General features: G+C 43.3%; 4 protein-coding genes across 6 annotated transcripts; 1 reads left to right on the top strand and 3 right to left on the bottom strand.

The window, feature by feature from the left end:
* Positions 1-4,763: 4,763 nt before the first annotated feature.
* Positions 4,764-5,731, top strand: bncr (bouncer; the record flags this gene model as incomplete). The annotated part of the gene is made up of 2 exons (XM_080761241.1): positions 4,764-5,043; positions 5,595-5,731. 2 exons carry the CDS (start codon positions 4,764-4,766, stop codon positions 5,729-5,731), a joined length of 417 nt encoding a protein of 138 aa, XP_080617367.1.
* Positions 5,732-12,497: 6,766 nt separating this feature from the next.
* On the bottom strand, positions 12,498-29,562 carry LOC308314011 (bromodomain-containing protein 1-like). Its single transcript, XM_080761383.1, has 12 exons — positions 29,272-29,562; positions 26,380-27,828; positions 25,526-25,694; positions 25,221-25,376; positions 24,541-24,669; positions 23,698-24,010; positions 22,630-22,974; positions 21,033-21,569; positions 18,385-18,508; positions 17,460-17,590; positions 14,249-14,418; positions 12,498-12,645 (listed from the first exon to the last, which is right to left on the bottom strand). Exons 2-12 carry the CDS (start codon positions 27,804-27,806, stop codon positions 12,631-12,633), a joined length of 3,516 nt encoding a protein of 1,171 aa, XP_080617509.1. The 5' UTR covers positions 27,807-27,828; positions 29,272-29,562; the 3' UTR covers positions 12,498-12,630.
* A 625-nt stretch (positions 29,563-30,187) lies between these two features.
* On the bottom strand, positions 30,188-37,962 carry ftsj1 (FtsJ RNA 2'-O-methyltransferase 1). 3 transcript variants are annotated; one of them, XM_080762633.1, is made up of 11 exons: positions 37,863-37,962; positions 36,496-36,651; positions 35,409-35,478; positions 35,090-35,219; positions 34,731-34,809; positions 34,216-34,268; positions 34,081-34,134; positions 33,513-33,615; positions 32,334-32,417; positions 32,101-32,204; positions 30,188-31,597 (listed from the first exon to the last, which is right to left on the bottom strand). In XM_080762633.1, exons 2-11 carry the CDS (start codon positions 36,614-36,616, stop codon positions 31,391-31,393), a joined length of 1,005 nt encoding a protein of 334 aa, XP_080618759.1. In that variant the 5' UTR covers positions 36,617-36,651; positions 37,863-37,962; the 3' UTR covers positions 30,188-31,390. The 3 variants fall into 3 exon arrangements, with proteins under 3 accessions (XP_080618759.1, XP_080618758.1, XP_080618760.1); XM_080762632.1 differs by having other exon boundaries at positions 37,872-37,926; XM_080762634.1 differs by lacking the exon at positions 37,863-37,962 and adding an exon at positions 37,403-37,543.
* Positions 37,963-63,404: 25,442 nt separating this feature from the next.
* On the bottom strand, positions 63,405-69,749 carry LOC308314739 (serine/threonine-protein kinase pim-3-like). Its single transcript, XM_080762405.1, has 6 exons — positions 69,241-69,749; positions 68,743-68,852; positions 68,469-68,519; positions 67,682-68,168; positions 65,891-66,082; positions 63,405-65,487 (listed from the first exon to the last, which is right to left on the bottom strand). The coding sequence occupies exons 1-6, from the start codon at positions 69,323-69,325 to the stop codon at positions 65,276-65,278; spliced, it is 1,137 nt and encodes a 378-aa protein (XP_080618531.1). The 5' UTR covers positions 69,326-69,749; the 3' UTR covers positions 63,405-65,275.
* Between the last annotated feature and the right edge of the window lie 2,340 nt (positions 69,750-72,089).

The raw sequence follows: 72,089 nt of genomic DNA, 5'->3' as shown, positions 1-72,089 counted from the left end.
GTTTTGAAATGTTGACATTTTCAAATAGGTAAGAAAAAAAGTCCTTATGCACACCAGGTCACAGGTGCGTCAGACAAATGAACTGGAATTGTGGTGGCGAAAATGCATATAACACTATGGTATTGATTAATTGAATGAAGCCTACTAGTAGCTGATACTTAACACTCCAATTACCACCTGGTCTTACTCTTCACTGACAAACTCAGAGACTGCCGACTCATGTAAACCTATTTCAAACGGTGTGAGTCAACTATAGAATAGAGTCCATGTAAGGAATGACCATCTCTTGTTACTCTCTGTACTCCTGACCAGGGCCGGCTGTAGCCTGGCCCACTAGGGTGGGCAGGACGAATATATGGGGGTGCATCCCGCACGCACCGCATAGCATAATAATCCCCCGAAATGCATAGAAAACTATGCTATCATCTCAGATTATCCATCTATCCATTTTCTCCTTCTTTGACCAATAGTAACCCAATTTCCATCCGCACCCCGTTGGCAGTGGCGTGCACATGCAGACATTTGGAGGGGCAGGTGCTCAAGTGAAGAAAAAGAAAGGGCACCTTGTGGAGCGCGTGGAACCACCGGTTGCCTATACATTTTGGAGCATACATAATATATTGGAAGCTTTTAATCCAGAATCAATGTCACCATGGGCCACATACTGTACACTGTACAAAACAGAAATAAAATGAACAAAAAACGAACATTCAAAAGGGCACATTGCTGTCCAGAGGGCAAAAGGGCAGGTGCTCTAGCACCACCCAGTGTCTTATGTGCACGCCACTTCCTGTTGGTTAACACTAACAGCACTTATGGCAAACAGTGTTCAGATGGGTTAAAGTTCTCTGAAAATGCTGCCCACCAAATCAGAACTGATAAATGGTACTGATATTTTGTGGTATGTTTTATCGGCTATAAAATAAATATTCTCCATAACTTTTGATTGGGTGGGCACCACACATTTCGGTGGGGTCTGCACACCCCTGTCCCCTCCAGAACCAGCCCTGGTGGAGATGGAGAGACTGGGAGGCCCCTGCTACTGAAATAAACACACCCCTGTTACCTCCAGAACCAGCCCTGGTGGAGGCGGGGAGACTGGGAGGCCCCTGCTACTGAAATAAACACACCCCTGTTCCCTCCAGAACCAGCCCTGGTGGAGGTGGGGAGACTGGGAGGCCCCTGCTACTGAAATAAACACACCCCTGTCCCCTCCAGAACCAGCCCTGGTGGAGGTGGAGAGACTGGGAGGCCCCTGCTACTGAAATAAACACACCCCTGTCCCCTCCAGAACCAGCCCTGGTGGAGGTGGGGAGACTGGGAGGCCCCTGCTACTGAAATAAACACACCCCTGTTACCTCCAGAACCAGCCCTGGTGGAGGCGGGGAGACTGGGAGGCCCCTGCTACTGAAATAAACACACCCCTGTTCCCTCCAGAACCAGCCCTGGTGGAGGTGGGGAGACTGGGAGGCCCCTGCTACTGAAATAAACACACCCCTGTCCCCTCCAGAAGCAGCCCTGGTGGAGGTGGGGAGACTGGGAGGCCCCTGCTACTGAAATAAACACACCCCTGTCCCCTCCAGAACCAGCCCTGGTGGAGGTGGGGAGACTGGGAGGCCCCTGCTACTGAAATAAACACACTATGGCAATGATTACCGGAATATTGGAATACAGAGATATTTAGCATTGATTAAAAGTAAGAAATCATAAATGAATGGAGAATAAGAAAAAGGAAAGAATATACTGTGTATAAATTGAATTGATAGTCTGTCCAGCGCCTCAGTGAGGTGCATAAAGTTAATGCGAGGCCAAAACAAATAGTATTGGAATACTGTAATCAATAATTGTTCATTTTTAGTGACTGTCCACGTCAAACGGTGAATATCAGCGGTCAAAGGGCTTTTATTGCAGATGATTAAAGTACAGTGTCCTTTGTCCTTTTGGAAATCATGCTTTTAAATTGTTTATGCAGTAGCCTATAAATGAATCTGTCCAACAGCAACACAGTTCCCTAAAAGATAGCCGTCCGTGCCAACTTCATTCCATTCACTGCAATAAAAGTCTTGCTTCACTGCCGTAGTTTACAGTAGTTTGCACACACACACACACACACACACACACACACACACACACACACACACACACACACACACACACACACACACACACACACACACACACACACACACACACACACACACACACACACACACACACACACACACACACACACACACACACACACACACACACACACACAATAATCTTTGATTGGGTGGGCAGGATGCCCCCCCTTAGAAGTTAGAACCGGCCTTGCTCCTGACAGTATACAAGATGTGTGGGACATGTGTGTAGGGAGTGCTGGGGGAAGCTCTCTCCGGTGTGATGACATACAATAAAATAATAGAGTTTGAATCCTGATGGTCGTGGTCGAGTCCTGTATTCTCTTAATTTTTAAATAAAACATTGAAAACTGCCATTACAAATAGCAGGAGAAAGACTGGAATCCTGCACACTGTCTTCACTTAATAGCCTACAGATTTTTTTCTTTTTGAAATAACATTTTCTATTGAAATAATTGTATTGAAGCATATCAGGCCTGATGAAGGTCTGTTGGACTAGGCCGCTATTAACTGCAGGCTGAGATCAACCCAGTAGATGGTGCTGTTGCTCTGTCACTGATTCAATTTCAGTCATGCATTGAAAGAGAGGATGCAAAAGAACATATCCATACAGTAGGCCTACGTATTGAAATAATACATACACTAATTTCCAAAGAAGACAAGACTTAAATTGACAAAATCATAATCTATTGCTATCAGCATAGATTATGTTTGATTAAAAACCATTAAATAAACCAGAACAAGGCTCACCTGTCTCCAGTTAGGTTAATCGGTAGGCTACAACAGGACATTCAGCTAGCGTCTCAGTGTAGGAACTTGGAAGGATTCTGAACATAGCCCAATAAAGTAGAGTAGGCCTATGGGTCAATTGCATGTTGTTCTCCCCATATCACTACCAGCTCTGTAATAAATTAAAAAACGGAAGAAGGCAGAAGAATGACTAATCAATAATTATTCCTGTGTCTCCTGCTTCCTCGTCAGTTCCAGGTGTGTCAGGAAGGAGGGCGTGGTCAGTAGAGAAGTTAAAAGGTTGAGTTGAACCAAATACAACTGAGACTGCTAAGTGAATAACAAGAAGGAGGCTTTTTAGTGCTGCTCTGTGTGATATGTTGGAAATTAACAGAATGGGGAGGTGAGGCGAGGCAAGCTTTTTTCTTAATATAATGGATGTATGCATGGCCAAATTGCATGTCGAATTGCAGGTCCTTGATATGAAAATGTTTGAACAACGTTGGGTGATGTACAGTGGTTGACTAAGCAGGCTACACTTACAATAGCCTATAGGCCTTTTATTTGAAAACGTATAGGCCTAAGTTACTTTGTAGATCCACGTTCAACCCAGATTCGGCTCAAACAAGGGGTTAAATATATTTTTTGCTCCTATGCCACTAAAATGTGGAACACCCTACCAACAGCCGTTAAGAAATGTGAATCCCTAGACTCCTTTAAAACCGCTCTCAAAGCGCACTTACAGGCGGCTGCTATTAAAAACTGGCCCTTGTAAAAAAGTTAAAGGCCCTTTCCATACACTCTGCCCCCATTAAAAAAAACTTTCTAACTGATGTTTTTTTTTTTTTTTTTACATGGGTGCATATTTGTCTTTAAATCCATCAACCGCTTATCCGTAGTCGGGTCGCGGGGGGGCAACAGCTCCACCAGAGTGCTCCAGACTTCCCTCTCCAGAGCAACATTGGTGACTTCCTCCTGGGGAGACGTTCCAACGCCAGTGAGTCGATGTGTTTCCTCCAACTGCGCCTTGGTCTACCCCGGGGTCTCCTTTCCAGTGGGACGTGCATCGAGGACCTCCCTAGGGAGACGCCCGAGAGGCATCCTAACCAGATGCCCGAACCACCGAAGCTGGCTCCTTTCCAGGCGAAGGAGCAGCGGTTCTACTCCGAGTCTCTCTCGTATGACTGAACTTCTCACCCTATCTCTAAGGGAGATGCCAGCCACCCGTCGAAGAAAACCCATTTCGGCCGCTTGAATTCACGACCTAAATTATTTCGGTCATGACCCACACTTCATGACCATATAGGTGAGAGTAGGAAGTGAATGAAGATTGCTCTGTAGACTGAGAGCTTTGCTTTCTGGCTCAACTCTCTTTTCGTCACAACAGTGTGGTACAGCGACTGCAATATCGCCCCTGCCACTCCGATTCTCCGGCTGATCTCCTTTTAAATGATGACTTGAAAATAGAGGTTTTTATGATTTTGTCCTGGTAGCAGAATAGTTTCTGTATTGACCTGTACTTTCATTGAACTGCACCCATTCTACAAGTACAAACTGTGAATAGCGTCTTGGGCCGTTAATCTTTAAAGGGCCCCCATAGCGTGCGTGTGTGCGTGCACGTGACATATTCATCATCCTTTTGGCCTACATTAACAAAATCAATGGCCAATGAAGGGCCCCCCAGGAGCCCTTTTCAGGGCATCAAACCTAGTACCGTGCGGTCCAATGTCTCCGAAGGGCCCCTGGTCCAATGGCTAATTTGTCCCTGGCCACAGGAGACTATTGTTACCCTAACTGTAGGCCCACTGGTGTGTGTGTGTGTGTGTGTGTGTGTGTGTGTGTGTGTGTGTGTGTGTGTGTGTCCATAGCAGGGTAGCAGCAGTGTCCCAGCTCCTGTGTCTGAGCGTCCTGATGACGGCGCTGCAGGTTCATGCAGGTCCTACGGGGGTTGAAGACGACATGCGTTGCTTCTACCTCCCCGTGATGGAGAAGGAGCAGGCTAGCCTGTACTTTGCACCCAGCTTATTCGACATGTTCAAGGACAAGCAGTATCAGTTCATCAAGATCACGTGCCCCTCCTCCCAGGTGTGTTACCACGCCGACGGTCGCTACGGCAACTACAGCGCCCTGTCTTCCAAGGGTTGCGTGGTGAAGGACAAATGCAACCAGGTCGGGAGTGTGCGCTTTAAAGGTACTATTCATTTCAAACATTATTATTTTTTGTTAAGAAATAAGGGGGGTAAACTGGGAACCCCACCCTGACAGCCACTTGGAATTGTAGGCATTACATTTAGTTTTACTCGGTTCCACAGATAAACATTGTGAAAACCCTTAATCCAGATTGTTGATCGGCTATAGTTTCACAATGTTTGTCTCTTGTGTAATTGTCAGTTTGGTTTTAAGGTCTTGACTTAAAGCCATTACATTTTAACTTCAGAAGTGTGCAGATACCATGTTGGTTTGTTTAGGCCAGAGAGAGATGGGGCAAAAATAATGTTTGGGAACCTCTAGATATAGTGCTCATTGCTCACTAACAGGGGTCTCCCCTTAATTATCTCCAGCTCTTTAATAAACAGAAAATACAGTTTGGTTTCAGTTGGGTTACCAGTTTCAACCAATCGAGAGCAAATTAAGTCGCTACATTTTGTTCTCTCCTGATTGAATTGGATTTGAAGGGAATGACCATATCAGATAGAGCCATTTATTAACACTTATTCTAATACAATTTCCCTTCTACACCAGGAGTTGGCTACAGTCAACACTTCAGCTGCTGTGACGACTATAACTTCTGCAACGCTGGCCCATGTGTGATGGCCAAATCCTTCCCTCTCATCCTGACACTGGTGGTGGCTCTTGGCCAGATGCTGTCCAGCTGGTGACAGAGGGGCTGATGTTAGGAACGCCACACAGTGTAACTGTAGTTCTGGGGGTTTCCTGAAAAGCGGCATAACCCTTTTGCGTTTCACTTTTACATAGCTCTGACGCGGCAGCAGATTTAAATCTGCTTTTTTTTAAACAAAGGAGGGTTTCTCCAAAACATTGGGCAGTTCCTCCAAGAGGGTCCCTTTTTTTAAAATTTAGCAAGAAGGTGCGAGTTTAGAATCCCTGTAACGGATATGTTGGATCTTCCCGTTGAACCGAGAAGAGTTCAGATCTAAACTGAAAACAAGGGGTGCGGGAACACCTTTGATGTCCAGGTCTTGGTGCTAACACACCCATAGGCCTGGCTTGCAGTGCGGCTGTTTGGTCAGGTGTCTGCACTGCAAGTATTTTTATGCTGACCGGAACAAGAGAACACCAGATATTCATGTTGTACCAGATGTCAAATTGTATGAATGCATGTTGTACCAGATATCTAATTGTGTATGCATGTTGTACCAGATATGCATGTACCAGAGAAAGGATGATCAAATAAACTATATATATTTTTAATTAAATCACCAGCTCTTCTCTCTCAAATACACAAACACGCCTCATGGGGATTCCATCAGTAAACTATGAAATGTAGTATTGAAAATGGTTACTTCTTATCTAGTAGCTGGAACTATAGCTGTGTGAGATTGTCCTAAGGCCTAAGCCAATATTTTGATGGCCGGAAACTATTGACCTGCATTGAGTCACCCTATATGCATGTTGTACCAGATATGCATCATGCATGTTATACCAGAGAAACTATGATCGTATATGAATTAGAATATTTTGTAAAAGTTAATTTTATTTAATATAATTCAAAAAGTGAAACTTTCATATATTCTCAATTAATTGTGCATAAAGTGAAGTATTTAAAACTTTTTTGTTTTAATCTTGATGATTATGGCGTACACTGCGTACAGTTCATTAAAATCCTATCTCAATGAATTAGAATATTTTATGAGACCACTACATTTATTTTGAACGAGAGATTAAAACTAAGTTTTAAGTACTTCTTACTTACTAATCATAACATAATACTTTATGCACAATGCATTGAAAATGTATGAAAGTTTCACTTTTTGAATTATATTATGGAAGAAAATGAACTTTTACAAAATATTCTAACTCATTGAGATGGACCTGTATATGTTTAATGGAATCACCAGCTTTCTCTCTCAAATACACAAACACGGCCCATGGGGATTCCATCAGTAAACTTACTGTACATTTAACCATAGAGGGCTGCCACACTAACTAAGAATATTGAAAATGGTTCTTATCTAGTAGATGGAACTATATAGTTCTATATATAACTATATAACAGCCCTTAGGATTAAAGGAACCATTTATTGTGTTGACTTCATGGAGACATTTTCTTTGGTTCGTCACATCCTATAAGCCAAAATGTGGATGACCGGAGACTATTGACCTGCATTGAGTCGCCAGTCATCAATTTGCTTGGGAATGCGACAAAACTAATCTTCATGAATTAGGTCGAGGCTTCATGGGGTGTCTAATTAAAGGGGAATACCACTTGGCTTTTCTGAGTGGCCAAAGAGCATTGACCACGCCTCAGGTCTTTAGTTTACTCAAGTTAGGGAATAAGACCTGGTACTTAACAAGACACGCAAAGTACAGCCCTAGGTGTGTATGTGTGGGTGACATGTGTTGGTGCGTCTGAGCACGAAAACAGCATGGTTGTTTTTCACCACCTTGCGCAACCTAACACACACACACACACACACACACACACACACACACGTCACACACACATATTAACTGTATATATGGTGATTTCGGGTGTGCCAGTACAGTACAGTGACAGTACAGTACAGTAGAGGGACCACACGGTATAACTGTCATTTCTCAACCGTTTCGGAATCGGGCCGGCACCCTGGGTGCATTCCTGTGGGTCTGGAACCCCCCCCCCCCACCCCACACAGAGTTGCACCACTTACTTCACATGGGTGTGATTTTTTTAAATCAGCAACTCAATAACATTTGTATTTTTCAGTGTTTTTAATATAAATAAAAATAAAAAAAAGAAAAAGAAATACTGGACTTTCCAGCATATCCACTCCCATTGGCTATATTGTGGTTTTCCCAGAGTCTAGTACCAATTCTATATTTACATAGCATCCAGAAAAGGAAAGAAAGAAAAATGGAGGGGAAAACAAAACAAAAATCAATCTATCATTGCTACCCCAGATTCTCCTAAACAGAATAAAATGTCACAGATTCTATCACCTCACCTGTAAAGATATATGCCAATGATGGAGAAAAGAAAAAAAAAAAGTCTCTATATCTGCCTTCTACTTTACCAGTAGTTTATCTTCTTACAATACTCTATATAAAGTAAATGCATAAACATTTCTCCTTTTACAATAAATTATTACAGGCACATACCTCCTATAGTCGCACCAATAGTGTCCCTGCAACACAATCAAAATGTTATGTATCGTCGCTATCGTGGCAAGAAACCTCGTATTTCAAATGTCTTTTCCAATGTTCCGTCGTAAATTAATGCCCAACTTCCAGCATACAAGTGTTGCACAAAAGTCGTGAGAAATAGCATATCTACAAGCTCACAAAGCCTCACGGTGCGATGCTTTCTGGGCTTATAGATCGACTATTTTCATTATTTTACTACGTTTAAATTGAAAGGAACCGTTTTGGACTTTTCACCCGACAGCGACGATATGCAAGAACACATTTTACAGGTTAACTGAACACATCATACACACACACACACACACACACGCACGCACGCACGCACGCACGCACACACACACACGCACACAAAAAAGCCAAAAGTTTTGTTTTTTTTTTGAAAAAAAAAAAAGAAAAAAAAATACATGAGAACTTTGAACTGAAAAAATATCTGGGCAGCATTTTTTTTCCTTTTTTTCCTTCTTTTTGGTTTTTGGGCGTGAATGATGCACCGTAGGCATTTTAAACATTAAGAGCATCTGACGTATACAATTATATAGATTTTTTTATATAAATATGTACAAACGAGAAACAAAAAAAAGTCCAGTAAAAACATGTATATAAAAAAAAGTAAAACACACGCACGCACACGCACTCACACACAACACATTAATGCCAAAGAGAAGCTTTGAGAACTCAAATAACTTATGAAAACAAAAAGTTAAAAAAAATAAGAGCTGAAATAAAAACAGAACCACGATCAGTACAGTATGTAATTTCTTTTTTCCTCCCCTTTACCCCGTTCCATGTCTCGCTTGTGTAAAGGCAGATCACGGCGCGTGGGGTAAAATAAAGAAAAGAAAAAAGAATAGCACCAGCAAAAAATCTTGCACCATAGAGAACCAGCATGACTCACTCCTCTTTAAACAGTAGAACGATGCAGAGAAGTGAACACTGCTGTACCAATAATAAACAGACTGAATAAATTAGTGTGAGGGCCTTGCACAGGTATTTACAGGGTTAAAACAAATGAATGATAACCCAGTTGCTGCGGCTTAACATTGTCTCTGTCAGACAGAAACCTCTTATCTCCATGTTCTTACTTAGTTTTTTCCTTTGCAAATTAACGCCCTACTTGAGTCACCAAAAAGCATCACAAGTAGCAGATCCACAAGCTTGAAATGCGGCACCGAGCGACACGTTTTGAGCTTCCCGAAAACTAATAGTATTTGGATATACGAGGTTTCCACTCCACAGGACAGGGACATTATGACACTGGGGCACTCGAAAGATCCTTCGGTGTGATTTTGATATAATATAATTGTGATAATTTGATAGAGGGTTACAAACGCAAACCTGAAATAAACACCTCTAATGAGGGTATTTTTGTTAAGGTTTTCACCCACAGTGCACACCAATGTATAACCAAATGGACCCGTAACACTGGCGAGTGTGTATGCAGGAGTATAAATGACCAGTACCGTGGCATTATCCTCCATGACAACTTAGTGTATACTGATTTGTTAACACTCAAGTTTAAAATGAGTTAAAAATGATGACCCTTACCAGGTCATTTAAATCAATTGGGACACTTTGTCAGGGGTTTGGGTTGTGTACTTACCTTGTCATGGACATGTGGCAACATATATATGCTCCATTGTACGATGACATAGCTCTCAAAGTCACTCTTGGCACATAAAGGAACAATAACAAAGAAGAATACCGTATAACATTGCAAAACCCAGTATGGAGAGTTTTTCAATGAAAGCAATATGAACTTCAAGTTGAGTTAGTCATTTCTGTGGAAGGAAGAAGACCTAGACGGGATCCGCATATGGGGGAAATCAAAAGGAAGTTCAAATGCCATTTAAAAACACTCCCCACACTATGATTTGTGAGGTTATACAATGTCAGAATCAGCTATTTTATGTGCTAAAAGAGAAGTCAAAGAGACAGTATTTTGGGACCAACTGTACAAAGGAGCGATACGTGTCACCAATTGGACTAGTGTCATCATGACAAAGTACACAAAACAATCTCTAGCAAAGTGTCCCAAACGTTAAGGGGCCACAGAGAACACCTTTTTGAGCGGGCAGCACCATGTATTTCTATGGTAAAGTATTGATCTATGTGGACAGGGGGCGCGTGCGGAAATACCACACCGGAGCACACTCGCCTATTAGTTTGCATTGCACAGTGGGCTCAGTGCGCTATTTCCGAACGCTCCCAGGATATCAGGCACTCCTCAGCTCAAAAGGTGTGTTCTCTGAGGAGTTACAACGGGATAAATTAACACTGAGGATCTGACGGTGTGTGTGGGGGGGGGCGGGGCTGCATATGAGTGTCATGGTGGTGGCAGTGAAGTCGCAGCAGTCTTGCAGCACATTTCTAAGGAGAGGTTCAGAGGTCAAACTCCGGCACATTCATTAGACTCTATACTTGGTTGTTAAGTTCAAACACAACCAAGTATAGATTTACCTTTTCTTTTGTGTTTGTTTTGCACCCGTTATCATAGTTTTTTTTTTTGTTCATTTGCATAGCTCATAGACCAAACTTGATGACATGTTGGAAGCTACATTATTTCCATAAAACTAAAACTAAAAAAAAAGTGTTGAATGAATAAGAGTTCATGAGCGTTGGAGTTTGTCCATAGAAGAAGTGGAAGGACCCAGTTCACAGGGCTGGGGGTGATAATCAATCCAAAATCACTATCATGATTATTTTAAACGTTTTGCCTCGATTGCGGTTAGCGAACGAAAGAGTGAAAACACACTAACGTCGTACAAAAAAGTACAATACAGTGTTGCGTGGTCAATCGGACCAATCAATTTAGTTGATTACGAAAAATCGACTGAAATCGTTTCGCGTGGATTCGTTGAGAATACGAGAAATTTAAATATGAATTAAAACAAACCCCTGCGTCTTTGATTAAACCTAAAATGAGCAGCTTCATATATAGTCTGTTATTATTGGTTCTAAACATCGTTTTCTCCGATACATGTTGTAATTACCCAGCCCTATTGGTTCGGCTCACAGGTAAAACGGTAGGTAAACACCACGATAACAGCGAGTTTGAGTGTGTAAAATGTGCAAGTTGTATGTTTTGAGTGTGAAACCCCCATACTGTGTGTGCAAGGCTGAAATACTCTTAAATGGTTTACTGTAGTATTATCAAGTAAACAAGCTGTGTTCATGCCTGATTTATGCTCCGTCGAGCACAGAGTTCGGGCCGGGAATAGCAGACCTCCAAGCTCACAACAAACCAAACCGGTTCCATTTGTACACTCTCACGAGTTACAGACCTGTGAGGGTTCTATTTGGAACCCCCCCCGTCAAGTAACCCCCTCTGGGTCCCCGGCTGGACCTCACTTTGAGAACCGCTAAAATAATATCTTGTGTCGGGTGGAAACCTCATGTGTCCAAAACGGTTTACTTTTCAGGATTCAAATGCAAAAATAGCAGATCTACAAACTCAATCTGCTGCTTTTGTGCAACGCCTTGTGTAACGATCATACTACAGTATGGTCAAACGGGGCGTTTAGGAAAAGAAACACAAAGTTAACATTTGGAGATAAGAATTTGATTGAAATTATATCAACTTTATTTTTAACATAGGAATTGTTCAAGGGAACCATTAATGAATTGGTTCAGAAATAGACCAATCATTAACTAATTTAATGCCAGCATTGTTTCAGAAATAGACCAATCATTAATTAATTGAATGCCAGCATTGTTTCAGTCTGTGTCCCTCCCCTGCCACCGGATTCAGCCGGGACCCCAAAATTCACCCCAAAATGACCGGAAGCCAAATCGGCTAAAAGCTAATGTGGCTACCGTCTTTTTATAAGTCATCAGTTAATGTTGTAACCACGAGGTAGCGGCAATTTACTAATGAGCCGCTAACATCCCGGTTTTGAGCCAACACCTCAATCTGAGAAAGGATTCAGAGAAAAAGGCGTTTGAAGATTGCGGTCATAATGGCAGTGGATGAGGGGGAATCATTTCATTGACGGACGGACCACTTCCAGTTTATCTCCTAGCAACGGAGACGCTGACAGACGGTAGCATAGCGCGATCTCTTTCTGAATTAATAGAAATCAATAAATGACGAGATTCTCGTCATGGGCACAACCCTAGTTGTGAGCTTTGTAAAGGTCGGCTATTCACCGGCACACGACAAGTACGAGTCAGACTTTTAATAGGAAAGGCCTTTTCCTCAGAGGTTTAAGATGGAGATGATGATGATGATGAAGATTCAGTCCAGCATCTTGGGGTTCCGCTGCCAGGCTATAGTCCCTGGGCCTGGTTCTGGGTCCGGTGGCTCATGGCTCGGTTGAAAGCCATCCGCACGGCTTTGCGAACAGAAGCGGAGCGGCCCTCCGTCAACTTGATTCTGTCTATAGTCTTGTGGAGGCCAAAAGGAACCACCTTGGATCTAGGAAGCCATTGCCTGAGGGGGGAAAAAAACAGAGATGGTTATAATTCACCCGTTGTCAAGTCCCGCCCATGGTTGTGCCCCTCTTCGCACCCATTGGTTGTCGTTTCGTGGTTGGACAAAAATCCTCTCTCTCCATCCACTACAATTGAAATAAGGTGTTTTTCGGTTGCTTCGTATTGATATTCTGTGCACATTCAATTCTTATTTTAAACGTGGCGTCAGTAAAAAGGAACATCACAGGTGCAGCATGGTGACTGGGTTTGTTTTTAGTAGTTTCCAAAAATGATGTTTTAGCAAATTCAACATAAACCAGGCGGAATCAGGGCGGAACAAGGCAGAAAGATCCTGCTGGTTAGTCAGTCAGGGACCAATTAGAAGGCTGACAAATGGCCAATTAGCATGAAATTAACTCACTCAAGTTACGTTGAGTGATTGTTTCCAATAGAGGGAGCTCTTGGATCAACCGTATGCAACTCACTCTGAAGAACCACATGCGGAGGCCATGTGCCAGTAAGACTCCTTTTAGAGGTGTCAAAGTGAAATGTGAATTTCACCATGAGAGACCATCCAATCTTAACACTTTTTTTGGCCGGGGAATTCTTAACAAATAATGGCGCTAGAGTGCCAGCAGATGAGGCAGATTTGACTCTGAAAAGCCCCAACTTTTCCTTTACCCCACAAAACCGGGAGGCATAATCTTCCGTTCCTCACGCTGTCACCTAAAGTCTCTCTAGAGAGTCTAGAAGCATTTATATTCCAAACGAGATGCTTCCTGAAGTCAGAAATGAAGACAGAACATTGCCCTTTTGGTCAAAACCAGGGAGAGCGCCGTAGATTTAGAGTCATGGGCCATTCTAATCGGGCTGTAAACAAGGAATTGAACGGCCGTGCACACACGCAAACCACAAGGAGGTCGCTGAAGAAGGAAAGGGAAAAAAATAAAAATAATAAAAGACCTAAAGACACTTTTATACACGTCCAAGGCACTCCGTGGTTTTGATTTGTGTATACACGTCTTTAGTTTTTTCACGAACTCACAGTGAACGGCTCTCTCATTACCATCAAATATACCTTCAAATAGGGGCCGTGTGGCCTGAAAACAGTGGCGCTGGATTGAGTTAACCCATTCAGGACGGGAACTATATTTTAGCTATTGAAAAATAGCAGATCTACAAGCTCATAGTGCGGCACCCTTTGGAAAATCGTAAAAATATGTCATTAGATCTTTGAATATAAATTATTTCACAGCGAATGTTTTTAATTAAAATCTTTGCTTCCGAGTGGTCCCTGGAACATCGTATTTTCAGATGGGGGTCCACGGCCAAATACAGATACCAACTGAAATACAAAGACAAACTGATCTCAAAATGTTTAATGAAGAAGTTAAACTCTGGTTGAAATCGGGCCAGCCGCCAGAGGTGCGAACATTAATATGTTAGGCACATTTTAAAACATTTAAGTGTAATCTTGGAATGGTATTGCTTTTGTACTTGTAGGTAGATCACATTTGTATAGAAAAAGGCCTAACCAGGGACTGGGGTTGCAAATTGGCCTTGGCTACAAACAATGCAATGTTTCATGTTGTTACAACTTGATACGTTGTTAAGATATTTACCAGCTGCGCTTGTTGTCGAAGAAGTGGACGAGGAAGAGCTTCTCGTCGGACCTGTACTGCATCTGCTCTCCTGCCCTGAGAACGTCCGGAGGAGGCAGAGGGGGCAGGACTCCGTTGTGTTGACGGCGACGTGCCACCGTCCTCCTCTGTGATGTTTTGGGATCCGTGATCTGTGTTTAAGCAACAAGAACATGGGCCTGAGCGACAGCACGGCAGGCACACAACCAGCAAGGAGACGCAACAGCTGGGGAGTTTTTCCAGGTGGCTGCAGTAGCCACAAAAGCTCTCACCAGTGGAGAGACAGAAGAAACTTTAACAGGCGATCATACATACATACATAACTCATGCACACGCATGCAGCAATGAGCCCCCGCGGAAAGCCACTAAAGCCATCTCTGGACAGCTCACACACAGACACAGTCACACACACACACACACGCACACACAAGCCGATTATTTTTGCTAGCTAACAACCTGGCATGGGTGTTGTTTGGCACAAAACACGAGCTACACCACTTAACGATGAGAGGAAATGCATCATGGGTGTGAATGAGACAGACAAAAGAGAGATGGCCAGCAGCGTCTCAGGACTGAGGACACATGCGCACACTTCTCACTCACCAAGGCGGGGTAGGAGGGATATCCACTACATTTTGCCCAAACTAGTTTAAGAGGTTCCAGAGCAAATGTTGCTGAGGCGCTAGTGGGCTTCCATATATTTCCGTTGCCAACTTCTACGGGAAGCAGGAATAATGACAAGCAAGTTATGGGGGTGGGGGTTCAACTGCAAACAGACACATGGTTGGCCCCATCATGTGCACCACCTTACCCCTTACGCCCAAACGTTTTAGGCATTTCTTACAATTTTGAGAAGCATTTTAAAAATCGAGAAAATAGCTGAAATCTGCAAAAAAAATGCCTAAAAAGGTGTAGGCATGAGCGGTAAGGCGGTGCAAAAGATAGGACCAAAGAGTATAACGAGACTAAACAACCACAAAGCCATGCATACAGGATAGGGTAAATATAACAACACCACTCACACAACAACACACATAGATAGGCCTAAAACAGACATTAGAAAAGGTATGGTCACATATTAGAAAAATATGCCATTTGGATTAGGTCTTGTGAATTAAAGGGATATTTCACTTGTGGGGATCATTTTAACATCTACTCAAGCTTTTGTGTGCACATATATATTCTTTTGTTGCTTCATTCAGTATTTCGTTTTTTGATAATAAGGGGCATATCCTTGTATTTGTAATTCAAAATACATTTTTTTATTAAAAAATAACGAAAGAAAAGACGCGATTGAAATAGCACGCCTGCTCATGCATTTAGGACTATATCAGTCACTAGAACGCAGGGTGTGCGTTTTAAGTGGAGCTTAAGGTTAGAATGGATTTGTAAAGTATGGCATGGTGTCTCTTAACATGAACTTCAAATATTGAATCAAGCAAATTAATAATAAAAAAAGACTGAATAAAACAAATACGTAATGAAATAAAATACATAATGTTCAGGACGCTGGCATAACTGGCTTTTATTCTGTGACACATTTAATGAAGTGAAATACCCATTCAAAGAAGCAAAGTGAGTTGCCAAAACTTGCCATGGAGTACTTTAGCTCTGCTGTTAGTAACAGAGTGAAAGGTGAACCAACTGATGGACTGTGAAAAGTGCTCGTCTTGACCGGACGATGACAAAACAGCATGTTAACCCATTCTGACCTGAGATCAGATTCATACGAGGTTTCCACTGGACATACACTGGTCTGATTGACCCATTCTGACCTGAGATCAGATTCTAAAAAATGTCAGTCATTCTTCGATTTTTCAAGAATAGCAGACCTACAAGCTCGTAGCGCACCACTCGGTGGCGCGCTATGAGCTTGTAGGTCTGCTATTTTTCAATAGCTAAAGCATAACATGATGCTAACACCAAAATGGGTGCCCGGTCAGAATGGGTTAAGGCAATGCAACTGGGGCAAAACGGGCGTCAGAAAAGGGCCCAGAACTTGGTTGTGCACGTTGTCATGCACCAAAGGAAACATCCCATATCGTCTCTGTCGGGTGGAATACCCATACGTCTAAAAGTGGAACTTTCCGTGATTCAAAAGTAGCAAATCTACAAGCTCAAATCTGGATCTGCTACTTCCGATGCTTTAGTGTGACACTGTAGTATGATATCCATGGCAGTAATTACGAAAGCACAAGTAAAAATACGGAGATGAGGGGGTTTCTGCCCGAGAGCAACGATATCCAAGCTTAGCGATGTGTTTTGAGCATGTAAGTCTATCGTACATGCGTGATAATGGAACGCAGTTAAATATAAACCGTTAAGAAATCCAAATGTCCCATTTTTTAAATGTCCCAGAATATATTTTTTTGTTTTAAACTGCATATGAAAAGGCCTGTATGAATGAGGGTAAACTATATGAAAAAATGTAAAGTCAGCTATTGTATCATGTATGCATTTATCCATCCACCCTTAGTGCTTAATTTCTATTTCATTGCATGACCGTTTCAACAACAACAAAAACGTATAAACGTAAAGTCTGAGTGAAATAGTTTCGTGACAATGTTTTCTCTCTCTTCATCAGCACGCTAAAATATGTATCGGAAAATATTATAGGTTAGAAATAAGCTGCGTAGTGGCAAACATGCTGAGCTTGTAGTCCGTCTCTCGCTTGTAATGTTTGTAACCAATTATTGGTTCAGAAACACAGTACAGCCTTCTGTTTCAGACTGAAACTTTGCACGCCCACTTTAAGGGAATAGCCACAGAAAAAAAAATCAATACGTAGATTACGCACAATACGCACCTATACCTAGTCATTCAGATTTGGTGTAGAGGGGGGGAAAAGGAGCAGACCAAACTACCGCCTAGTTAACGTGGCCGGTTTTACATGCCGACCAAAAAACTAAGGCCATGCTTGTAGGTATATTAAGCATTTGTAGATATCATCCTTTGTCCATTCTAAATAGTAAGGTTGAATAGTATGCAAACTTAAAACCAGCCTCACCAAAACAAATACACATGTGAGAATAGAGGCACATGGCCATTTGGATATTATCAAGCATTCATGCAGAGTAAAGCATTCGTTAATGGTGTTAACAGGAAATTACTCAATGAATAACTTTGCCTCTTGGATTTGAAAAGGTTTGGGTCTGAATTTATAAAAAGTCAAAAGATGTTAATAATGGCTCACCTGATGCGATCTTGGCTGCTTTGGTGGGCTCCCCGTTCTCAGTACAGGTGACCAGAGTGCTCTTATCGTCCACAGTGCTACGGCGCGTCACAGCCGGCCTCCCCTTGCCACTTTTAGGCATGACAACAGTGCTGGAGGATATGGAGGGGCACAGACGGGACAATCAGCCGAAAAGCCACAGAGCCAAAACTACTAGTAACTGGTGTACCGACCATGGTATTACTGTGCTTAACTGACCAGCCAACTGGCCTGACCTGAACCCCACAGAGAATCTAGGTTGTATTGTCAAGGTGTGAGACATGAGACTGAACAATACAAATGATTTACGGCTGTTATTAACGCAAACCTGGGCTTCCATAACACATCAACAGTGCCACAGACTGATCACCTCCATGCCACGCCCCATTGATGAAATAATTTCTTCAAAAGTAGCTCAGACCAAGAATTAACTGCATACATTAATATACTTTTCAGATGGTTGACATTTCTCGTTTAAAAAAAATCATTCTAATTCATTGATAGGATTTTTAGATTTTCATGAGCTGTACGCCATAAGAGATTAAAACAAAAAAAAGGTTTTAAATACTTCACTTTATGCACAATTAATATATATAGAATATATGAAAGTTTCACTTTATGAATTTTATTACAGAAGAAAATGTACTTTTACAAAATATTCTAATTCAGTGAGATGGAGCTGTAGCTATTGAAAAATAGCAGATATACAAGCTTGTAGATCCGCTATTTTTTTAAATCGTGAAAATGTGGGGCAAATCTTTGAATATATATTCTTTCAGAGCAAACCTTTTGAACTCAAATCTTTTTTTTTTTAAATAGTTCACAATATAAATTCAGCGTGAAAATGATTGTGGCAATTATTATGCAAAAGTATTTTTCGATCCTCTCAACTAATTGCGACACGTACCTTGTGCTACTCTGCACGCTCCCGCAAGAGGAGATGCTGGACTCGGAAGCGCAGCGTCGACGCGGTTCTAGTGGCCTGCCGGGAGCAGACCTGCTGTCCTTAACCACGAAACCGTTCGCTATTCCTGGACAAAATTAAATAAAAATAACCAAAAAACGTTATGAGACACTCATAACACCTAAAAGTTCCCTTCCAACAGAGCTAAAAACTATGAGATCAACTATTATCAGTCAGTGCACAGGGATCTGGTAACGGGTCCAACCGTGAGGGCGTGAGGAACCGTTTTGAATCACACCGTCAGTGACACTGATATGTGGACTTCACGTCTGGTATTTAATTACAATACCAGTGGTTCTGAGACTTTTTCAATTTTAAGGACCACCATAACTAAAATTCACAAATGGACAGTGTTCAGCTAGTTCAGTTCACAGTTCAGAAATTTAATAATGAACTCGTTCAGGTCATCATCCACATTTTTAATGGTTTCATGGTTCCCATTATAGTTCTTTTTCGTTTTTTTATTTTTTTATTATTGCCACAGCCCAGAATCAAGTCTGCTATGAACTCCAACCTTTGGGATTAATAAAGTGACAACTTTTACAATATCTATTCTCCATTACCATTATCCAAATTAATTCCTTGGAAATAATAGCTCTTTTGTAATGTGAAATGCCAGCAAATTCTTAATGCTTTTCCTTGTCTTTTATGGGCACACTTGTGAAAGCTGCATGCTTTTATTGTGAAGGCAAAGGTTTCTGAATGTTCTCGTTTCTCACAGCCTTATCTCCGCGTGTTGAAAATAGCTGATCTACAAGCTCACAACACGAGTTGTGAGCTTATAGATCATCTATTTTCACGGAACACGTACAACGAAGAATAAATCAGGCATTACTGCACTTCACTAGTCTGTGGGAGCCGGAGGGAGTTGTATTTTGTTGGCCGTTCAGGGCGATGTGGATACAACACATACCTCCTCGACACAAAAATTGGAAGCTATTTTTCGTGGCACATTATGTTTAATGAAACAACAAGTTTCCTCAGTGTCGGGAGTTGGGATGTTCTGTGTCTGCTCAGCACCTTGCCTCACCAGGCTTTCCACCTAGTGTCTGCTGCCTGTCTGTCTACCTGCATGACAGGATCATCATGCAGATGCGTGCCGCTCGCTCCAGTGAAATTGTACGGCTGAGAATGATTAGTTAATTTGTGTCGGATAAGGACTTATTGGTGGGTTTTCCACTAGATATTAAGGCCTGTTTAGGGTGTGTTTTAGTGCCAGGAATTTCGCCTGGAAGGCTTTATGGAAACACTCACTCTTGAACGAAGTTGAACGTGAGAAAGTGACGTTCATACACGCCAGAAATGAACTCGTTCACACTGACGTTCATCAGGCAGAAATACAGTGCGTTCAGTTCACGTTTACCCAAAATATGAACACGTTCATGAACGATCGTTCTTTGAACACGTTCGGGTACAACACTGCAAATGGAAGGGTGCATTTGTTTTTTTTTGTTTTTTTACACTCTCAAGAGGTACAGACCTGTAAGGATCCATTTGGAACACCCTCAAGTAATGTTTTTTAACCCTCTTATTACCAGCCTTAAATCACATCTTTTTGTGGCTTAGGCCAGATTTGGCGACTTTTTGAATGACAATAGAAATATGTGCGATATGAGCACAATATCACCAAATATCTAATTTTCAAGCTGCATTTCTTCACTTTACAAATAAATTAGAACCATGTCTCTAGCATGTTCCATCGTTTACTTATAGCACTTATAGCAAAAATGAAGCATTTTAGTTCACTGAAACCAAGGTGTATTAAAATGCTTATTAATAAATAATGGCAAATGCTAGAAAGAAGATTTTTATATCATTGTAAACTACAGACTTGCAGCTTCAAAATGAGACAATCTGTGACATTGTGGTCACATCTCACATTTTTAGATTGCCATTAGATTGCTGGCCAACGCCAGCCAATTCTGGCGAAATCCCCATTTCTTAATTCATCATTTTTATGCAAAAATAAACTTCTGCGTTAAAATACAATCACGCCATCTTTTAGATTAATTTTCAAGTAGTACCCCACGATTTACACCAGATGGCGGGAACGTACCATTATGCTGAAAATCTCTAAAATGTGTCAACTGGTATAATACTTCAAAATGACATAAACAACCAATGAAAGATTGTCCCCTACAAGATAGCCTCACTCTGTGGGAATGCTAGGCTAACAATAGCTTCATCATAAGTTAGTCTAAAATCACCCAAATCGAGCCCAGAAGATCCCAAAATATCAGATTTTTTGCCGCGATTCACATAGAGACGGCGCGCGTGCACGATAGTGCACGATCGCGCGGATTTCGGCCGGTTTTTAGTAGATTACATAAAAATAAAAAATAAAATGCAAAAAAATCGGAAAAGAATGATAATTTTATTAATTTTTTTTGGAATTATTGTCTACCACGTCCACAACGTCCTTGGCCTTGAGGGATTAGTTGATAGCACGTCAAAAAACACGTCGTTGGCCATAAGCGGGTTAACATAGTGGAATCGTTAGTGGGAACAATTAACTGGAATTGTGAAAATCGTAAAGGATCCCAACCACATAGTATGAAATGAATCAGGCTTGGGTTTAATGGACGACATACCTGTGTCAAGGCGTTTGATGGGAGACTCCTCCTCCTCCTCCTCATGATCTCCACTGTTGCTCCGTGTTCTCTTCCTGGGCAGGAGGAGGGTCTCCAGTCTGGGAATCACCACCGAGAGGAAGGTCTTGGCACCGAGGGACGTCGGGGAGCCCGGCAATGACGAGGTTTCAACCATCTTGGGGGGTTTCTGCGGGCTGACACTCTTGGACTTGCGGAAGAGGATGTTGGTCCGTCTGTTGCGGGAGGCGGGGGGAGTGACGGGGGCTTCAGCGAGCACGGAGGTGGCCACGACGCCGAGGTCGTCGGAGGAAAGCAGCATTGAGTGTGGAGGAATATGCCCGTTGGGAGTGGTTTCCCGGGGAGCTGAGGTAGTAGCAGTCTTGGGCTCGCTGACGTCGGTCTTCTGGTTCCTTTCCACTCGGGACTGAGCGGGCTTGAGTGCGGGTGGCGGTTCTTTCGAGGTGCTGACCGGTTCTTCCACATGCGGTGGTAAGTTCAATGGCTCTAGTTTAGGCGGAGGAGGCAATACTTTTTCTTCTGGGAAGATAAAAAAATAAATAAAAAGACACAAGGAAGATGAATTGGGTCGCTTTGTTCCCTGGCGTCATTACAGCAGCCAATAATTTACAGTAAAAATGTTTCTTTCCCCAGCTAAAGTAGTTAATATGGCATCACAATTATTTTAACCAATTTAACCATCTTATACTTTGTATATTAAACAAGAAATGATCACATAGTGATATTTGTCAGGTGAAAGAAGCGACGTCTCCGTCGTGTTCTCCCGCCCCCCATATTAGTCCGATTATGATTTTAGTAACGTGTGCGTTTGTGTGTCACAACCACGCGCCTCGCGGCCGTCGTTTGCGTTCGTTCGTCTCCGACGTTCTGTGTGTGGTTCAATGACTGGCTTTGCATTGGCTGCACTGCGCTGTTTCAGCCGCGTTTGGTTTGAAGTTATATCGAGTGACGTTCGAACATTGCAAACGTGTAAAATAATTGTACTATGCGTCGTTTAGTTCAACCCGTGAGTGTGATCATGCTTCTCTGCTGCGTTTCTCTGCACCGTCTGTCTGCAGCATGCGTGGCTGCGTGGCCCAGAGGCCGATGGCTTTGCCATCCCATTGGCTAGAAGCAGCCAATCACGATCTTGTCGACTAGGTGGTGATCTTGTCGTCTACATTTCATGAGCGGTTTCACCTGACAAAAATAGCAGATATACAAGCTCACAGCGCATCACTTTGTGCCATATGAGCTTGAAGATCTGGCATTTTGAATAAATTGTGCAAATCTTATATTTTTAAAGCAATTCTTGGGGTACAGGCTTGTTCCGACACACCAAAGTTCCGACAGTCATTAGACCGACAACCTACCCCAAACCCTAACCTATGTCGGGAACGACGGGTGATTTCCACATGTCGGACCTTCAGTGTGTCATATAAGTGTGCGCACACCATTTTTCTAAGGCACATATCCTTGATATGACAAGGTTTGAGAACCACACACATCACACAAAGAGGTTTGTCAAATTCTGTTTCAGACTAACTTCCTCACGGAGCCTTAGCTTCAAACATCCAGATGTCAGTGGCCAGGTCTTTACCTTCCTCTGGTGAGCAGTGAACAGTGGTGGTTGTTTCGGACAGTGGTTTTCCCTCTGGTTCTCTGCGTAAAAGGCAGGGTTCTGGTTCTGGGGGCTGGGTGGTGGTGGTCGTCGTCGCTGCTGCTGCTGCTGCTGCTGCTGCCGCCGCCGCGAGGCGTTGCCTTCTCATCCTCAGGCTTATCTCGCTTCGCACTTCCGTGATGGTCTTTTTGAGCAGCTTGAGGCGCTTGTTGCGCGAGGGGCTGTGCCTCATGGCTGCGCTGAGGTCCAGCTTCTCCAGCAGCTCTCTCAGCTGCTCCTCCAGCGTCATGTGCTGCCGGTTGGCCGGGTTCAGCAGCTTGTCCACTGCAATTGACGGGACAGCGTTAGTATGGCTTGGCTAGTGCACAGACACGTACACATGTCATGTGATAAGCTAGTGTGATAATTGACCCCAATCGCTAAATACCACCCAAAGCGATTGTCCAATGCTAGTTTAGCAACAGTTGCTAAGCTGGCATATGGTTTGGCACTCTTCCCCTCACCTGTCATAGCCGTCAATGTTATTTTGCCCACACACACACACACACACACACACACACAATAATTTGCAACATTAATAGCAATTATAGGAATACCAGTATAACGCGATGATGACTATGAACCAGCAACACATTCCATGTACCCAGAAAACTGCTCTTTTTCTCAAGCTGCAATCTGAACTCCGCTGTAGCCATACCCGAGATAACAAGATTAATTAAATAATGCACAGGTAGCCAGGGACAAGATCCCGGGATTTGATAAATTAGCCTTAATCCAGAGTTTAATTCTTCATTGCTAAACACTGCTAGCGTCCATGTAAGAAACAGCCAAAATCCCTGCGTGCACGCCGTCTTCATTGGCATTATGGCTCATAATGAGATGAAGTAGGCATGATCGAAGCCTAATAAAACACATACTGTGGAACTTTTTATTTTTTCATCGTGGAGGATGCTTTATTCTAAGAACTGGGATGGACATTTTTGCAAAAAACATTTTTTTTTGCCGTCCATCCATTTACAGATCTATAATTCGATCTCATTAGCTTACCATCCTCCCAGGAGAAGGGTGGGGGGGCATCTGGCTTGGGGAGCTCGGGGAGGTGTAAGCCACTGGGGAAGTCAAAGCCGATGCGCTCCGCCTCTCGCCGTGCCTTTCGGATGATGGCCCCACCGTGGTCCTGCATCCGCAGCCCGTTCCTGTGGAAGAACGTGTCCTTGGCGTTGTACTTCATGCAGTTGAAGATGATGAGGTCGAAGTCGGCCTCGAACTCCTCCATGTTGCTGTAGGCGTGCTCGTCGATGCGCTTCCTCATGGTGGAGAAGTCCATGGGCTTCTTCACGTGGTCCAGATAGTCAGGAACCTGAGAGCCACAAGGAGACATTCATTTTGAAAACAAACGGGGAAAAAAACCAAAAAGAAACGTGTAGGATAGGAATGCACCGATAAGGACATTACTGGCTGATTCAGATGTTTAATTTTAAATGCCGATAACACACACACACACACACACACACACACACACACACACACACACACACACACACACACACACACACACACACACACACACACACACACACACACACACACACACACACACACACACACACACACACACACACACACACACACACACACACACACACACACACACACACACACACACACACACACACACACACACACACACACACTAAAGACCAGGGGCACACATGCAATAGCTTAAATTAAGTGGTCAGATGGGTGGGCACTGGGCAGGGAACGCTTTCGAGATTAGGCGTGCCAAGTATGACGCTAAACCAAATAATTGTGTAGTGCTTGCTACCTGGTAATATCTGAATAGGTACGTGTGCAGTGGTGTGGCCCGTTTGTAAAACAGCAACTACTGACCTCTGTGATGCTGACAGGCTGAGTAAAGATTCTGTAGGTGTCCTTCTCTTGCAGTTGGTTCAGAACCGCCCTGAGCAGAATGTTGAATGGAGTGAGCTGGACCTCTAATACTGATTGCTGGAGCTTCATCTGCAGGCCAAAAAGAAACAAACAGAAAAGATCAGTTGTGGCCTATGGGCCGTGGCTCAGCGGTTCAGGCACCTTGGCCGGTAGTCCGAGTCTGGCAGTGTGCCGCGGGTTCGACTATAAGATAAAGGCGAAAGCCGCAAAAGAAAACATTAAAAAAAAAAAAGATTAGTTGTTTCAAAGATAGTGTCTGGAACAACACCTCCTGAATGCTATAGTCTGAAACTACACCTGCTAAATGCTAGAGTCTGGAACTACACAAAAATATCTTCCCATTATATTTCAAATTTCTGATAAGCAAGCTATATTATGCTTTGATTATTTCTATTTATATTAGGACACATTTCCACAACTGTGAATACAACAGCAGCGGGGAGGAGGCGTCACATCCACTCTATCCTCCGATCATTTTCAGATGATTTACGTTGCTCCAGAACATATGGCGGAAGGATTTGACTAAACATTGTGAGAGTTGCGGTCTGGCATGGTGAGACTACAATAACAAGACTGGGATGATGATGATAATGACGACGACGACGACTGTGGAACTTCACCTCTTCTCGTTTTAGCTTCTCCCTCTTCCTGATGAGCTCCAGCAGCAGGCGGGCACGCTCCAGGTCGTGGCGGAGACGATGCCACTCTTTCAGTTGCTCCTTCAGTGCTTGATTACTCTCCGCCCTGCATTCCTGCTGTGGAGGCTGAGGAGGAGCCTAAACAAGGGGGAAAAAAAACACAAGCACGTTTTGTGTTTGTGTCACAAAAACAAAACCCCTGTGGTGATGAGGTGTGCAATGTGCATAGTTGTGTGTGCGTTACTGTGCAATGTGGTGGAAGTGTTGGGTTTCATGACAGGACTAACCGGCTGCTGCTGCTGCTTTGTTTTCTGAGGCTGGGGGTTGCTGGCCTGGAGTCGTCTGATTAGTGGCACGTTGTTTCTCGACTGCCTCTTGAGCACCCAGTAGCTTAGGACGCGCTCCACGAACGGCCTCTTCCTGTAGACAGACACCTGATTGAGGATCGTGTCCAAACTGGGCAGGGAGAGATACAGAAACCAGTCAGAGAAGGTTGAAGAGAGCAAACGTGATATGGCAATAGAGAGATAAAAGGTTAAAGACAAGAGAGGCAGAGTGAGATACTGATAAGAAATGTTCAGACTGGAGACATAATTCACGTGGAATATCTCACAACCGAAATATGTATGTATGTGCAACTTGTGAAACAGTGTGAAAGGAGGCCCCCACACTACCGCTGTTTCCTAAACAATTACCACAATATGTGCAATGACGTTTTAGTAATATTGTTCGTGCTGTTAGTTCTACATACTGCAAACCACTGGTGAAGACATCAACAGATTGAGGCTTAAAGCTTTGCTTCTATATGGAATATAACTATTCAGATTTAAGATATGCTTTCTGACCATATTGCTACTGCTGGGTTTGACCACTTCAAATACTCTAATCTTAAAATAATAACTCTAAACAAAACAGCCCATCTACAAGCTCTCAATGTGTCACAGAAGATGCGTTGATAGCTTGTAGATAGGCTATTTTCTCTGCGCAACATGCTTCCATAGACAGAGGACAAGACATGCTGATGGCTTCTAGGAATTCAAATGACTAAAGTTCTCAGTTGCCTTGACTGATTTCCATCTATAAATTCATAATGGTTACGCTTGCTCGCCTTGCCCGTCACGAGCCTTGTCATCAGCCCTACCTTGAGGCCGTTATGCTGGGTCCAGAGCTGCTGGCAGGAGCTTCAGGTTCTGGTTCCGGCTCTTCCCGTTTACACCGCTTCTTCTGCCATCCTTTTAACCCGTTGCTACCCCTTTTCCCCCCTCGCTTGTGGCGAGCGGTCGGTTTCGAGTGGGTGTCCTCGTAGACGGTGAGGGGTCTCTTGTCGCAGCCTTCGGGCGTGTGGGCGCAGCAATACGCAGTCTTTTTTACTGTGAACGACGCGGAGCCCGACTCCGTCGCCTCTTTCACCGGCTCCATCTTCATATAGAGCCCAGCCTTTTGGGCACAGCTGACGTGGAAGGCCGTGTAACAGTTCTGTTTGTGGCACTGGATGCAGGCCCCCGTCCCTTTCTCCTTGCAGAGGCAACAGGTGAGCTTCCAGCGGGCGGGCGGGATGTTGCTCACGCCATCGATGGGCTCGATGAAGACGGTGTCGGAGAAGCCCACCTCGGGCACCCACAGGGCGCACGCCACGTGTCCCCAGCGGTCGTCGTCCGTCTTCTTCAGGGCGCCGCCCCGGTTCGGACAGAAGACGCAGTTGGCGGGTCGAGACGGGCACTGGAGGCAGTGTCGGCACAGCCACTGGCCCTCGGGGATGTAGGGCACGCCGTAGCACTCCTGGTGCACGGCGATGTTGCACGAGTCGCAGAAGAGGATGACGTTGCTGTCGGCGCCGTCGCCGTCCATGCAGACGCAGCAGACGGCGTCCTCGTCCACCAGCGACTGCAGCTGGGCCTGGCCCTGTGTGGCGAGGTGGGACTCCTTCTCGAAGCGGTCCATGAGGAACTCAAAGAGGTTGTAGGACACCTGGCTGGTGCCCTCGCTCTTCCTCTTCTCGTTGATCAGCTCCAGCCAGGCGAAGTCCTCCTCGTCCATGTCGTACTCCACCTCCTCGTCCAGCTCATCCTCCGTCTTCTCCGTGTACTTGAAGTATGCCACCGGCCTCCGAGGCACCCCCGGCAGGTTGTGCTCCACCGTGCGGAACTTGGGTTCCAACAGCTTGCTTCCCCCGCCGCCGCCGCTTCCTTGGTGGTGGCCGGTGCCTCCGCCAACGCCGCCGGTGGTGGTGCCGGTGGTGACGAGCGCGGCCGTCAGCGCCGCATTCTTCTTCTGCTGGCTGTTTTTGAGGCGCACGGAGCGCACCAGAACCTGTTGTGGCTTCTCGTTGTTCTCCTTGTTGCTGTTGCACTCCAGGATCTCCTGGGCAGTGGGGTCGTCGTCCTTGATGACGTCCAGCTTGTCGAAGATGCTGAGCCGGTGCACACGGCCGTCCACCTCCAGCTCCACGATGCGCTGGGCCTGGGCATAGGTCAGCGTCTCCCGGTTGGGCGAAGGCTTGATGGGCGAAGAGTCCCGCTTCGCCTTCGGCATGGCAACATGGTTGTTATGTCGACCTTTTTTCTTCATCCTGAAGGCCTATAGTAGCACCCTGAAAGTGTGGGGATGGAATCTGATTAACCAACATAGCTATAATATAATATATGTATATATATTTTTTTTTACTGATCATGTCTTTGAGCAACAACCATGATAAACTAAATTATCACCTTTGCATGCTATTTTTGTCTTAGCCAAGTTAAACAGTAACCGTGACTTGAGTATGTATACGGACAAGCTTTTAGCAAGACCAGCCTTGACAACTGGCCTGTGCCAACTGCCAAGCAACACAAATCTAAACGGATATGCTGCTGTTATCTGATGATTCATTACGTAAAGTTGCCTCACTAAACAGAAGCAAAAAGCAGACAATACTAGTAATTAAGACAAATTTTATATAAACAGTAAGATAGTTTAACACACACACACTTATTTTCTTCTCTCTCTCTCTCTCTCTCTCTCTCTCTCTCTCTCTCTCTCTATGTGTCTGTACTCTCGATCAGAGTTATGTATACATTGTGTGATATTTATTTATTTTGTTTACTATTTTGGTGTCAACGAGTTGGCACAGGAAATATAATGTATTTAGTGTATTGTGTCTGAATAATCCCGTAAGGGATGGGCTGTGAAAGGCAGCCAGAAAGTTAAAACCATTCATTCATATACTAATTATTATGCCAAATAATGCGCAGTTGACGAGACAACGCAGTTGCAACGTCAAATCAATATACTTTAAATGGCAATAAATGTATCGGTTGTGGTGGCAACAACTTGCAGACAGCTGCCTGATACAGTACAGTAGTTGGTGGCAACAACTTGCAGACAGCTGATACAGTACAGTAGTAACATGACAGCCAGGGGGTCAAAACAAACCGTTACAGACAAACAGCCTAGCCCGCCCCGAGGAGGGGAACTCATGTTAATGTCGTTTCTAGCAGAAACAATAATTTAAATGTATTTAGCAAAAGCCAATTAAGCCATCGAACTAAACGAGGGGGAAAAAAGGTCTTGAGGTTATTATTTATGCTAAATAATTATGGTAAATATTAAATGGCCGTATTTCTGTAGTGGGGTCAGTAAAGCAGAATTAAAGGTCTGACTCTAGTCTGCGGCCTCTCTGCTCTCTCTCAGGAAGCTAACGCTTTAGAACTCCACCACCGGGCTTAAAAGGCACGCTAGCTAAGGGGACAAAGTCTCGCGTAGCCAAGCTATTGCTATTGAAAGTCAACAGGGCCGACTCTCTGTCCACGCGAGAGGACACTCCGTCCAACACACAAACCCGTGAGCTAAGCTAAAATAGCTTACCCGGCTAGCTAACCCCAGAGAGGAGGAAGGGAACTAATATGGCGATCAACAAAACAAGAATCTATGAGACTCCGTTGACAAAACGAGTGTTTTTCTCCAACAGCCGCGCCGCGTTCCGCCGCTCCGACGCCCCCGCCCCGCGACGGGGGGTCTGATAATAGCGTGAGCAGTCAAAACAAAGCGCGCTTACCTTTATTTGTCCAATAAATCGACTTTGTAAGAAGAAAAAAAGCTTGCGAAGCAGCAATGGCGGCGACCGACGGACGTTGGCCCTGCAGAGCAGCAAATCCACATTCAAGTTGCGATCATCCAAAACGGGGCACGAAATTATTGTGGTTGTTAACGCCGATAAAGTCTAAATAATAGTCCGACGTCGATGATCCCGTCGGCATGGATGTTTTTGTGTTTGGTAACAGGGAGTAAATAGTAAACGATGTTGAGATCAGCGGTAGGCAGTCCAGTCCACAGCCCCGACCTAGCTTCTCTTTTCACCCACCAACAACAATGCGGTTGTGCGGCTTCGTTTGCGTCGTGACGTCATTACGTCAAATCAGGAAGTGTCCCGCTAATTAATCATTAGTTTTCACATTGTTTTAGGGGAAACGAGATTAGGACAAAACATACTTTGCTATCTCTAAGGTGTATCTGCCTAGGATCATGGCAATTTCAAACTTTTAGAAAGAAAATTCCTGAACTCCTGCTTGCAAGTTTTGAGTTATTTTTGCGTTTTCCACAAAAACACACCAGGGGGCGCAGTTTCACCATGAATAATGTCCTTCAGGCTTAATTAAGAAGAGAAAGCATGTCATTAACATCTCTATTCAGTTTCTAATGTAATTTCAACATCCTATTCAACCACCACCACTGTGGCCGGCGTTCAGTTTCCATCTTTACAATGATCATTCATGAGGTATACTGTACCAACAGATCAGAAAAATAACTAGTGGATTTTTTTCTCCCATTAGATTTTATTGTATTTTTCCAGCCCCTATCCAGAACATATTTGAATAAATAAAACATTTGAACTTATGTTATTATGCATGCAAACTAACAGTGTAGAGAAGTGGTTCTCAACCTCTTAATTGATCATTGTTTTTTTAATTAAGATTCATTTGGGGTTATCATTAAAATCATTTATCAGGTTTTGCCAATTAGGGGAGGGGGGGTACCACTGGTGTAGACAATTGTGAATAAGGAGAAGCATATTAAATGGCTAAACATCCCCCAGGCTTTGCCTGTCTTCGTCACACATTCCAAAATTATCACGAGGGAGATGTATTCCTAGCCAGCAGCATTCAAATAACCTGTAGTTTCACTGCCTGAAGCTCATAATAATGAACTCAGTCAACCAGTCCCCAAAAAACGATCCTCAAAACGAACAGTTTGCAGTTCCACCTGCCGTGACTGGCCCACTTCCATGACTGCACACGGGCCACTCGAGATCCTTGAGTGTGCCCCAAGTGGCGACACATACAAGCACAATGAGCTTCATAAACACAGGGCCATTTGACAAGCCAAGTGCTTAACTCATTAACCGACTGGAGTTGGGACTCGTTAGATGGGCGTATTTTCAGAGAGCATGTTAGAATCAAACAAAATATATATTAATGTCATGTTATCATTAAAATCTTAGGGTTTTGCTAATTATTTTTGGGGCCCATTTGCAGCACATACCAGCTCTGACAGTGTGATAAACCGATTCTGGAAATGGATTCCAAATGTGACAGAACCGATTCCGTTCCTCAATGTCGGATCCGGTTCCGGCATGATCCCAAGTTCCCAACCCTACACAGAAAATGGGTTTATATGAACACACTGGCAAGTTACTGCATTGGGGATCTTGTTTGACTTTGTTCTTCATCATACTACCAGTAATAAGTAGTAGAAATGTGTTTGTTCTCTCGTGCAGAAGACTCAGGGTTCAAATCCAAAATATGATGCAAAAGTTACGGATTGCAGCTTTTTAAGAACAATGCTGTTTTACAAGGAAGACCTGACACACGGCACATTTGTGTTACAGAAGATAAAATGATATAAAAGGCAATCCATGTGTGACCATAAACCCTAATATGTGTGATCACAATTCTATGCTGCCATTGGAAAATGTCCTGATGCGATTCCAATCACAGTGTCATTGGCTGATGATTCGGCGATTCTCTCAATACATCTTTAGTTTTTTATCAATGCATTCAACCACCAGTCCTGTCCTGTCTACCCTATTTTGGGAATGTCGTAATGGGAGAAAATTCTCAGAAATAGTCAAAAATAGTTTGTTGTTGAGAACAAATCAGTCCAGACTCCAGGCTATGTCAGTCTGCCTGTGTGGGTTCGGTGTCTTCTATGCAGTCCTTTTGGCTGGAGAGCTGGACAGAAGACAGGGCCTCGTCTAGTGGGAGTGAAGGGCTGTCTTCTGTGGCCAGCAGGTTGTTCTTGCGTAGATGACAGGCTTGTTGATAAGGTGGTCGGATAGGTGGCTGTGTGGGGGGCATGTACCGGTACTCCTTACTGGCATCCAGCTAAGAAGGGAAAAATACAGTCAGTCTCAATAAAGATCGATACTACCCATTTTTCTCCCCAATTTAGTTATTCCTACAGTAGTTGACAGGCACTTGTACAAAGGCCATGCCCACTTGCCTGAAAAGTTAATCAATTTAGTGTAAATCCAATCAATAACTGCCAAGTGGCGACAGTCACTTTGAAAACCTGAATGAAGCTCAATTGCTACTTGCATTATTTGTTCTTCATGAATAACCAATATTTAATTATTGATAAATATTCTTACATGTTAAATAAACATTTACATTTTAAAGGATGTCATTTTGTGTTTCTGTACATTTTGACTTTTAATCAGCTCTTAATATCAGCTATGGGTCTCTTTGATCACTACTAATCTGTATCGTTATCAAACATGAAACCCCCATATCGGTCGATCCCTACAAGACCGACTCGAGGGCTTTGCCTTCTATAATACTCCAAATAATAAAAAAAGGTATTTGTGTGTGTTTGTGCATATCCATACCTGAAGAGGATAGGTTCTGTCCGAGTCAAAAGCACTAAGATCACCACAGGCAAGGAACGGAACAATGATCCTGTTTGGTCCCTCCAGCTGGTTAAAATCGACATCTTTGAAAATACAGAGGAAAATCAACTATTACAACATGTGAAAACTAATCTTATTCTCCAGGGTGAGCACACGGACAGTGATTTCCAATGAATTGTGAATTAATTATTAACGTTACGGTTAATAATTACCATAGGAGTGATCCAGAAGTGGGTTGGACATGTTGGGGACATAGCCCTCGGGGGGAGAGTAGTTCTGACACACTACAAAGGCCTCTGCAGAAGGGACAGACAGACATACAGGCAAACAAGTCAAATGGAATGTTGAACTAGAAAAAGTGCCCCTCGGGGCACAGGTCTCCACCAGGATAGGAGCGTTTTTGGAAAAATGTCTCCTCAGCCTAGTGGGAATATGCATGCACAGTTTCACCGCAATCGGACGATGTGTTAATGATTTGCGGCATTTTGTACAAAACGTTGGAAGCCAATCAGGATGGAATATGACAAATCAAACATGACTATAGAGATCGAGTGTACCAATTTGAATGAGATTTGGATACAATCCGAAGGAGTGATATCAAATAATTTGTTTTACATAAGTCGGCCTCCTGGTGGCGCTATAAAGAGCAGATGTGAAAAAGGTTTTCCCTTGGCCTCTAGGGGGTGTGCATACAAAGTTTTACACAGATCGGTGGAGTTATGGGTAAGATGGTCCACCAGGAAGCTAATGTGAACATTTTCAAGTGGCATTTCTTCCTCTGCCTAGGGAACGTGCATGCAAAATTTCCCTCAAATTGCACTCTGCGCTCATGACTTGAGGCATTTTGTGCCACAGTTTGCGGACCAATCCTGCACATTTTGGAAGGCAATCTTAGCCATTTGGTGAAAGAAAGGAGGAAGCCTACTGGTACAGTCAACCCCGGTCAACAAAGTACATTATAACGGCTTAACCAATACAGTTAACTTGTATCTCAGGTATACTTACCGCACCGGATAGATTAGATAATAATAGATATACAGTGTAAACTGTAAATATCATATGTCGATAATTTGTTTGTATTCATTGATCTTTCTCTCTACCCCTTGCTCCCCCTTCTACTTCTTCCCTTTCCCTTACGATAATAACAAAAACGATGGAGTTTTACACAAAAACGAATGTCACCGTTTTACACTTATAAACCTGTGATGTGACAATAACATTCATTCTGGTTCTAATTCTATTAGGATCATTGGGAAGTCACTGAACAGTGCCAGGGGGACCGGCAGTCACCGGCTCCAACACTAAGGCAAATGCACTTTTTGTTTTGTTTCAAGCAAGCATGGTTGATATTGCAATACAATCTGTCTCAGGCCTATCCAAGCCTGGCTCACCTATGCTGGAGTTCCTGCTGCTCCGCGGTTTGGCACACGTCACGTCGCTGAAGAAGATCTTCAGCTGTGAGTACAGAAGGGTCACGTCCTTGCCCCTGAAAATCTGCCCAAGGATGAGGATGAAAAGAAGTGTGGCTTTTTAACATTATTTCCAACAACAAGAGGAACATAAAGTTATCTACAGCCAAAGAACATGTGTGCTCACGTAGAGAACCATATTTTTTTCTCGTCAGAAATTGTTGTTACAGCTGGAATACTACTGGGCTACACACTGGCCAACTGCAGTCAATCATGTAGCAGAGTATAACTGTACAACTAGCAGTCAACCTTCTCATATATAACGGTGTTGTGTTTTTTTCATAAATTAACACCCTACTTGATCATACTACAGCACCATACAAAAGTATCAAAACTAGATGATCTGCAAGCTAGAAATGCGGCACGACTTGACACAGTTCGAGATTGTAGATATGCTAATTTGGCTGTTTTTGATTTTGAATCTTGAAAATTAACAGTTTTTGACATATGAGTTTTCCTCCCGATACGATAGGCAGTATATTGGACATACCTTGGCGACAAATGTTCCTCCAGGCTTCAGGACATGTGTGGTGATGTTTAGAGCCTTAGAAAAGAAAAATACAGCCTATTAGGGACCGTTAGCATTAGGTGAACGAAGCCATCTCAATCCACGAGCAGTACTCACAGCCAATAGAAGTTGAGCTTGGATGTACTCATCAACGTCATGGAGACCAGTCACTATGGAGACGGAACAGTAAATAATCAATAATAATAATAATGCTTTGATTAGACCATACATGGGCAAGGTTAATATCAGAATACTGATGCAGATACAGTTTTCAGCTGTTACAATTCCAAACATACAAACATGACCCGCTTTAATTACTTCAGTCTATAATTAAATAGTAGCTTAATGACTAGTATTAAAATGTTATAGTGTCTTTTTTTATGTCCAATGTATTTGCGACGCTATTTTTGCTACAACAGTATATGCAATGTGGTCCTCTGGAGTGAGTGTGGAATAGAATAGTGGCCCTCTCCATCTTCAAAGTTGCCCACCCCTGGATTAGACCATGTATCTTCATAGTCTAGGGGTCCTCAAATAGCAGATCTGCAGAAAATAGCAGATCTACAAGCTAGTGGACTGGATATATGTGGCTTGTCATAGAGGACACCCTCTATATTATTCTAGAAACTTACCATCTGGTGCTCCGTCACATACAACGAGATCTGCCGGTTGTCCCTCAAAATGTCTGATAATCTCTTGGGCCGTCGAGATCTGAAAGCAAAGGTGTGGATGAGTGACATCTTATGGCACATTGCAGTGCCATGTCCCTGCATATAAAAATGTTTGAGAATCACTGCTCCAACAGTAAATAATATCTGCTCTATGGGGGTGCTTGGTAATATCTTTTTCAAATGGGGGTCTGTGGGGTAATACTGTATGTTTCAATGTGTCGTCCTTGACATTAAACGATTTGATAACCACTGTTTTAGATTAAACTAAACAAAGGAAAAGTCTCCATCAAGGCTTTAATGCATGACGTGGTTTCATTTACCTTGGTGATGTCACCCTGGATCTGTGTCACCCCTGGGAGAGGAGCCATGGCCTGCAGGTCCACCGCCACGATCTTTACCTCCTCACGCTGGGCTTCCTGGGTCTTCTCATCTCCTTTTTCATCCTTTACTCTGGTTTAGATCATAGAACAAAACAAAAAAATCTTTAAACTATTAAACGACACAGCATATTACATTACGGTGACCTAACGTCCTGAAATCCAGGATTGTTTTCAGCACTTTTTTCTATTAAGAGCAAAATTAGGTCATTTAGGTTAATCTATGTAATCTCTTCAAGAGAGTAGCCGAGGAGAAAAATACCTGAGTTTACGGCTTAGAACCTGACTCCAGCTGCCTGGGGCGGCGCAGAGGTCCACTGCTCTCTTCACTCCTGAACCAGGGAGACAAACAATGATACACAGAATGTCACCGGGCTGCTAATGTACTGTACTGTAGACAATTATTTTGGAAAATAGCAGGAACATTTTCCCCTAGCACAGATCGAGATGGAAGTCAATTTGTCAATTTGGGGGTAACCATGGTTATATATATATATATATAATACTAGAGAGCAGACCGGGAACGTCAGCCCTGCACCCCGCTATTCATTTCAATGGAAGTTGCTCAGTGGCGTTTTGAAGTCCCCGGAAGACTGACAAAGTAGATTCAGATTTTTTTATTTGCCATTGTGTAAAACACATAGTAGGAATTTGCTTTGGCATTTGCGTGTGTGCATTCTATAGTATAAATGTGTGCAAAGTATAAATATAAACTAAAGTGCAGAGTTATGGATCATAGTGCAAATGTCATGATAAGTGCCGGTGACACTCCCTAGGAGGCCGGGAAGCTAGAGTCATTTAGCGGGTCATTTAGAGGGGAAAAAGTTCAGTCTGTTGAAGGCTTTTGTAGCCTTCGGCAGCCGCAACCTACTCCCAGAGGGGAGCAGGGTGAGGAGGCCGTGGTCAGGGTGAGGGGGCCGTGGCCATGATCTTTCTCGCTCTCCTCAGTGCCCTGGAGTCGTGCAGGGACTTGAGGCAGGGCAGGGGGGCGGCCCGCAGAGCGTATCACCCGCTGCAGCTTGGCAAGATCTTTTGCAGCTGCAGCAGGGAACCAGGTGATGATGGAGTGTGTGAGGATGGATAATATTCCTATTTGCTATACCTACTATGACGTAAAATTCTCCAATCATTGTCACGGGAATTTAATGTTTGATTAAAGACGAAGTTTGTAGACGGTTACTAAAAGCTCCCCCCCTAGCACCCCTCAAAAACACATGGGCACATGATATGTACTAGAGATGTGCAGATCTATAAATAGGATAATATAATTGATGCGGTTGGTTGGATGACGGATAATAATGTGTGGATTAGGGTAATGAAAAAGCCCATATCTACACAACTTTATGTACCTTTGAACAGGCCAAACTCCTCGTCTAGCTGCAGCAGCTTGAAGGCGCTCCGGGCCCTCCAGCCCTCCTCCTTGGCCAGACGGTAGTAGATGTCCCGCTTGTCTTTAGAGGAACGGCCCATGTTTGTTCACCTGCTATGGCGACAACGGTCCCTCCCTGGATATTTGAAGATGTTCTTAGTCAGAAATATCACGTTTTACAGTAAGACATTGCGGCTAAAAGGATAAGATAAAATAAAACTACTTGTTTCCATTGTGTACAATTCATCAACAAGAACGACATTTGACCATTCTCACCCTGGCAAAAACATAACAGATCTACAAAAGATACATGTTTGAGCTTTACATCTGCTATTTTTGAATATTGTTGCCATAATTAAGTTATATATTTTGGTACTTGGTTAAAACAAAAAGATGTTTTGTTATAGAATGAGCATATGGAGAGGGTAGCTCGTCAGAATCGGGAAAAAAAAACTCTACGATACATAGTCTAAATCTTGGGCTAGGGAGAGGGGGCTAAAGTTCTATACTGTATGTTCAGTAACGGGAGTCTCCTGACTTTAAATAAACAATTGCACTTATGTACCTATGTGTGAGAGCTCTCTACTATTATATAAGATGGGATGGGAATAATAGACCTACAACATCATCTTGTCGATGTTTGTAATATTATTTTAAGACTAGCAGTAAAGCCTCAACATAAGGATGCCTCCCACAACAACATCCTTAGCCTCGGTACCCAGGCTTTTATTTTCGTTCGCGTATCGTGTATTTTGTCGATGAACATTTGCATATCGAAAGTAAGTCAGACTCGATTAAATACATAGTATGAACAAGTAACAGTCGAACATGGTAAAATGGCCTTTAGAAGCGCTCTGCTGTCTTCATTTGACCAAGCTAAACGCTACCGTTGTATCAGATTTGGATGAAATCAGATCAAAATGAAATGACATCATCCGTCGCCGTGGAAACGGCGTCTTCGGCGCAGATGTTCTAACGGCGACAGAACGCGTAGCTGTCCTCGCAAATGAAACTAGGGGCTACTAATATATACTATTCTCTGCCTATCGGGACATAACTCGGACGGCGCTGAGTCGGGTCTGGTGGCCGTCGCAACGCTCGGCACGGCGACTCGCTCGGCTAGCGCCTCGCTCGGCGGTGCCTTACGTGGCTCAAGGCCACCAGACACGGCGCGCCTCCGTCGCGAGGCGAGGCGATTTCAAGTTGATCTGCTCTCACGTTAAACCGGCTCACCGTCCTGGACTGACGGTCTAATGTAACGTCACTAAGTACTCACTAACCAAATAAATCATCTTCAATATATGCTACTTATAAATAACAACCGTTATTTTCACTCAATCTACTCACAACACGTACTGCAGAAAAACAGACTCGTACTCTCGTTCAAATGTTGTTGTTCACGTGTTGTTGAATTGTTGATAGTGTGTGCAAGGACCATAGACTGTAAAGGCAAGGACCCCGTGGCCCGAAATTAGTTGTCTCTGTAGAGTGCCTTTGCGAATTTCTCAAATGAAACATAATCTTTATTTTAATATAGAAGAGCAACCTTTCAGACATAAAGGCATTTTTTTTTACATACAAATACAATTCAAATGCAATTCAAAGTGCTTTACTTAAAGGGGTACAAGCAATAATTATCCTGGAAATATTTGAGAAAATCAACGGGTCGTTTCTCCGTTATTTTATCAGTGAACACACGGTGGCACCAAAGTCCTTTTATCTTTGTCGGTTGGCCTATATGTCCCTATATGTTTGTCAAAAATTAAATAGCATCTATGATCTGCCATTTTCACTATAGGCCTATTCAAAACATTATTCTTATTATTATTATTATTATTATTATTATTGTTATTATTATTGCAACGACAACATAAGCCACCCTAGGACGGTGTTAGAATCAACTATCAGGGGAGGAGGGTGTGTTATTTCAATCTGAAAGGACATCCAAATATATGCCTACTGCACATGACCTGTACAAGCACGCGCACTGATCTCTTTTGATTGATTGATTGAAATATGTATTAACAGTTTGCAGAATTACAGTACATTTCAAGCACAACTCTCTCTCTCTCTCTCTCTCTCTCTCTCTGTACGGGCCCCAATCTTAAAAGGTTTTGTGCCACTGAGCTTTTTGATTGATTGATTGATTGATTGATTGAAATATATATATATTGCAGAATTACAGTACATTTCAAGAACAAACTCAATACAAAGACTGTTAACTGTGAGTGGACGACCCAATTAAGCATTATACTTGTTTACAACAGGGTCCACCTTGTTCAATTCATCAAAACATTTAGAGACGTACAAATAGACGCTTCTATATAGTTAACGAACAGAACAGGAATTCATCATATTAAGGAAGCAAAAATGGAAAGGAAACATATTTAGGCCTACAGTGAGGGGAAAAGGGGGGGGGGGATTCTAGCTAGGGCTAGAAGAGAAGATTTGTGTAAAGAAAATTCCAGATTATAGATAAAAACCAAAACCAAAAAGTTAATAAATAGTAATCTATTTGATTCGAATAGCCAGTGGTTATAATGTATGATGCGACCCCCTTATACCAGAATTGGCCAACAGGGAGCACTGTGGACTATGGTTTATCACTGGATCTCTCTGTAGGCTACTGCAATCATTCTTTTACATGTCTTTTAGAAATTAAAGAAAACGGGTTCCTTTCAACTCATTTTTTAAAAGGCTTTCCCCAGACTTAGTGGGCTGAAACGTGCATATCATATAAAACAAAAGTGATGTTGACATGCAGGTTCTGGAGGTTTCAAAGATCTTAGATCTATTGTTTGTTTAGTGGATGTTGTACTCTCTTTGATCAGCAGGTGCACACACATGTGTCCCTTAATAGTAAACTGAGAACTCCTAGATTAGGATCTGTGGTACTGGTAAACAAAGTCCACATATCGGTGATTGGCAGTGGTAGAATGCAAATACTGTATATTACCAAATAACAGCCTACAACATAAGAGTGATGTGTCACTCATGTATGAGAGATGCAGTTGATGATTGTGATGTCAGATATAGATATAGTATAGATATAGTGTAATGCTCTATTATGGAGATTCAGCCGATGACGTCTGTATTGGCCCGCTCCATATATAGAGATCCATGTGATGAAGCGTTGGTAATGTCGAGGTTGTAGTGCCAACATGGCAGGTAACTATGGTAATCTGACAAATCATCAAGGTGAGAGCATTTCTAACAGTCACAATTGATTGCCATGGGCCCGTGCCGGCCTAGCGGTCCGGACATCTAGGCTGCCAATCCAGCCTGACAGTGTGCCAGTGTTCGATCTCTTCTCTTTCCCCTCCATTTTCTGTCAGCTTACTTTGTCACTATCAATTAAAGGCAGAAAAGCCCCCAAAATATATATATAAAAAAACAATTGGTAATCATGTGTGAGCAGAGCTGCAAAGTAAATAAATTGCAGTAAAGTTACATAATTTTTTTTTGTTATCAATTGTTTTTTATTAAAGACAAAAAATCACAATAAAACATGTCAACATCACAAATGAAATAAAATAAGAAAACAAAACATATGAAAACACATAACAGCAAAAGAAAGGAATACAAAAACAAACAGACAATCCCACCCACCCCTCCCCCCGGGACCAAAGATGTCATAAAATGTCAGGACTCCTACCACTGTGCAATAGGGAAAAATAAATAAATAATGACTAAATCATGTCTTTAACCATATCTGCAATATCAGACCAAATATCAATGTTTACTTCCTTTGCTCCGTGCAATCTTGCGGTTGACAATTCCATATAGATGATATCTAAAAAGGTCAAAGCCCATTGGCGAAACGTCAAGGTGTGAGGTGGTTTCCAGTGCGAAGCAACCATCTTCTTTGCGGCCGTTACGCCAGCAAAGAAGACACGAATACGGGTATTATTTAAAGGCAATTGGGATACATCGTTTAATAAGAATAGAGATGGGGAGGGTGTAATGTTAATTTGTAGAATAATCGAAAGTTTAGCAGCAACCAGATTCCAAAATGTGAGGACATCCGGACACTCCCACACCATATGAAAGAATGTACCTATGGTGTTCGGAGTGCAGAAAGTGCAGTTATGGTTATTTAAAATCCGCATAGCACACAATCTGCGGGGAGTTAAGTATGTCCGATGAACAAAATTTAGATGAATTTGCTGATGATCAGGATTCCTAGAAGACATAATTGTACTTAAAGTACAATCTACTTCTGATCTACAAGGTCACAACTGTGCGACAAGTTGTGAGCTTGTAGAATTGTGCTATTTTCAAAGACTAGACCGGTGCTCCGCTGTAGAGCAGTCGGTAACAATGGAAGTTGGAGATCCATGCCCCACACGGCTATGCAATACCAGTTGTACCCGTGTCAGAGTAAACGTTCTACCCATCTGTCTGTGTCACTTTTATGCACATATACGGAGATTTCTGTATCTGTCTCTCTGTGTCCCTTTATTCCTATATGGAGTTCTGTGTTCTGCATAATGAAAGTTCATTTAAGTTATCTCAGAACAATGTTGCAATAGCACATTATTAATATATATTAATGTGGATGCAATGGAATTAATTTCTAAAACAAACCAAACAACAAAAACACTATACAAAAGAAATGGCTCAACAAATACTAAAATCAGTCATCAGGGGGTGTCACTGGCTGGGATGTCATCTCGACGTGGTACCGTGAAGTCGACAGGGTCTGCCATGATGTGCCTTCCTCTTCTTCTGCATCCCTCAGACTGTTGGACACTTGGTTCCCCATAGGTGGAGAAACAGAACGGCCACATGACACAGGCTTGTGCATCAGCAAGCCGTGTGGATGGTGGACCTGAGACGAGTCCTGTTGTGGTGCAACAGTTTGGCCACCTCTAGCTTAGGGTACATCAGTTCAGTGTACACTGCGGTGACCCAGGTTGTCGTGTAGCTGGCGGAATACCTCCTCCCTCATACGCTCCAGAAGCAACATGGACCTTCCCCCCTCCGTCTGGCCTTCTGTACACCCTGGGCAGGAGCTGCCGTCCTCCAGAGTGGCTTTTAGCTGTCTCACACTTGCCGCTTGCAGACAGGTAGCGGGGTTCTCGTACAGCCCTGTGCTAAGATGCCGAGAGGTTGGTAACCTCATGGCTATCGGCTTGCTTGAACAACCAGAGCGTTATCACATTGTCTCGCAAAGTGACCCATGAGTCTCTGGCAACGCCAGAATATCACTGGACCTGAATCTTTTGACTGGAAATGTCTCTAGAGGCTGGCTGAGAAGGGTTAGAGGCTGACTGTAGCGCTACAGAGGAGTTGTGCAAGTTTATTTAGCTGCTCTTGCTGCTGTTTCAACCTCTTGTTCTGTATTTTTATTGTATGTAAAGCACTTTGTGAGTCCTCTCTGTGAAAGGTGCTATATAAATAAAATTTACTTACTAATTTACTTACTCTTAATCTCTGCCACCTCCTGTTCAGCCAGTAGCTGCTCCTTTTCGGCCTGCAGTTGCCGCACCAACTCTCTCAGCTCCTGGAGTTCCTTAGCCAGACACTTGCACTGGAAGGTGGAAGCAGTCAGCTGGTGCCACGGTGCACCAACTGCTGTTTTGCATAACTTAAACTGATCTATTTAAACACAAAATGGAGCCATTTCTTGACAAATAAATAAATAATAAAACTTCATGTCTCTCAAGTGGCCTCCTTGAGTCCTGGCGACTATGCCAGAATGTAACCTGGTGGGCAAGGAATTCACTCTTAATGATTAAAAATGACTACGCCACCTTGATATTGGTATCAAGGAAATACAATGAATAACTATGTAAATTGGGTTCCCTATTATGCACAAGTTCGCCAATGAGATTGAGACATGAGTTTTCCCCCAAGCATATGAAAGTTTATTTAAGTTAGCTCAGAACAATGTTGCAAAAGCACATTAATTTATTATTAATATATAAATGTGGATGCAATGGAATTGTTTTCTAAAACAAACCAAACAACAACAACATTATAATGGCTCAAATTAAATTAAATACTAAAATCAGTGACTCTAAACAAAACAACAGTGGTGACTTCTATTTGAGTGTTTGTGTTTATTCACATCTTTCTCCCCTCTGACACATGAACTCACCCAAAGGTAGCCTATAGGGAAAAGATAAAACAATTAAAACAGGAGACCCAGGTCTCAGGACCGCACAGCCAACACCAAGCAACCTGTTTGTTAGACTGTGGGGCCTTTATTATGCTCCACACTGATTGACAGGAAGTGACAGGCGAGCCAGTCTACGGTGGCCCTTGAGGCTCAACTTTGCCTGGCTACAAATGTATACTCATTACGTCATCACATTCAAAAGAGAGTTCACAATAAAATCATCTCCATGATTCTGGTTTGGTGGCTAATTTGTTAGTTTTGATGTGTGTTCCAGGGGTCCCAAGCTAAAGTAGTTAGATGGGTTTGACCACTCCTTTTTATATTTCCGTCATTCAGAAATAGCTGAATGGCTATTTCAGCTAATTTGACCCCAGCTAGAGTTTGTGTGGTTACATTTCCCCTTTGTTCAGTAGTAGCCTATTTTTAATGCTCAGGGACTGAAATGCTGGCACTGCTCCACTGAATTATTTCTGTTACAAATCTTATCAGTTACAGTATATTCTATAAGGCAATGTCATATGGTGTGAAAAGTTGGAAGGAACGGGGAGTGCGAGGACAACCTAACCCACCGGAGGAAATAAATAATCACCTGCAGATCGGATTTCTCTGCTGGCTGGACACGTTCCTGAAAGTTAGTATTTCTTCTGACAAATATTTCCAAAGCCATGGCTATTTCTATGACCAACCAGTGACCACTGACTGTACTACCACTGTAGGCCTACTACACAGTACATTTTGGCTGTCTCGTCCCCGCTAACTATGCGAGAGACGAACCCAAGCACAATAGCACACTACTTACACACTTAGATCGTGTGTAGTGGAAACCTTCTATGTACCCTTCTGTTTTTGAGGGCCGCTAGCCCCTCCTATACACAGGTTTAATGTTTGTCTTTTTTAGTTCAATGTTTGTTTTGTAAACGCCATTGACAATGAAGGTAAAAAATATTGTCTCTTTATTGTTAATGGCGTTTAATGTTTGTGTTTGCACCGCTTACATCACCATTACATCACCTAATCAACATGAGTTAGACTTTAATATATTAGCACCGCTCACTTCACACGGGTGTGATGTTTTATTGTTATTTTAAGTATAACACAAAAAGTACTCGGCGCCGTCTGTGGCTTGTTTCCATTTTGGTCCATGTACTCAATTCATCAGTAATACGTAATACAATACCAGAACCTGAACGATGATGCTTTGCTTTATTTGAAGCGCGACAACGCCGGCAACCTGGCAGAATGCTGTGCACAGCAGCTATGTTGGAAAGAAATTGGGCCTCTTCCTTACATCTTTCATAGGCATTCTGTTCAAACAGAGTCAGGGTGCTGATAATATGCATGTTGGCTCACTGGAAACACACCAGTGGGTCTCATGGTTCCTTGAGGGCCCCAAATGGCCCCTTAGGGGTGTGTAACTCTGAAAGTGGGTCCATTTGTAAACAGAGTTATGGGGGTAATTAGTTATAAAACAGTTTGTGAACCACTGTGCTGCATTGCATGGAACAGAGCCATCATAATTAAGTATCATTGGTAAGACCTGTGAAGGAACTAATAAGGAAGAGGCCCGATTTCTTCCCAATATGGCTGCACACTGCACTCTGTGCACACACAGCCTATTGTTGCTCAACCATCTCTTTTTCGGAGGAGGTTTTCTTCTACCTCTGATCTTTTGTTCTGGGCTTGCGGATTTGACTCATGATTCAGTGGGTGTCGCTGGCACCTAATCCGGTACCCCCACACGGCCCACCCACCCACGCGGGTGGGTGGGCCGTGCTCATTCACTGACACTCTGGCACGGGAATCGAATCACTACTGCCAAAAAAGGGGAAGTAAATAAAGGCTTCTTACACCAAATGGACGTTATGTAATCTCCCTGCACCCACCAAACATTTGAGTTTACGTGATTTTAAATAGCACTGCTGCTATGATGAACACAAGAAAATCACAGGACACATGATGAATATATGGGAAAAAACAATACAATGACATAATACCTTCTGTATATTTTGGGCACTAAAATCATAAGTCGTAAAGGTCAAATTTGAATTGAAATGACTTCAATGTGATTTCAGCCCAAGGCCCCCTTAGCCTTAGATGAGAGAGAGATGATAAGCATAGATATATGAAGCACAAAAGTTAATAATCACGATACAGCCAATCCCAGTTATGGATTCTGATAGGGGATATCTCAGCCAAAATAATTTGGGGATCCAAATGAGTTCAAATGGGTTTGATAACTATAGTGGTTAAAGCCAGTGGCGTGCACAGATAGACACTAGGGGGTGCTCTAGCACCCCATGCCCTTTTGGCAATGTGCCCTTTTGAAAAGAAAACCCCAAAAACACCCTTTTTAATTTATTTTTGTACAGTGTACACTGTACAGTATGTGGACCACGGTGACATTGATCAATTCTCGATAAAAAGCTTCTAATATATTATTTAGGCCCCAAAATCTATAAATCTCACACTATTAAGGCAACCGGCCGGTTCCATGACGCGCTGCACAAGGTGCCCTTTTTTCACTTTAGCACCTGCCCCTCTAAATGTCTGTGCACGCCACTGGTTAAAGCTATGTTGAGATGAGTGGTTGTGACGATACAGTAGCTGATGAAGGCTGCTGTTGCTGGTACAGTACAGAGGCATGTTTCGATTGAGCCCATGTTTTGCCTGCATTTGGAAACAGTAACCTGAGCAGGGATTCACTGTCAAACACGTCATCAATAGGGGCCTATAACGGCCGTCTCCCGACATGAGTCAGACTTTCCGAGCTGTTCCAAAAACATACTGCAAATCAACAGAGTGATCAAACTTTTCCTTCCAGACCACCTGGGAACCAGCCTCTGTTTGAACCCAAATCTCCCCTTTTTCCTTGCCGGCTGGCTTATAGTGAGGAACAGTGTTTAGGAGCAGATGTCTTGTTGCGTCAGAAAGGTGACGAGTATAGGGGGGGGAACGATTTGACCACCTGTCCATATGCGATGGACGCGACACCCCTGGCTGCAACAGCCGGTGCTGTCCTCCTGTCACGTTCCATGTTGATGCTCCACCTCATTCCATCCTAGCACACTTTGCTACTGTATAGTTTGGCTCAGTCAGGGTTAAGCAAATATCAACAGGATTGGTATTTACAAGTGACAGAGACAGTGCCCTCAATACCCTCAAACCTGTCAAACTACTTCTCCAAAGTGAGTGACACCCACAGCCACAACCCTAGGGGGAGCGACCATGATCTGGTACCACCCAAATTTGGAACAAACCTGGGAAAGTTATCATTCTACTGCTCTGCCACCAAAATGTGGAATGCCCAGCTGGCTGATCCTATCACAATTGGCCTGGAAAAACATCTATCACGACACCACAAGGGGAGATAAATAATTGCATCAGAAGGAATTCACTGCCAACATTTTTCCCTTTTCTCCTTGTACATGTGTTTGTATTTGTTGATGACATGTACATATAGTGTTTGTATGTTGATGACATGTACATAATATAGTGTTTGTATGTTGATGACATGTGTTTGATGTGACATTGTTGAGGGCCTGTGTCCAGATTTTGGTGTATGTAAACCAATCTTTGTCCCAACACAAACATTAAATGCAATTGACAATGAATTGGACAATTGTGAGTGGAACACAAACATTGCGTAACGCAAACATTGATGTTGAAGGCGAGGACGCAAATTGTGATTGGCCGGGATGAGATGACGTATGATGATGTGCGATGATAAGAGCGCGCCCCCTCACTTCACACGGGTGTGATTTTGTTAAATTCTAAGCTACTGTATATGTTGATATCCTTTTTGCCTTATAATGTAACCGCACGGTTGCATGCGGTTTCCTATGCCGTTGGTGTGTGAATGTGTGTGTGTGAATGGGTTAATTCATTAATTTATTCATTCATTCATCCAAACCTTTAATTATACTGAAAGTCACTAAGTTTACCCTCATTTACAATGAAAAAATAAATAATATACAATTAAAAACAGATACACAGCATGCAGGGAGCATGATCAATTTGAACTGTGCAAACGAAATAAACTTTAAAATGTGTTGAAGGGCATTACATGAGTTGAGGGCATTAAAAGAAAAGTAGTCTATTTGTCATACTCAGTGTGCACCCTAGAGACTTAAGTCAAAGTCATTAGATCTTGTACAGCTCTCATTTTTTCCAGGACATCTCACAGTAACAAACTACATAGGACGTTTCCTAATGAGGCTTTAAAAACTAAAAAAAAGTTTGCTGCGTCTCTCTGCAAAAGAAGGCCAAACAACCATACCATCAAGTGCACAGAAAGTGATGTGAAATATGTTGTGCATGTACTATATGTTCTGTCATTTGCAAAACATTGCTCAAATCAAATCCACTCTTGCTCTCCGCTCACACATTTGCTTCATCCCGTCTAGACGGCTGTAGTAATTAAACAGCCCAAGTACTCCTCGATCTATTTCTAGATTACTTACTAATCCAAAATGCAGCTGCCAGACGTATTACAATACAAACACCAGTCACAGATCACACTTAATAACTCCGGTTCTGTCTTCACGTCACTGGCTGTTAATTGCTTGCAGAATTTATATATATATTAGGGCTGTCAAAGTAACTGAGTTAATTCATTTGTGAAATCAATTATAAAAAAATGTTTAACGCAATTAATCCATGCCTGGATGACCCGCCCCATACATCTAATAATCCCAGCATCGACTCTAGATCGATAGAATACTTTATTGGCAGTTCAAAACAATTACAAAAAGTGACATCATTTTAGAAAATGCCAAATGGACTATACACTATCCAGTGTGTCCATTGTGGTCCACCTTGTAACATAATAAAACTATACACAAACAACCACAAACAAAACAACCATGAAACAAATAAAAGAGAATCCTTCAGTAAGGCTGCATGGGAGCTATATAAAGGACAAAAGGTACCCTAAGAGAAGAATCCAGAGCATGGGAGATGGGCTATCCAGGGTCGGAAACTGACTATGACCAGTTATTGTGAAGAGTGACGGAGCCATGATTTAAGGTCTTTCCTAAATCTTGCAAGATAATTTAAGGATTTCAGGGCTGGAGGGAGTGCCTTCCACAGAGTAGTGGCTGTGTAATAAAATGCATTTTTCCCCTTGAGCGTCCTGAAACTGGGGGGAACTAGATCATGTGAACTTCCTCTGGTTGAGTACCCGTGAGAGGTAACCCAGCAGGTACTTAGGAACAGAGGCATCTAGGATCTTGAAGACCAGACACAATGAGAGCTGAGATACTCTCTCCTCCACTCTTAGCACGCCCACACCAGGCTACTAAAGTGGGTGGAGGTAAGATGAGACCTGGGGTTTCATTTGAGAGTAGTAACCTCACAAGCTTGTTTTGGGAGGTCTGCAGCTTTGTTTGGCTTAGAGATACCTCTGTAGTCTGTACCATGAAGTACAAGCATAGTCAAAGTGACACTGGATGAGGGCACCGGCCAAGGTCCTCATAGCACTGCTGTTGACATAGGGGGATATCCTGCTCAAAAATCGAGTTCTCTGGTTGACCTTTGAGATCACTTTCACCATATCTGCACTATATCTACCCCTATAAGGCTGCACAATTTACATAGGCAGCGTCTCAAATCACATAGCACAACAGAGAGACAGGGATAAACCATCCTACCTCATTGGATTTGTTATCTATCTAAATAAATGCACCAAGTCTCTGTGTGTACTACGTCTGTAATCCACGTAACTTGAGAACCGTTCGCCCCACCTACCTCAAATTCGACACACGCGTTCCACACCCCCACAGGGAGTGAAGTGCCCGGCGTTGAGTCGGTCGAACCCACGGTTGTCCAGAACCGCCACAAAAGGCCTCTGCCCGGGCCACAGCTGACATCACAAGGCCTCTGCCCGGGTTCTGGGCAGGGCCCCTGCCCAGGCTCCCACGGGCACTGGTCCCCACTCTAGTAATGAATAAAACATTAATACTGTACGTATACTACTATACTATACTATACTATACTATACGCTACAGGGCTCAGTTTAAGTCCCAAATAGATATTTTACAGTCCCTGGGACTTAGGGACTCCTTTAGTCTGGAGCCCTGCTGGTGTGCTAAATGTATATCCGCCTTCTGACTTTCCATTCCAATAACAATATACAGAAAAACATGGCATATTTCGGACATAGTTCGAATGGTGTAGGCTAATACAGATTTTAAAAAATATCGTTTGACATGACAGCCCTAAGCCAAGGGCCTTCTGGTTGTCCCAAAGGCCAGGCTTAAAACTATGTATGAGGCCCATGGAGCCTACTGCATCTTCTATTGTGTGAGGCAGCTTGATGTGCAACTTGTGCAAGCATCCCCTGGACATGACGGTGCATGTGTTTGGTCCGACATAGCAGTCCGCCAGGCATTAGTCCGACACCCTACCTAAAACCCGCCCTAAACCTAACCTCACAGGAAGCCACAGGTTAGTTTTAACCTGCCACGGGTTAGTTTTAACCTGCCATACATGTCGCTCTGGGGTGCTAGTATGTCACGGGGACTTACCCCCAATCCAATCCTTGATTCCAAGCAGGGAGGCAGTGGGTCCCATCCCAGTCTTTGGTATGACCCAGGCGGGGAATCGAACACTCTAACCCAGGAGTTTTCAATGTTTTTCAGGCCCCTTAGCAGAGAGAGAGAGATGAAGCATATTGTATAACATTGTGTTGTAGACTTAAGTTTAAACTTATTGTTTGACAGAACTATCATCAGTGTAGTAGCTCTGTGTTGGATTCATGTGTATTTTCAGACATTTAACCACATTTAACAACAATTTATAGTAAACCCATGACCTTTAATTGGCTGTTCTTCTTTCCCTACCCCAAATCTACAGAGCTTGTAGATCGGATATTTTCAGCCAATGCTTCTCAAGGGTTAAATTCCTACCACACAAAGATTCAGCGGCCCTCCTTTAGTAACTCTGTGGACTGCCTAGGGGTCCCGCTCCTCTTGTTGGAACTAAGACCCCTGCTCTAACCACAAGGCCACTGTAATATGACCACAGACCATGTTGTTCACACAGCAGCAAACATGTGAATATAGTCAATAAGAGACTCACCCATGGGAAGGTCTTTTTGTGTTTGAGTTACACAATGACAGGGACACCCGTGTCTGTGTCAATGATGGCTACAGTGGTGCACACACAGTAACTAAGTACATTTACTCAAGCAGTGGGGTTTTTTTCGACTAAAACTAAGACGAAAAATGTTTGTCGACTACCTTTTTTCACTGAAGTAATTTTACACTTGGTTGCATGCTGAAAATAGCCGATCTACAAGCTCACAACGCGTCGCACTGCGATCCGTGCTTGTAGATCGGCTATTTTCAGCAAGTGTAAAATCAGTCATTACGACAACATCAAGGCCCGCCAAAAGAGATTTCTTATGACATTTAGTCGACTAAAACTAGACTAACACTAAAACCTTCCAGGTGACTAAAACCATTCAAGAGACTATATGACTAAAAATAAAATAAAGTAATTCTTCCAAAAACAACACTGTACTTACATGGTAGGCCTACTGATGAAGTCAATTACTTACATGGTACTGATGAAGTCAAGTACTTACATGGTACTGATGACGTCAAGTACTTACATGGTACTGATGAAGTCAAGTACTTACATGGTACTGATGAAGTCAAGTACTTACATGGTACTGATGAAGTCAAGTACTTACATGGTACTGATGGAGTCAAGTACTTACATGGTACTGATGGAGTCAATTACTTACATGGTACTGATGAAGTCAAGTACTTACATGCTACTGATGAAGTCAAGTACTTACATGGTACTGATGAAGTCAATTATTTACATGGTACTGATGAAGTCAAGTACTTACATGGTACTGATGAAGTCAAGTACTTACATGGTACTGATGAACTCAGCGGCTGCGTCAACCAGTGGTGAAGAAGTACACACGTATTGGCCTCAAAACATGCTTAAAGGTCCAAAAGTAAAACGCATTATGCAGAATTAATGTCCCATTTCCCAGGTTGGTTTAATTTCTCCTTTTTTCTTCAACATGTTAAAAGGAATATAGCAGATAAGTATTGAAAAATGGACATACTCAAGTAAAAACTAAAATACCTCAAAAGTGTACTTAAGAACATGTACTTGAGTAAATGCGAGTAAGTGCACTTACTTTCCGCCATGGGTTAGGGTTAGGCAAACATGTGAAACATGTCAATAACAGAGTCACCCATGGGAACACGCGCGCACACACACACACACACACACACACACACACACACACACACACACACACTCACGTATCTGTACGTGTCATTGTCGGGTGGAAACCGTGTATGTCCAAAGCAGGTTCTCTTTAAACATTTTAAAATAGTAAAAATAGCAGATCTACAAGTTCACAGCGTGCATTGTGAGCTTCTAGATCTGCTATTTTCAGTCATTTTGTGTGGAACTCTTGTATATGATTTGAGAGACTCTATACTCATATAATAAGGTTTGTCAAGGAATATCACCCTAGCCCATATATTTAAAAGGGGAATATCTTCATGGTTGCTGCCTTCGGGATTACAAGCAGCATTCCAAAACACAATAAGGTCATAAAGAAGTATATCTGTCCATCAGTCAATTTCATCTGACCAGTTTTTTTCCCCTCTGTGTTGTGCTTGTTGCATACATGGCTGCTGCTGAGACATATTTCAGTGTGTCGGACATTAATTTATGGGAAAATAAGAAAACCAACGTCAAAATGTGAAACATGGAGATACAAGGTTTCTGCTTCAGAGGTTATCTGCGTAGTGTTGTGATGCTCGTCAGCAGGCTGAGTCAAGGTGCAGTGTGTGCGTGTGTGTGTGTGTGGCATCATGTGACATGCAGGAACCAGAGTGTGACGCACACGTGCAGGACAGAACTGGTCAGGATGGGCAGGATAAGACAGGACAAGACAGGAGGGGGACGCACTCACAACAATGACTAGGCAATTCTCTCGCTGCACTCCGCAATGACGTGGCACTTCTCTCTCTCTCTCTCTTTTCTCTGCCGGAAGGAGGAGGATCAGGAGGATGATGAGGCTATGACAACAAGGGTTTTTTATAGCCTACTTAATCTGTACATTTATCTGTATGTATTAATCTAAGTTGTATCCGTGTCGTGTCGTGTCGTGTCGTGTCGTGTCGTGTCGTGTCGTGTCGTGTCGTGTCATGTCTGTCTGTCTGTCTGTCTGTCTGTCGGCAGTGGCTCAGGGGTAGAGTAGCCGTAGAGGGGCCAGATGGGAACTTGAGGTTCCCAGCTTCCGTCCCAGGCTCCCCCAGAGTTAGTCTGTCCTTGAAATATATATTTACTCGCGACCCATAAACACATAGGTCCACGATCCAATCGTGGGTCCCCCAACCCAAGGTTTTGGTTAACGGTGAGCTAGAGAACACAATTGCATAATGTCAGCATGCATATTGCAAATATGACTTGGAGTGTTGAGGTCACGCTCGAGAGTTACATTTGTTACAGATTCCAGTTCATTTAAAAACGGAACGCTTTCTTCTAGCATGAAAAGCATTAACAAGAGATTGTGACTATTAATGTGTTTTGTGTGAAATATATCCGTTTGGGGGGGGGGGGGGGGGGGCAGGGGGTGAGATCCAATCAGGGGCGTGCGCTAATCTTTGCCGCGACCCGCCCCTCTAGACCAGAAACCTATAACACATTAGCTCAGGCTACTTTTCACCTGACAGGGGGGAGTTTTCCCGGTAGGATTTTAGGGACATATCACATGGAAGGAACACGTTATTCCAACCAGTTACTTGCCCCTCCATCACGTGCCCCGGCTGGCCAGGGGGAGGTGAGGATCGAGTTACTGCATGTTTTTGTGAGGGTACCTATACCCTAGGGCCCACGGAAAGAACATGCAAACTCCACACATAAATGTGGCGGATTCTGCCAATCCTATAACAGAGCGGTTTGTTGCCATTTGCGGATTTCCACAAAAAACAAGAATTGTTGAACATCAATTAATTACCAGCTGCCTTCTTACATCTGCAGAATTGTGCTGTGCAATTACTTTACCTGGGTTAGCTTGCGTGTTGTACCTCATGAAAGTTGACATAAGAATCCCTTGGTGAAATAACTAGTGGGTTGTTATTGTTGCAACTTGCTGGCTGCAATGCAATACTATCCCATTGTCTGAGAGGTCGGATAGCTAGAGGCAAAAAGTGTCTGGTTGATAGGGACGAGGCAGCCAATCAGAAAGATAGGTGACTACGGCAGCCAATTAAATGGTAAGTTGCCACTACCAACCTGATAGAAAGTAGACCAGCCTGGCAGCTGGTACAAAAAGGAAAATAAATGAATGCTCTGTTCCCATTGAAAAGCATAGGCATTACGGTTTGGTTTGATCGCACCCTAATACTCCCATTATGCAGTTTTATGGGAAAACAACTGGCAGTTTAGTTATTAATTCGGTTGCAGCTTCACCAAGCTGGCTTCCCAGATGGTTCGCCATGAGCGCTTGGGAGGGAGCTGTTGGTTTTAACGATGTACTTTTTCTGTTTTGTATGTGTCTCTGGAGTTAAGATTACTCTAACAGACCCCCAGGTGTGGTTGTTAGAATATTCAAATAATATCTTCCCTGTGTATTTTTTGTTTCTTCCTGAAAGCTGAAAGCCTTTGAGTCAAAAGGCCCAATCGAAATACACCACTTTTGTGACATCATAATCCTAACCCCTCCCTCATTATCATACAACAACAGCTGCGGGATGAGGCTCAAGTTCCGGTGGGCGGTGCTAAGGTGAAAACAGGGTATACTTAATGAACTGAATCATTTTTATCACTTTCTGTAACCTCTACAAACATTATAGTGTACAGAAAAATATTACGGCCCTCCATCTTTAAGAGTCTTGCTCAGGGACACGTTGACATATACTGTAGGCCTATTGCAGGGCACGACTGGGACCGAGGGCGGGCCACAGGAGATGAACCGCCGAGTGGTGGCCTTCCGATTACCAAAGCTTCTCTACCCGACCAAGCTACCGCCGCCCTCAAAAGGAAAGAAGAATTTGTATTGTCTTCTGCATTGTTGACAACTGATGCAGCCTGAAGGGCATAGAAAGAGAATGTCTGACGTCAAACAACTAGACCGAGGCAAAAACTAGACCATTGTGATCCGTTATGTCAAAAACCCCAAGATTATTATTTCTGTGGAAAATATAGCCTTGTTTTGGTCCTGAATTACCGTAAGCAGCCAGTGAGTCAGCCCTGGCAGGAACACGGTATACGAAGCCGTTTTATTCCCCGTTAAAAGGACGATTACAGTAACTGGATATGAGCTGCAGAAGACTGACAACATCCCCTCCACGTAATTGATTCTCCTCATCAATGCGATTATGGGATGAAAGCGAGATGGTGGTGGTGGTGGTGGTGGTGGTGCTCCTCTAAAGCTCATCGTCGTCTCACTGTGCGCGCGCGCGTGCGTGCGTGGGTGCGTGCGTGCATGTGTGTGTGAGTCATTCTGTCTCAGTATGTGGTTCATCCACTGTTAACGGCACTCATAGTGTTCGTGGAATGCACTTGCCCACAGGGCTCCATTTGTAAGTAGAAGCGGAAAACAGAGAGGGGGGGGGGGGGGGGGGGGGGGGCTTTTAGGTATCGTTGTTGTAGAAACCTCTCATCTCCATACTCCTACATTTTTGTGTCGTTTTTTTCTCGTAAAGTTATGCCCTACTTGGTCATACTACAGCGTCACACCAAAGCATCAAAAGTATAGCAGATCTGCCATGGCGCGAAACCTGACGAGAAGTGATGCGTTTTGAGCTTGTTGATCTGCTATACTCGAATGTGAATCCTGAAAAGTGACCGTTTTTAACAGAGACGATGTGCACGTAATACCTGCAGGTAGGTAGGCCTATACGTATAGGCCTACAGTTACAGTATAGGCACTTGCTTTCAGTAAAGCAACGCTCTGCTGCCTCCTGGATTATGTGCAAATTGAAAACAGGTGGTATGCAGGCCGGGGCTGTTGAGTGATTATCCAACGAGCACTTCCAAATTCCAACACATAGAAACAAGAATTGATTAAATCAATTACCAGCTGCATTATTATTAATCTGCGGGTGTCCGCTATAACTGCCTCTGTCAGTTTCAACGCAGTAGTTTAGGTAGGAACCAAAATTCTCTAAGGCAGAAATATTGTGTTCTGAGTCGTTCATTTCCACCCGGACATATTTGCGGTGTGCACAGAAACAGTGCATCGCGGTTTAGCCAAGGGGCCAGCTATGCACTCCAATGTTGAGGCGCTCGGCCCTAGTGGTAAGAGCGGGGACTGCAGGTGGATGATAGACTCAGCTTGCCTTGCTATTGCATAGCATCTGGTAAAAAAAAAATCACCTGCTGAATTTCTATTTGGATGTGTGGGCTGTCAATGGGAAATTGCACCTAGTTAGCACCTTGCTGTTGCTGGCAAGATGGCAGTGGTGTGTATAAGGTCAATAGCCTGTGCCCCAGTAGGCCAGTAATGGCAGCTGATTATGTCTGATTAGTTCTCTCGTGTGTTGTGTTGTGCCTGTGGACAGGAACGGCGGCCAGGGGAGAATGTCACCGTCACATGATTTGGAAGTGGAACAAGAAGAAATTGGAACATTTCTCCTTGAGTGACTTACAGCAGTTGTTGTTGTTGTTGTTCTTGCGGGGGATTATTGTGACAAGTACATGTTATAACAACCATTCATGATGAGAGCTTAATTGGCTCTGACAGACATCTGTCATAGAACAATATGGTGTGAGAACATTTTATTGTCTCGAAGGCAGGGGGAGAGAGTATGTTGCACTCCGTCCGTCCGTGTGTGTGTGTGTGTGCCCCCCACAAGTATAAAATGTACTTTTTGGCCAGAAAGGGATTTGTTTTCCACCTCTGGTGAAAAGAAATTCCTTTCTGGCCAAAAAGTACATTTTATACTTGTGGTGGGGGGCTCAAAGTGCATCCACTAAGGAAAGTAGGCTTTCTAATTACACAAACTGCCTTTGTATTGGTGAGTAGGTGAAACGTTCTTTTTATTTTCGTAACAGAGCAGGAGAGGTTTGATTTTGGTTTTGATTTTGATTTGATTTATTTAGAAAAGCAATCATAATACAACATTATAATCAGCGATTCAAGGATTTCACAGTAAAGTCCAGAGACTTATTTCCACTGAGGTCCTCTCACACTGAACGGAACAATACTTTAAAATAGGCCTACATCACAAATTTGGTGATCACAAGGTTTGTCCGCGTTTCATGGGGGCTAGGAAATAGAACGGCCACATAGCCTCAATGCAACGGAAGTAAAGTGCAGGAGGCTATGGACCAGAGCTAACTCTGCAGTCTGCACACACTCCCTGGATGCCAGAGCTGAAACGCAACTTTTCCACATTGGCCTGTTATAGCGCCACCAGGAGGCCGCTTTTTGCAAAACACAGTTTTTTTTTCACAGTACACCGTCCATCACCTACAGATTTTGTCCAAACATCACGCAAATTGGTACACACTACACAGTCTCTCTCTATAGCCATTAAAACGAAACGGGTCTTTCAGATATTTCATACTGCATCCTGATTGACTACGATTGCCTTCCAAAGGTCGCAGGAGTGCTCCGTTTTGAACAAAATGCAGCACATCATGAACACATTGTGTGATTTCCGTGAAACTTTGCACGCACATTCCCACTAGTGACTAGGCAGAGGAAGAAATTACTTCCTCAGTATCCCAATAAAACCCCAATAAATTACATATAGGACAACTTGACCTGATAAGCTGATAAGTGGCGCTGATAAGCCCAGATATTAGAATGCATGCCAGTGATGCAACCATGGGTGCACACTGCACAGTGCACAGTGCACTCTACAATGTGTTCCTGATATGACATGCCACCAGTGATGCCACCATGGGTGCACAGTGCACCCATGGTGGCATCTGAATCCTTCGGATCAAATAGTAATCTCAGCAAGGCAGATGGCTTCTTGATTAGAGTGGGTGACAACTGACAATATTATCACACAAAAAGATGAAATTACCTACCTAGGTTCCATCCTGGAGGCTAATCTTTCCGGTGATAAAATGGCCACCAACGTAATCAAAGAATCAAAGAACAAGATTCCTTTACAGGATCTCCTCACTGGTCAACAAAACACCTTGAAGACCCTAACAGGAGCCCTCGTACATGGTTTCTTTGACTATGCATGCACCTCTTGGTACCACAGCACCTCATAGGCCCTTAAAACAAGGCTCCAGACCTCCCAAAACAAACTGGTCAGGCTCCTACTTGGCCTCACCCCTGCCCACTTTGACAGGCTGGAATGGCTTAGGGTCGACAACAGAGTGCATCTTGCAATGGGTCTGGTCCACAAGATTCGATACACCACCAAGATAAGATACCCATGTACCTGTCTAAATACTTCCTTAATGTAAACGAAGTCCACACCAGAGGGAGTGCAACAAACCATGTACAAACCATGTACAACCCAGATTCGGTACGAACAAGGGACTAAATTATTTTCGCTCCTATGCCACCAAAATGTGGAACGCCCTACCAACAGTCATTAAGACATGTGAATCCCTTGACTCCTTCAAAACCGCTCTCAAAGGGCATATACGGACGGCTGCAATTTGAAACTGGCCCCCGTAAAATCGGAATCCCCCCCCCTTTTGTTTCCCCCCCTCACTGTATATGTTTCTTTCCCCTTTTTACCTCTTTTATGATAAATTCCTGTTCTGTTCTGTTCTTTGGCTATATAGAAGTGTCTATTTGTACGTCTCTAAATGTTTTGATGAATTGAACAAGGTGGACCCTCTTGTAAACAAGTGTAATGCTTTATTGGGTCGTCCACTCACAGTTAACAGTCTTTGTATTGCATGAGTTGTGCTTGAAATGTACTGTAATTCTGCAAACTGTTAATAAATATTTGAATCAATCAATCAAACCCTACAATGTGTTCCTGATATGACTGACTCTTGGACCGTCAGATATTTCCTGTGTCCCCTGCTTCCTGTCCCTTCACATGTCTACTGTCTCTTGTCAATGTCTCTTTTTGGCATAAAAATGCCAAAAAGAAATCATTATAAATCATAAATCATTCAAAAAAGACCTGCATAACCCCCCCCCTACCCCGATTGATTGATTGACTGATTGATTGACTGATTGATTGATTGATTGATTGATTGATTGGTTGATGGATGGATGGGATACTTTATTCACAAAAAAAGACCTGAGGGCTTATTTCCATCGTGGTCCACATGTGTATTCAATATAAGGAAGCAGCTGCTGCACAATTGTATTGAGCTTTCAACAAGAACTTCATTAAGATAACAGAACAATGTTTAGAACCCCCACCCACCCACCCCCATCATCCCCGTGGGGCCTCCTTGTTCCAAAGTGTCAGACTCCTGTCACTGTCACTCACATGTGTTGTTGGGGTCAGGGTGCAAAACAACTTCAAGATTCCTGCATGGGGGGGCATTTGGGGCTAGCTATAGGGTCCCTATATCAACTTAAACAACTGTTATTGTTTGGGTTAAATATTAAGAGTCCTGTGTGATATGCTGTAACTGTATAAACGGCCTCCCCCCCCCACCATACAATCTACATCCAAACCCTTGTGAAAAAACAATTCAATTACTGTCCTTTGTAAATGAGAATTCCAATGACTGTCTTTTGTATAAGACAATTCCATCTGAACAGGACAAGCAGGGTCCTTTTATGGCACTTACATTTAAATGGGTCAGGACTGTGTGTGTGTGGAATGTATAGTATGTATGTTAATGTTTGCTGGAGGCACCTCCTCCATGGTCCTGACTGAGTCATTTACATATAAAAAAACAAGAAACCCCTTCCAGGCACAGACAATGCAAACACGATCTTTAGAAGCAGGTGCCGATACCGTAAACGTAACATATGGATGGCAATTAGCACATTCATGCAGGTTGGGGGGTTGACTCAAAGTGCAAAGTGAGTGGAAAAGGTTAATGAGATTTTAGGATTTGGAATGAGCCTGCTTTAATGTCACATCTGCTGCGCTTTACTGTAAAGTGAGATGGAAATGATACGATAGAATTATACATTATATTGTTATGATGTCTTCACCTTTTGCCTTATGATAATATGTTCTGACATTTTGCATATTTTAAGAGTCAAGATGCCATTCCACAGGCCTGGTATCTATTGTTTTTGGGTACAGCTTGGTCCTTTTTGGCAACATATTCTTTCTTATCATGACTAAAGGCCTAACTATGGTCCCTTCTGTTCATGACATGAATTACTTTGCCCACTCACCTGTGTGTGTCTAAAGCTGTCAGGAACACCTCAGTATTTGGACCCGTATGCAGAAATCCAGGCAACAACGACTTGCACTCAAGCACTTTTATTTGTAACTTAGAAACCCTCCCAGGGCATACATAACATACAGTCCCACTCTTGGGAAACAATAGTTATAATAGAGCAACCTAACCAATAACACAGAGTCCCTATACCTCCATGCTCATTAACAAAAGTCTCTTCAGCTTAGAAGCGCAGGTGGACACAGTCTCACAATCAGCCAGGGGAAGGGAGGCAACAGAGGGGCAAAGGTAGGGACGGCGGTCCAGGCGTGGTACGTCCTAGGACAGGACGTGACAAAAGCGCATTATGGCGTGGACTTTTCCACCCTCTTGACTTTAAAAACTATATGTTTTATAGTTATAGTCCTCAGTGTAATTGGCCCTTAAAGCAGCTTAGTGGGCTTGTGTTTAGAGTGTCCGCCTTGAGACTGGGATGTCAGAGGTCAGATTCCCCTGCCAGGTCATACCAAAGAATATGAAAATTGGACCAAGCATAAAGGGTTGGGGATACGGTAAATACACGGTTAGAAAAATGGGAAAACGTGAACAGTATACAAAAAAGAGGGGGATGGGGGGGGGGGGGACTTTTACTCTTTTACAGGGGCCAGTTGCGAATTAAGTGTAAGCAGTTTTGATTAAGGAAGATAGGGATTCACATTTCTGAGTGGTTCTCAAACGATTTTGATTCAGGACACACTGACACCCTAACATTTCTGTGAATTACATTGTTACCATGCACAGCGTGACGCGTTGTGAGCTTGTATGTTGCTTATTTTTGAAAATAGTAGAAAATAATACATTTACAAAGTAACTTAAGTTTGCTTCTTAGATGTAGTTTAAGCAAAAAAGTGAAAAATACACACTCAGGTAAATACCTCAAAACCATGTATCAGTGTTGCCTGGTTTTTTACGGGGGAGAACCGGAGGTTATGCAATAACCGTGGTCATGTAAATTGTGCAAGCGAGCATTCGCTCGCATTGGGAGCGGTTCGACAGAAAACACATCTTATGAACTCACATTACTATAATATTTATATAGGAATGGGGTATATAAGCACCCCCTGCGCATGCGGACTCATTCAGATACTTTCCTTCTGCCTATATCGCAAGCGAGAAGGGTATGGGAGCGCAGGGATCGAACTTAAATCCCACCCTAGTCCCTTTGCCCAGAGGGGTCAAGCTGTCTAGGGAATTAGGCCCGAATAGGTGGGCCTGGAGCATATTAGGCATATACTGTATAGGTCTGTCGGCTCCTTATAAGAACGAGGCCATTGGGTCGGTGACCTGGTGGACCTCGACCTCACCTTAACTCCACTGGGCCGGTGGCTTGGTGACGTGTTGATGTAAATAGTGCAAGCGAGCATTTGCTTACGTAAGCTAAGCTATATGTAGGCTATATACATATATAATAAAATACTTTTATAGGCTACAGTGATAACAGCTTGCTGCCTGTCGATATAGCAGAAGGAGAGATGAATGAGTGTGCATGCGCAGGGGGACGCTTACATACCCGGAGGCCGGGTGCGTCCTGCGACCCGTTCCTATATAAATATTAGTAATGTGAGTTCATAAGATGTTTTTTCTGTCGATCGGAGTGTTAGCACATAACCTGTGTAGAGGACTTCTACAGGTTCACTTCATGTTGTTTTGTGGGTTGTGTGAGTGTTTATATAGTTTCTACCTAACTCCCTCCTGTTGTGACTGACTGACAGTGTGTCTGAGTTCTTGTTCTCCGAATCTAGTCTACTGTAATTGTCTTGTCCTATGTTTTTCTCTTTTCTCAATCTGAGCCGCGGGCCAGTGTAATTATACTGGTTATAGGGGGAAGTCTAATAACTGGATGGGGGGAGGAGGGGGGGGAATTGACATTCAGTAAATGTTGTATTATGGAATTATATGGTGTTGTACGTGCTGTAACAGTTTGCATTCGAGATGAGCCTATATGGCATTCACATGATCTCTGGGACCTCCGTTGAACTCTCCTCTGCTTTTCTGTGTGGGAAAGAGGAGGGGCAGTTATATGTTTCACATTTACTCTTGCGCACCCTCATCCCTGTTGTGTTCTAGTACAGGCTGTTCTAGGACAGTTTTAAGTGCTGCACAGCACGTAACAATCAATACAGCCTTTATCCTAAGCAGTGAACCGGGGTTAAGGTTACTTTAGCCTTTCAACATTACTGTCAAACACACCAAACACAACACAAGTGTCAAACTGGTGGTACAACCAAGGTGAACCTCACAACTTAAGCCCTATTTTTGGTGGTTTGCAGTGTTCATTTTGTTGACTATAAGACTAAAAGAATAAGATTTTGATATTTAGTCTAGACTTGACTAAGACTAAACAATTTCAGAAGACTAAATAGGACTAAATCTGCTGAAAACTAATAACACTGTGGTGTATAGCACCGAGTGAGGGTCTGTCTAAGGACAGCTGAGATTGAAGATCGATCAGCACAAAATAATATATTGTCACAATTTGAAGTAATATAGGGACACCAGGTTGAAAGTGGTTAGATTGGGCTTTAGGTGGTCTTGCATGTACAGTACCAGTAGTTCTCAAATGTTTTGATATCAAGGACCCCTTAAATTAACTACAGCCAGCACAGAGTTATTACACAAGTAAGGCATGCATGCATGCATGGTATTGTTGCACCACAGGGGGCAGCAGAAGCTAACCTGGTCACAAGATGCCAGGAATCTTCAATCTGAGTCATCATACTGTCAGGTGTTGTGTATAGTCGATGCTCTCTCTACTGCAAAAACATTACTCATAGGTCTCAATATTCTAAAACCATATTTTGTTAGTTAATTCCCAACTTCATCATACAAGTGTCTCACAAAAGTAGTGAAAATAGCTGAACTACAAGCTCGCATCTGCTATTTTCTTTTCTTTTCTTACTGATGATTAAAAAGGAATGGTATATTGGACATGTTTCCATTCTGGAAATGATAGCACCAGACAGAACAGACAGACAGAATGAGGATTCTGTCTGCAGCTAAGACACATGGCATGTGTGTGTGTGTGTGTGTGTGTGTGTGTGTGTGTGTGTGACTGTGTGTGAGTGTGTGTGTGTGTGTGTGTGTGTGTGTGTGTGTGTGTGTGTGTGTGTGTGTGTGTGTGTGTGTGTGTGTGTGTGTGTGTGTGTGTGTGTGTGTGTGTGTGCGTGTGTTACTAGATCAGTGGTTCACATTGAAGGACACCCAAATTCTGGTCCACGGGCCCCCCATCTGAAAGGACATTGTGCCAGGGATAAATACATACATTAAGATTTGATTTTGATACTAGCAGATGTACAAAATCTACTTAGTTTCAAGTGGCCTACTGTATATTCACGAGTTGACACTAAACGTCTCAGGAAATGAATGCTCACCCCAAATCATGCACTCCCCAGGTCAAATCACGCACTCCCCAGGTCAAATCCTGTGACCTCGGAGCGGTCGCCGCGAGGTATTCCTAAACGTAGCTTCTGCAAAACTATGCTTTAAACCTATAACCTTATTCTTAATCTTAACCTCAGTAAAACTATGCCTAAACCTTTTATTCTCTTAACCTCTGTAAATCTATGTATTGCCCTAACCTTATTCTTAACCTTAACCTCAGTAAAACAATTTAATGAACCGCTGGGGGCAAGCGATCAGCTAAACAAATGGGGTTATGGGCTGAGTATGTTTTGGGGTGAGCCTTCTGTCGTGGTTACTGTCTCAGAGGCGCCAATCCGAGTTTGTCAATCTGCTACTTCTGCCGTTTTTTTATTTGACAGTTGCGTTTGAGATTTCCACCTGACAGAGACAAAATGGTTAAGCAGGTCTTTTTTTAAATATTCATTTTTTGGCATTTTATGCCTCATCAGCCAATTTCAAGCCATGTTCTACTTGCCCAAAGGTCATGGACAATTGCCCAAACGTTTTATTTACTTGCAATGGGAAGTGTTTACACTGCTTTTGATGCTATATCAAAACCTGTAGCACCACTGTACTAAATAAAGAACAAATATAATAATCTAAAATTCCTGAGTAAATTAAGACACTGGAAATGTTTGTATTTTATATACAAAAAAGTTTTATTTGAAATTTTGGTATGAAAAAATATTCTCCCCATCATGATTTTCAAAATTTGAATTGAAACAATATACGGTAGTCCTCAACATTTTCATCCACATTTTGAATTAACATTTTAGAATTTAGTAATCCAGAAACAGCATTTCCCCATCCTTTGTCCTATACATTTTCATTGAACTCCATTTGAACCTTCATGGGTCAATAGATTTTTCTTTTACAAGTTGACACAAGAGTTGTTCAATGTGGACAACGGCTAAATTGGTTTTAGTTGACGATTTAATGGGATTACAGGAATGCAAAAAAAAAAGTGAACGAATTGAAATTGGACATGGCATCCCCCTCATATCCAAGGTAAAAGTAATAAATAAATAAATAACCACAAGAGTGTGGAATGTCCTAGTACAAATAAATATACATGGGAGAATGTACATAAATATACAAATACTAATCCAAAAAAAGAAAAGAGTAATATATTTAAAATAACAATGAGACCATGAATATTGCATTGATTGTGCATCATTTCACGCCCAGGGGTCCCAGCCTATACACACGATTGGGACCGTGAGGTTTCTTTCTTTCTTTCTTCTTCTTTTCAGCAAACGATGGAGTAAGCATTAAACGCTATGTTTAGCAGAGTTAGCAGTGTGTGTAGTAGTAGCAACTTTAGAGCAGTGCTTCCCAAACACGGGACCAATTTCTTTTGGTGGGTCGCGACTCGCGAGTAAACATAGCCTTTTTTTTATAGGAAATGTACAAAGAAAAACGTATATTTTTCTCATGACCCATAAAAATAAAAACTGGGAAACACTGCTTTATAGAAGCCTTTCAATGGGACAGAAACAGAGAGAGAGAGAGAGAGGTGTTGTGTGTTTCAGTACACATTCAGACACTATGGATGAGAAAACCATTCAAATACAGCCATGTGCTGCAGACTTCCAGTGAGAGAGCAGCACAGTTGAGCCCCATTTATACTGTCGTCACAAGCGGAAAATAGCATATATATAAGCTCAACAACGCATTGCGAGCTTAAAGATCTGCTATTTTTTGTTTGACAAGAGGACACATGGTGGGCATCATAGCCTAGGTTTATACTTCCGTCAGATGGCCGCAAATCCCGAAAATAGCCAATATCACGTGAGCTTTTTTAAATTATTATTTTAATTCTGCTTGAACCTTAGTGGGGTCCAAGTATTTATTTTTTGTTGCTTTTTATATGTTTTGAGGGACATGGGGATCCCCCTCATACCCAGGGAAATAAATAAATAAATACATAAATAACCACAGATTTGTGGAAATGACTTCTTGTAATATCTTTGCTATTTTCGGAACACGTACATCATGTGACGGAGGATAAATTAAGCGTTACAAAAAGAGAGATGTAGTGTTGCGAGTTGTTGAGTGTGCGTTTTCAAGTATTCCACCATGTCAGTGTAGAGGGGTGGTGGGCATCTTTATTTTTGCTATATCGCCGATGGTCGTCGGGCATAAACCTTATATCTCCATATTTCAACTTTTCCCCTCGTAAATGTACGTGTATGTCTTACTTCATCATGCAAGATTGTCGCACGAAAGCATTGAAAATAGCAGATCTACCAGCTTACAAGGAGCTTGCAGATCGGCTATTTTATTTTATTTTTTTGAATATTCGTTTTGATACGTGGTTTGCGCCCGACGATTATGCAGCCCTGGCGATGCCCTTAGGGGATAGGCTCTTGGTTGAAAGAGGCACAGGGGGACTTCACGCCCATCCCCCCCTCCTTTTTTCAAATTGGCAAACAAAAACATGACAGGGAGGGGTGCACCCAAATAAAAAATAAAAAATAAGCAGCTTTCCAAAAAACAAGGCACTCCAAATCAATGAAAATACAAAAGAAAAACTATAATATTAATTGTTGAAGCTCTATAAGAGCTGCTCGGAACATAAACAGGGGATTGGGGGAGGGTTACAGAGAACATGAACCAACCCAAAAAAATAATAACAATTCATAAAAATAATGCCACCAGACCACCCAAAACGTAATAACAAGCTCCTTGATGAGCAAAACGACATCTCCTCAAAAACTAAGACATAGTTTTTAAGAGGAAAAACCTTTTAAGTTGTCAACCACAATAAAGTCTTTGCAGTCCCCACTGCTGTGCTGCCAAACATGGGAGGGTCTGGGGGCACAAACCCATCATCATCATCATCAGTCCAGGGATATATTTATGAATGTCATTCCCTTCCCCATTTCTTTTATGGAATTCCGTCCCAGTATGATGATCATAGGCTCTCCTTGCTGGAGTGTGTACTGGAGTCGGCACTGATGGCGTGCAGCGTGATGTCACCGCTGCACTCCGACGTTGTGGAATCCTTGGGCGATGACGTCGACGACGACGTTGAGGCTCGCATCCAAGGGTGATCGAAGATCTGCTCCAGAGTGGGCCTGTCGGACGGCCGTAGACACAGGCACCACCGGATGAGCTGCTGGCACTCTGCAGAAATGTAAAAAGACATTATTAGATTTGTTTTTCCTCGACCACAGATGTCAAGAATGCCATTTAGGTAGCGCGTTGTTCAGACACAATGCAGATAGAGCTCATCGTTTACCTGCTATTCTATAGTTCCAAATGTGCAGAATGTTATTTAGATGGCATGTTGTTGTAGACATAATGCTAGCGTTCATTCTTTACCTGGTTGTTTAGGCATATGGTAGGGTGTTTGGTAACATAGTTTCTTCTTTATTGACTAGAGTCCAAACTTACTTTCCTTATTCACGAATCACGATTATTATTATAATTAATTATTATTCTGATCTCGCTCATAAGGGGTTTCTTACATTTTTCCTAAAGTGTCACGGGGGGGGGGGGGTTCCTATATTCTTCATAAAGCGCTCACCTTGGGAGATCTTCCTCCTGAAGAACATGCGGCCCGCTGAAGAGCATCCTCGGAGGATCTCCTCGTCCTGCTCGAAGGGGATGTCTCCGCACGCCATGTCGTACAGCAACACGCCCAGCGACCAGACGGTAGCCGAGCGCCCATGGTACCTGTGGAAGCGGATCCACTCAGGTGGGCTGTACACTCGGGTTCCTACAGTATATATTGGGTAAGGGAAGAAGGAAAAAAACACCATGAGTGAACTGTGATGAACAGGCTAAGCTAAAAGGGGGCAGTCGAGAATTGTTGCTTGGGTAATACCGTAATATACTGTATACTTTGTAATAATGCACTGATTCTCAAGAAGGTGGGGTCCGGCCGGGGAGTGGTGACCACTGACCACCAAGACCAAGGTGTTCAAATAGATCCCTTATGGGTCTGTAACTCAGAGTGTACGAATTAAACCAAATGGAGGGGGGGTTCTGAAGTCCCAGAGTAAAAAAATAATAAGAATAAAATAAAAAAGGTATCAAATGTGGGAGTCCTTGAAATAGAATCACGGTGTAATATGACTATCTGGGAGGGGGCAACACTGCGACACTACAAGCAGCAGTCTCCCTCCCCGTCAGCTGACCGACCGCTGTAGTCTGTCTAAAACCACCCCCACCCCGCCCCCTCGCGTCTGCCTGGCGCGTGACGCTGACTGCGGACCCAAAATAAAAAAAGTCACGAGAAGCCAGCAGGCAGCCAGTCAGTCAGCGAGGGGAGAGGGAGGAGAGAGAGAGGGAAGACCGACATATACTGCGTCATCATGGCTGAAATGGGGCTGCTACTTTTGGGGTCGTGAGGAGAGGAGGAGAGAGAGGCACACCGCTCCGCTCGGGCTGGTATAAATAGCTCCTTAACTAAGTCCGTCGCCATAACAAAAGCACTACAGCCCGCCATTATATCATTAAACGCTTTGAACCCCTCCCTCCCTCTCCCCTACTAGCCTCCTCCCTCCCCAAGGGCACGGGAGGGGTGGGGGGGACTTGGATACCAAACAAAAACAGGAATGTGTCACGTGCGCTGCCTGCTACCTCTCAGGTTTCACAACAAGACATGCACCAATCCAATCCCCCGCCCATTTAAAAAACACAACCATGTCCATATAAGCCTCTTTTTTGCCTTAGTTTTGAGGGAATCAAGTGTGGATTCGAAACTAGGCTAAAGCCCTACTACCAGTCTCAACATTTGTTTGATATCCGCTCTATATCACAATTAAAAAACAACAATACTAGTATCATCATTATAAGCAGTTATTAGGCAAAAAAATCAAGCTGGTGACCATGCTCCTGAAGTGCGTGTGTGTGTGTGGGGTGGCAGCAGGAAATGCTGCGTCACAGCAGAGCACGCCTTGCTCAGAATATAAATACTTCTATTCACAGCCCACACCACAGTGATTTATCAGCCTTTTGCGATGCCATAGAACCTCTGATGCAATATTCTAACACAGTAAAAAAATACCAGTGAGTTACAGACCGACCCTCAAGGGGCCATTCTGGACCCCCTAGGGGTCCCCGGACCACATTTAAATAATGGTTAACAATCATAATTAATCTAAACTTTTTCTTTTATGGTAGGCCTATTAATTAATGCCCTACTTGTGCCACACACAAAAAGCAGTTCTACAACAGATCTACAAGCTCACAAATGACAAAATGTTTTTCTTTTCTTTCTTAAATACAAATTTGGACATGCAAAGCATACAACAGCAGCAACAATATGAAGCAAAAAAATAAATATAAAACAAATTAAAAAATAAAACTTTACCGTCAAAATCCGTGTACACGGTGTCCTTCAGGATGGCCCCGGAGCCAAAGTCGATGAGCTTGAGGTCGCCGGTGCGCAGGTCGACCAGCAGGTTCTCGTCCTTGATGTCACGGTGCACCACGCCGCAGCCGTAGCAGTGGCGCACGGCCTCCAGCACCTGGCGGAAGAACCCCCTCGCCGTGTCCTCGTCCAGCGCGCCCTTCTCCGTGATGTAGTCGAACAGGTCCTTGGCGGAGTCGGGCCGCTCCATGACGATCAGCCAGCCGTCGCCCGGCCGCTCGTACCAGTCGAGGAGGCGGATGACGCCGCGGAAGAACGGCGAGGCGGGGGGCGACGTCGTGTTCGTCGTCGACGACGGGGGCGGAGAGGAGTTGTTGCTGCCGGGGTTGTTGCTGTTGTTGTTGTGGTGATGGTGGCCGCCTGTACAGGCCGCCCCTCCCGACACCTTCTTCAACAGCACTATCTCCAGAGGGACCACTGCGCCGTTCTGCGTGGAGGAATCGGGGAAGCAAACACGATCAAAACATGTATTCCCAGATTTGCCCACATGTTTTTTTTTTTTGCCAAAAACAATAATAGCCAAAGCAAAGTATAAAATAATGGGTAAAGTGGTTAAAATGCGAGGGGGTGGGCAACAACAATGGCACATGTATGTTATGCGTCGACGGGGAACAATAACACATGGTTCACACGTTGTGGGAACAATAACACATGGTCGCGTATAGTTGCTGCTGATTGTATCATTATTATCATTATAACAGACGGACGAAGTGTGTTAAAATCTTACCAGGGTTCCCCAGTCGGTGACTCTTTCCTTTGAGACGTGTTTGATAGCAACCTGGAACCACAACAAAAGCGAAACATCATGAGATTGATAGAAATCACGATAATCATCATAATAAAGAACACGAATATAGCCTATATACCCTGTGGTTCTGATCTACACGCCTTAGAATGTATGTCGTGTTTCTCTCCCCGGGTGGGATGGTAGCCTACTAGCTTACACATGTGGCGTGGCGGATCAAAACAAAGCCAAAGCCCCTAATTATTTTCTCTCTTACCGGCAAACCGTCTGAGATCCGCGTGCCGGCATACACCGTGCCGAAGCCACCGCTGCCCAGCACCGAGCCCACATGGTAGAACTTCTCGAACGCTTCTTTCTCCGTTTTCCCTGAATAAAACAAACACAATCACGTTTATTTTTTTATTCCTGTGGGGGGGAAACTGGTAAGAACAGCGCCCAATGCGCACAGCCAGGCAGGCAGCGCGCCCATGGATGGTCGTGGCACCACACACTTGTTTTCAAAATGGCCCCAGATTTCATTATAAGGTCATACCCCCGCCGACAACCTTTTGGCTTCAATGGCAAAAGCAAAAAGAGAGGGAGACATCGCTGCGAATAAGTCAATACTGAGCCGTTATATATATATGACTTAAGGACCACTAGTCGTAGCAATTCTGTGGTTTGATTTTAACTGCGGCGACGAAGGCTACAAATTAGTGAGTAGTAGTAGTTATTATTATAGTAGGTCCGAATGCGTGGGGAATCCCTCCTTTACCTTGCTGAAGCTGGATCTTCACCGACAAATCCATATTTGAGGTGCTGCAGATGTGCGAAAAGGAGCCGAATTTGGAAAGCAACATTGTTTATATTCCAGTTCTCCCCCCAAAACCGTTATTCCTTTTCCCCCCTTCTTCTTGTTAAAAGCCGATGTCGGTCAGAGACCTCAGAGTCCTTCTTCGGTCCCTCCGGTTGTGTTACGCATGAAGACAAGCTCAAGCATCAAGGTTAATCACCGATCAGCGCTTCTTCTTTGCAGGCAGGAGGGGGAACAAATAAAAATGAAAGATATAAAAGTTGTAGTCCAGTAATGGTGAAAACCCCGTCCAAAGAGAAATTCCACTGCTTTCTTCTCGTTGCCAAGAGTCATGCGGCTTTGCTATAATGTCAGAGGAATAAATACGACTGATCACTGAATGGTTTTGAACCCAGTGAGCTCAGCTGAGCTGTAGTGTAGTGGTAGTAGCGTGTGTGTGAGAACCGCCTCCTTCCCCTGAACCCAGTAATCTCTGCTTGTACTGAACTCCAGCCTGAGCCTACTCTTTAAAAGCCAATATTATGTATGAGAGTCGCGCACAGTGTTGCCAGGTTGTGCGAGAGAAATAAGAAACCACCAACCAGGTCTATGAAAACAATCCCCAAAGAAGCGACAATAATAGGCCACGTGAATGAGTACTTTATTATTCTTTTGTTTAAATTTGAATTTAGAAACAAATTACATTATTTTTCAAAATAATTTCATAAATGCAAACAATATTAATCCACAAGAAATTCCATATAGTGATATGTTCTCCCCCGTCCCCTCCTAGGGTAGGTACTATAGGTAGCCTACCTTGAAAATACAATAAAAAATATAGGTCTATATATAAAATAAAAATAACATGCAGTTCTCTAAATTGCATGGCCTGCCGGGGTACCTGATGGAGAGGAAAGGAACTGGTTCAAATTACGCGTTCCTTCCCAAATGTATATTTGATTTTAACAACACAAATCTGGTACATGGGTGATGGGTCCCTGCCCCTGTCCTGGCACACATCATAATTTCAGATGGGGGGGGGGGGGTTCCGTGCATGGACAAATGCACTGTATACCAACGGCACTTATAATAAGCAGACCTGGCAACACTGGTCGCACAAGCGGGTGTGTAGATCGTAGATCCCTCCGCCCCACCGCCCCCCCTTTACATCGACCCCCCCCCCCCTCCTTGCCGCTTCAAATACCATTATACCACTAACGTTTAGACTTTCACATGGTGTCTGTCCGTGTGTTTAAATCAAACGCTTTGAGTTGGAATGTGACGGGAATGACGTTCAAAACATAAGGGACTACTTTCCTGTAGTACACAAGACGCCCATGGACTTCGCCTGAGTAGCCCACTTGGCAGTGCTTCGTTTCATTAGCAAAACGGTAGATCCAATTTGCATTCTCTCTAGTCAAATGTAGAAAGTGTTACTACTTGTACATGTTCTAGTGGCCAAAATGGCAGAATTACAAATGTGCTAATGTTTTCTTAATCAAATACAAATAAATATAAATCATTTCTGTGGTGTTTATAATATACAGTTGCTGTGACACAAAGCTGCCCGTAGAGGGTGTTGACAACACAGATGAAGGAGTTGAAACATAATGGAACATGTGCATTTGTTCAAAGATTTATTACACTGAGAAAATGAATTTGTGCATCTGTGCCATGATGCCATCCAAGCTGAAACACTCAGACGACTTAGTTGCCACTGTATGAAATACTGTATGAAATAAGAAATGATTACAATTTAATTATAATCCCTTCTCCAAGTCAACTGGAATTTGCCAGCCTTACTTAAAAACCCTGTAGCTATCGAGTAGCAGATCGACAAGCTCGAAACTCGTCACATCACGTTGTGTGAGAGAGAGAGAGAGAGAGAGAGAGAGAGAGAGAGAGAGAGAGAGAGAGAGAGTTAATGGACATAACTACATAAGAGATTTCTGCCCGACAGTAAAACAAATTACACTTGTGTGGAGTCCCCCAGGGTTCTATAGTAGGCCCACCTCCTTTCCCCCCCCCCGCTACACCACATTTCTAACCCAAAATTATTGCAGCTATAGTTGTCAGTAGATCAGTTATTTCCATTGGCTGTTAGCCCTCCCCCCAGAATATGGATTGCTGGAGGGTTCGTGTGGTTAAAAACATAAACACAGTGATGTGAAAAGGGTCAATAGATTTCAGAATTTACATCAGCGTTGCCAGAGATCTGCAATCTTGCACACAGACTCTGCAATACAATCCCAGGGGGCCTTTCTCCTTCCTCCATCATCTGCTGGAGCGCCTTTACCTTCAATGTGTGTCTGATGATGTTACAACTTCTGACTCCTTCAAACAGCTGGGTTTTTGCCAGTGATCCGTGGTCTATCATATAGTATGTATCATGCATGCTCTCCAATCCCCCCCTGTCATTCTCGTCTCTGTCTCTATAAGCACCTATTCCACCAACATTGGCTCCTATAGGGGAAGGGGGTGGGGGGGTTGAATCAAAGAGAAGTCAAAGTCTTTTCTTGCTTGGGATCATGTATTATTCAACATTAGATACTGGGTGTGGGGGGCTCGGGCCGTTCGAGTGTGTGTGTGTGTGTGTGTGTGTGTGGGGGGGGGGGGTCTTGTGTTAATGAATGGTAAACCATTTTTGTTCCTTGAACCAGTAAAGTAAAGTGGGGGGGGGGGGGGGGTAATCACCAAGGAGTTTCGTCCCCCCATTAGTCCAGCCTCTGTGGACTTAATGATTTGCTGGTTCATTAAAATGCTGTGATAGTTTTATAAAGCAGTGGTTCTCAAAGTGGGGTCACTAGAGGGTCCTTGAGGGTTTTCCAACT

The sequence above is a fragment of the Protomyctophum bolini genome (genome assembly GCF_963924005.1).
Source record: "Protomyctophum bolini genome assembly, chromosome: 4".
Classification (NCBI taxonomy): domain Eukaryota; kingdom Metazoa; phylum Chordata; class Actinopteri; order Myctophiformes; family Myctophidae; genus Protomyctophum; species Protomyctophum bolini.
The sequence above is the reverse complement of the archived record's forward strand: the minus strand, read 5'-3'. Positions and strand labels throughout refer to the sequence as shown.

Bases quoted from the DNA above. Each gene is read 5' to 3' on its own strand.
- LOC308314011 (XM_080761383.1), bottom strand. From the start codon at position 27,806: ATGAAGAAAAAAGGTCGACATAACAACCATGTTGCCATGCCGAAGGCG. The intron at 24,011-24,540 runs GTCAGTAGTTGC...TGTGGCTCTCAG, and splicing joins AGCCTGTCAGCATCACAGAG to GTTCCTGACTATCTGGACCA. The intron at 21,570-22,629 runs GTAAAGACCTGG...TTATCTTCCCAG, and splicing joins TCACTGCTCACCAGAGGAAG to AAGAAAAAGTATTGCCTCCT.
- ftsj1 (XM_080762633.1), bottom strand. From the start codon at position 36,616: ATGGGCCGTTCCTCTAAAGACAAGCGGGACATCTACTACCGTCTGGCC. The intron at 34,135-34,215 runs GTGAGTACTGCT...TTCTTTTCTAAG, and splicing joins AAGCTCAACTTCTATTGGCT to GCTCTAAACATCACCACACA. The intron at 33,616-34,080 runs GTATGTCCAATA...ATCCTTGGGCAG, and splicing joins GAGGAACATTTGTCGCCAAG to ATTTTCAGGGGCAAGGACGT.
- LOC308314739 (XM_080762405.1), bottom strand. From the start codon at position 69,325: ATGTTGCTTTCCAAATTCGGCTCCTTTTCGCACATCTGCAGCACCTCA. The intron at 66,083-67,681 runs GTAAAGTTTTAT...TATATACTGTAG, and splicing joins CGTGTACACGGATTTTGACG to GAACCCGAGTGTACAGCCCA. The intron at 65,488-65,890 runs GTGAGCGCTTTA...ACATTTCTGCAG, and splicing joins CAGGAGGAAGATCTCCCAAG to AGTGCCAGCAGCTCATCCGG.